This window comes from Amborella trichopoda, chromosome 7, assembly GCF_054954075.1.
Source record: "Amborella trichopoda isolate Santa Cruz 75 chromosome 7, AtrichopodaSantaCruz75HAP2 v2.0, whole genome shotgun sequence".
NCBI classification, from domain to species: domain Eukaryota; kingdom Viridiplantae; phylum Streptophyta; class Magnoliopsida; order Amborellales; family Amborellaceae; genus Amborella; species Amborella trichopoda.
The window spans coordinates 8242956-8314034 of record NC_142342.1 but is presented as its reverse complement, the minus strand read 5'-3'; the positions used below and the strand labels follow the sequence as shown (position 1 = coordinate 8314034).

The 71079-nt window shown below is 34.8% G+C and overlaps 2 protein-coding genes and 1 long non-coding RNA gene across 6 annotated transcripts; all 3 read right to left on the bottom strand.

The window, feature by feature from the left end:
* Nucleotides 1–11641: 11641 nt before the first annotated feature.
* Nucleotides 11642–12997, bottom strand: LOC148781230 (uncharacterized). The gene is made up of 2 exons (XR_016060024.1): nt 12906–12997; nt 11642–11896 (listed from the first exon to the last, which is right to left on the bottom strand). It is a non-coding gene; the product is annotated as an uncharacterized LOC148781230 (long non-coding RNA).
* Nucleotides 12998–30816: 17819 nt separating this feature from the next.
* On the bottom strand, nt 30817–39818 carry LOC18444156 (transducin family protein / WD-40 repeat family protein). 3 transcript variants are annotated; one of them, XM_020673606.2, is made up of 4 exons: nt 39063–39818; nt 35565–35666; nt 31872–32504; nt 30817–31274 (listed from the first exon to the last, which is right to left on the bottom strand). In XM_020673606.2, exons 1-4 carry the CDS (start codon nt 39792–39794, stop codon nt 31110–31112), a joined length of 1632 nt encoding a protein of 543 aa, XP_020529265.1. In that variant the 5' UTR covers nt 39795–39818; the 3' UTR covers nt 30817–31109. The 3 variants fall into 3 exon arrangements, with proteins under 3 accessions (XP_020529265.1, XP_006854396.1, XP_088729072.1); XM_006854334.4 differs by having other exon boundaries at nt 31872–32498; XM_088872946.1 differs by lacking the exons at nt 30817–31274; nt 31872–32504 and adding an exon at nt 32789–32902.
* Nucleotides 39819–51479: 11661 nt separating this feature from the next.
* LOC18444157 (putative pectate lyase 15) lies at nt 51480–59627 on the bottom strand. 2 transcript variants are annotated; one of them, XM_011628787.3, is made up of 6 exons: nt 59409–59627; nt 59016–59084; nt 53740–54379; nt 52968–53071; nt 52644–52782; nt 51480–51913 (listed from the first exon to the last, which is right to left on the bottom strand). In XM_011628787.3, the coding sequence occupies exons 1-6, from the start codon at nt 59450–59452 to the stop codon at nt 51692–51694; spliced, it is 1218 nt and encodes a 405-aa protein (XP_011627089.1). In that variant the 5' UTR covers nt 59453–59627; the 3' UTR covers nt 51480–51691. The 2 variants fall into 2 exon arrangements, with proteins under 2 accessions (XP_011627089.1, XP_088729071.1); XM_088872945.1 differs by having other exon boundaries at nt 53740–54364; nt 59409–59626.
* Between the last annotated feature and the right edge of the window lie 11452 nt (nt 59628–71079).

Below are 71079 nucleotides of genomic sequence, written 5' to 3'. Positions count from 1 at the left end.
TTGCCACAAAATTTGTGCCTTTCGTAGACATCAAACTTAAAATGTAGAATTAAGATGAAAAAATTTATATAAGATCCCAATTTTAACATGAAAGAATATTTTTATAAATAAATAAATAAATATATATATATATATATATATATATATATATATATATATATATATATATATATATATATATATATATATATATATATATATATATACCATTAAAAACAATCCAACAAGCTCACCAAAAATATATAACATTAAAAAGAAAGAAATTTTTTTTTTCTCATATTCATCACAAAAAAACATATTTTTATATAAAAAAAAATATAACATTAAAAACAATCCAACAAGCCCATCAAAAATATATAACATTAAAAAGAAAGAAATATTTTTTCTCATATTCATTACAAAAAAATATATTTTTGTAAAAAAAATATACAACGTTAAAAACAATCCAACAAGCTCACCAAAAATATAAAAATTAAAAAGAAAGAATATATTTTTTTCTTATATTCATCACAAAAAAACATATTTTTATAAAAAAATATATAACATTAAAAACAATCCAACAAGATCATAAAAACTAGATAACATTAAAAAGAAATAAATATTTTTTTCTCATATTCATCATAAAAAAACATAGTTTTGTATATATATATATATATATATATATATATATATATATATATATATATATATATATATATATATATATAATATTAAAAAAAATCGAACAAGCTCACCAAAAATATACAAAATTAAAAAGAAAGAAATATTTTTTTTTCTCATATTCATCACAAATAACATATTTTTCTAAAAACAAAGCATAATTTTATTAAAAAAAAAAAAATTTTAAGAACCCTAAAATCGAGAAACTTTAGAGTCAAATTCAAACCCAGATCTTTCATTTTTTGGAAAAATTGACATGGGGATATGATTGATATTTCAATTAAGATTCAAATGCACCAAATTTCATGAAGATCCATTCACTATTGAGATTGTTTTTCAAAAAATGGCAGATATTTCACTTCACGAAATTTTCAAACCAAAAACACAGAAAAAAAAAAAGTCATATAAGTAAATTTACTCAATGATAAATCAAAATACCTAATGTATTCGATCGATGAAGCCTTGATGATCAAACTTCACTGATCAATTCGAAAATAAACGATCAATAAATGGATCAAAAATCAATTTTTTCATCGAATACAGTTCTTCGTTGCTGCTCAATTTTGGCCATAATCAACCTTAAATATTCATTTTTTTTGACAAATCTAAATAGGGAAAATTTTAGTGTTCAATAATGCATCAAAGCCCTCCATTTTCATGCATGTTCATGGGGTATTGAAGCTCAGATTGATAAAATGGCGGTAATCCCACAGTTTTAGAAATCCACCATTTTCAATCCACCAAAATATCGTTCTTCGATTTTGATTCAATAAACAGCTATTTATAGAAAATTTCAGGTGTATAAATGCAATAATTGATCAACAAAAACAAAAAAAAGTAAAAAATTAGAATAAAAAAAGGCTGCAAAATTCGATTCACGGTTTCTGCTACAAATAACGCTCGCTGTGTCAAATATCGGATATTGTTTGAGCTTATACCATTTTTTACATTAATTCCGGTGTTATATTGGTAAACCGGACTGGTTAGCAAAAACCGACTGGTTTCGAATGAAAACCGCCGGTTTGACCGTAAACCGGTCTGTTTTGGTACCAATTTTTTTTGGAGAGACCGAGATATTTATTACCACCATAAAACCGGCCGTAATCGGAGTCGGTACCTTGCCGATACCGATCTAACCGGCCAGTTTTGGTTCATACCGACTGGTTTTTGGCATTTGTATGACTCCAAATTTTGCACACACATTCTCTTCATCCTCATAATCAATCTTATGGGAGAAAAATTCAATTTACACCCTACATATGGTAAAAATTAGTACCCTCCAATAATGAATCTCGACCATCCATTCGATGAATTTCAAGATCTAGGCCTTGACAAATTCAAAATCACTTAATCTAATGATGATAACACTATATAAAAATTTAGGGAATAGAAAAATTCTTTTGAGGCCTATATCTAACCTTCTCATTAAAATTGACGACTTATATTATATGGGCTAGAAAAACACTTTTTACGGTGTTTTTTTCTATATATTATTATTGTTATTATTATTATTATTATTATTATTATTATTATTATTGTGATTATTTTTTTAGAATGAAAAGAGTATATATCTAAAAAATTGCGTCAAACAAATAATCTAACATGGTTTTTTAATATGGTTGCATTATACTATGATACAACCGTTATATACGTTAGAATTCGTGAGAGCATACAAGCACAGATATTGAATGGAGAATGGAGAGAGAATGAGAATGGAGAGAGAAGAAGAGAGAACATAACATTTACGTGGTTCAAGCCGAAGCCTTACGTCCACGGATCCAAAGCCCAACAGGCTACATCTTCACTATTTTAGATAAATGTTTACATCAATAAGTATCTCTAAATATAAAAGACAATCACACAATTACAAGAGATAAATATAGTATAATTCTTAGAGATAGAGGTAAATAGTAGAAGCGTTATCACCAAACTAACTTGATGACCAAGATATATACCATCACATCCATAATGATGTATATCAATATGAACCCGAGATATCCATATCCCAATACTCCCCCTCAAACTCAAGATGCTTTGTGTATCCATATCCCAACAATCCTCCCTCAAACTCAAGATGCGCCCAACAGGCTACATCTGCACTATTTTAGATAAATGTTTACATCAATAAGTATCTCTAAATATAGAGGACAATCACACAATTACAAGAGATAAATATGGTATAATTCTTAGAGATAGAGGTAAATAGTAGAAGCGTTATCACCAAACTAACTTGACGACCAAGATATATACCCTCACATCCATAATGATATATATCAATATGAACCCGAGATATCCATATCCCAACACTCCTCCTCAAACTCCAGATGTTTTGTGTATCCATATCCCAACACTCCCCCCCTCAAACTCAAGATGCTTTGACACAAAGCAGATAGAGTTTGAACAGTAGTAAATTGCTTAAAAAATTACGTTCGAGCTTCAGGTCTTCAGGTGCAAGGCGTGACCGATAAATAGTGATCTTCATGCTCAGATTGCTTGAACAATAAGCACATGAAGCGGCAGATCTCAGGAATAGACGGCCTCACGAGAGATCTCAGGAACATTCGAGATCGAGTAACGAAAAACTTGATCAATAGACATGATCGAATAATGGAAAGAAATTCGATCATCTCACATAATAAAGCAACAAAAAACTCTTTCATCCAACAGGATTGAGTAACGGAACACTCAATCATCATTCAACGAGATTGAGTAATGGAACACTCAATAGTTGAAACATAGGCATATGAAGCAGACAGAAAACTTGATCATCACACATGATGGAGCAACAGAAAACTTCATCAAACATGATCAAGTAACGGAAAACTTGATCATCAACCACAATAGAGAAATTCGATCGTCACACATGATGGAGTATCAGAAAACTCCATCATCAAATGGGATCAAGTGACGGAAAACTTGATCATCAACCAGGATCAAGAAATTCGATCGTCACACAGGATGGAGCAATGAAAAATTCCATCATCAAACGAGATTACGTAACGGAAAACTTGATCATCAACTAGGATCGAGAAATTCGATCATCAAACAGGAGGCACTTGGAAGAGCCAACAGAAATCAACGGCAAATCAACAAGCATGCTCAAGGCTTAAACCATACTCCACCACCGCCAAACACTGCCCTCTTTTTTTTTTAGAACAACCCCAAAACAAAGAGACTTTGGCACTAAACCCGTGCACGTAATAACACTGCCAGATGACAAAAACTCATTAATAGCTTGCAATAACTGCATAATTATTGCATCAAGACAGAGGTCTTCTCGGCGTTGTAGAAGATAGGTATACTTTTGACCATTAGAGCTTATAAGTCCCAACTTCTTAGGCTTTGTCTTTGTCGACAAGATAGTCACTTGCTCGCAAAAAGAAGATATAGTAACAATGCCATGGAGCTCCGCTCTTTGATAACCATCAAAACCATATAATGATGTATATGCACATATGTTTCTCAAGACCAGGCATAGGCACGTTGGAAGATGAGAGATCTGCCAACTGGGAGCAGCTGTAGATATGGGGGGCATTTTAAAGTAACAATATCACTGATCTTCCATTGAATATGGCTCTCTTTCTCTCTCTAACTCTTGCTAAAGCACCTGCTTCCAGAGATATTTATCACTTCAAAGGGTTTGATCAGCTTGATCTCTGAAAAGGAGGATCAAAGGAGAGAGAATCTGCATAAACATCATGGCACTTAAAATAGAAGACAAGGCTTCTTTGAGATCAGTGAGACCAATTTTCTTTGGAACCATGGCTGGATTGGGTCTGAGAAATTCTGCACTCGAAACAATAAGAGCACTTCCAAGAACAACTGGTTTTTTAGGAGATTGGTGGTCTTTTGAAGAGATCAGGGGCTAGCCTCGTTTTAAGATTGTTACTTCACCTATAACCAGGTTCTTGGCCTAGTTACTGAAAGAAGTATACAGATCACAAATCAGATCCCTCTTTTCTTTCCTTTTTTTTTTTTTTTTTCTGAAATTGATTTCGGATGGGTTTTTGGTGGGGGGAAGAGCATGGTTTATTGCGGTAGGTTTGAATGTCCTTTGTTACTTCAAAGTAAAAAGTAGGAGGAGAATCATCGATGGGTTCAGGAAGTTTGGATATGAAGAGAGAGGTTTTGTAGAGATTTGCATTGGAAGAGAGAGGGTGGGTTGGATGATACATGAGGAATGAATGAGGGCCATGAGAAAGACGGTAGCCATCGTACTTTACTGTGACTGTGATTGTCTTTCTCTCTCTAAAATCAAGGGGATCGGGCATTTACCTCCGAGGAATGATATCTCTAAAATCAGGGGGATAGAATTTCTGCCTCAAAGGAAAGAAGTGCTCTGATATCATGTTAGAATTCGTAAGAGCATATAAGCACAGACATTGATACTATGTTAGAATTCGTGGGAGCATACAAGCACAGACATTGAATAGAAAATGGAGAGAGAAGAAGAGGTAACACAACGTATATGTGGTTCAGATCAGGCCGAAGTGTTACGTCCACGGATCCAAAGCCCAACAGGGTATATTTTTACTATTTTGGATGAATGTTTACATCAATAAGCACCTCTAAATATAGAGGACAATCACACAATTACAAGAGATAAATATTATATGAGTCTTGGAGTTAGAGGTAAATAGTAGGAGCTTTATCATCAAACTAACTTGATGACCAAGATATATACCCATACATCCATAATAATGTATATCAATATGAACCCAAGATATTTATATCCCAATAATATATATATATATATATATATATATATATATATATATATATATATATATATATATATATATATATATATATATATATATATGTGAAAGTAAAGGTAAAATATTATTATTCTTATTCTCCTCGAACAATTGCAATGCAAGAGATAAGGGTTGTTCGTCGTTAGAGTCAGTGGTGCCCCCCCTGCAAAAATTCACGGGTTAAAAAGTCAGGTAAGGAATTTGAAGACCCGGGAAGATGTTCGATTGTAAAATCAAAGGCAGAAAGTATGCCCTGCCAGCGAGCAAATATTTGTTTAGAAATCAAATTTTGGACATCTTTTTGCAGAATATCTTTGGCTGCTTTGCAGTCTGTTCGTATAAGAAATTGTTGAATAAGAACATCACTTTGGAATTTGGAAACACAATGAACAATGACTAATAACTCTTTTTTGACCATTGAATAATTCTTTTGTGTGGAATTCCAAGCTTTGGAAGTGTATCGGAGTAATTGTTCTTGATTATCTATTTTTTGTTTAAGAATGCCCCCTAAGCCTATATCTGAGGCGTCACATTCTATAATAATTTTGAAAGCAGTAGGATGAGGAAGAGAAAGACATTCAAGAGTCTTTACCTTGCGTTTGATTACTTGTACTGTTTGAGTATGAATATTGGTCCATGGTGGAGGATTCTTTTTGAGTCTATCATATAAAGGCTTGGAATCGATAGCAAGATTAGGATAAAAATCACTAATATAATTTAAACAACCTAAGAACCTTTGCAGTTCCTTTTTATCCAGTATTTGATCAGGGAATTTATCAGCAAATTGTATGGATCTATCAATAGGAATAATTGTGCCATGATGAATCATATGGCCAAGAAATCTAAATCCTATTTATAGTATTAAGGTAATAATTGAATAAGTAGTCTTATGAAAAGATTTTTTAAAGTAAATATGTAAATATCAAACTATTATATTTAATTAATTCATGTAAAATCCTATAATAATTTAGGATGAACAGTAATATGCAGATTAAAAAAGAAAATAGAATCATTACACCTAGAAGAAGCAATAAAAGCAAAATTATATAATATAATCAATTATGATTCTTCATCTTCTACTTCTACTGATTCTCATATAGATCAAATCCAAGATGATGATCTGATATGGACAGAGTCATCTGACTCTTCCAATACTTCTGATACAGACTCTTCTATGTCAATACAAGATAATGATTGTAGCTGTCCTATACCTACACATAATGTTCACACACTCACACAAGAAGATAATTTCATATTAGACATTATTGACAAGATTTCTGATCCGAATGAAAAGAGATCTGTCATTACTCAATTTATTTTATTAACAAAAAATAAGGCAAAATCACTTCCAATCAATAATAAATCGGAAGAACACAATTTTGCCTCAATAATGAAAAGAGTAAGTCAACAACATAGTTCTCAACAAAAAGAACCTTTGATTTCTGACCTCAAACAAGAAATCAAAGAAATTAAGAAAGAAGTATCTCAATTAAAACATAGAATTAGAACTTTGGAATTACAAAACTTATCTCAACCAAATTCAGATACTGATGAAATAGACTTTGATCAATTTATGACCTATGAGACAGGATTCTCATCAGGTATTCCAGAATCTTCAGAAGTTCCAGAAGCCAAAACACAAGTAATACAACTTCCCTCTGTCAACCTAATAGACAAAATAATGATTCAAAAATGGTTTGTTCAAGTCAAAATAATTGTTGCAAAAGACTATAGTTTTGAAACTTCAGCCCTCATAGATTCAGGAGCTGATCTTAATTGCATAAACGAAGGATTAGTCCCTTCTAAATATTTTGATAAAACTACCCAAATACTTAATACTGCAGATGGAAGTAGGTTGTTTATCAACTATAAATTATCCAATGCTTCTGTTTGTAATAATCATCAATGTATCCATACACCATTTATAATGGTAAAAGGATTGAGCCAAGCAGTAATACTTGGAGTACCATTACTTACCCTTTTATATCCTTTATCAATAGACCACACAGGAATATCGTCAAAGTATCAAAATGAACCAATACATTTTGATTTCATCCATAAACCAAAGTTAAAGGAAATCAATAATGTAAAAGATCAATTACATAATAAAGAAAAATTTCTTTGTACTCTTAAACAAGAAATTAAATATAAATATATTGAAGAACAAATCAATACTCCTTTAATTCAACAAAAAATTAAAACAATACAGCAACAAATAGAAACATCTATTTGTAGCGAACATCCTAATACTTTTTGGGAAAGAAAAAAGCATAACATTAGTCTTCCCTACGAAAAAGGATTTGATGAAAAACAAATACCTACTAAAGCTAGACCAATACAAATGAATACTATTCTATTAGAAATGTGTCGCAAAGAGATTAATGAACTTCAAAATAAAAAGTTAATACGACCAAGCTCCTCACCTTGGAGCTGTGCAGCTTTTTATGTCAATAAGAATGCAGAGAAGGAACGAGGAGTTCCTATATTGGTTATCAATTATAAACCTTTAAATAAAGTTTTAAAATGGATTAGATATCCTATTCCTAATAAAAAAGATTTATTAGATAGAACTGCTCAAGCTTGTATCTTTTCCAAATTTGATATGAAATCAGGATATTGGCAAATACAAATTCAAGAACAAGATCGATATAAAACGGCATTCAATGTACCATTTGGCCAATATAAATGGAATGTAATGCCTTTTGGATTAAAAAATGCTCCATCAGAATTTCAAAAAATAATGAATGATGTGTTTAATGCTTATCACCAATTCATGATAGTCTATATAGACGATGTTTTAATATTCTCCGACTCCATAGATCAACATATTAAACACATTAATACTTTTATATATGCAGCTAAAAATGCTGGATTGGTAGTTTGCAAAAAAGATTACTTTATTCCAAACCAATATTAGATTTCTTGGCCATACGATTCATCATGGCACAATTATTCCTATTGATAGATCCATACAATTTGCTGATAAATTCCCTAATCAAATACTGGATAAAAAGGAACTGCAAAGGTTCCTAGGTTGTTTAAATTATGTTAGTGATTTTTATCCTAATCTTGCTATCGATTCCAAGCTTTTATATGATAGACTCAAAAAGAATCCTCCACCATGGACCAATATTCATACTCAAGCAGTACAAGTAATCAAACGCAAGGTAAAGACTCTTGAATGTCTTTCTCTTCCTCATCCTACTGCTTTCAAAATTATAGAATGTGACGCCTCAAATATAGGCTTAGGGGGCATTCTTAAACAAATAATAGATAATCAAGAACAATTACTCCGATACACTTCCAAAGCTTGGAATTCCACACAAAAGAATTATTCAATGGTCAAAAAAGAGTTATTAGCCATTGTTCATTGTGTTTCCAAATTCCAAAGTGATGTTCTTAATCAACAATTTCTTATACGAACAGACTGCAAAGCAGCCAAAGATATTCTGTAAAAAGATGTCCAAAATTTGATTTCTAAACAAATATTTGCTCGCTGGCAGGGCATACTTTATGCCTTTGATTTTACAATCGAACATCTTCTCGGGTCTTCAAATTCTTTGCCTGACTTTTTAACCCGTGAATTTTTGCAGGGGGGGCAACACTGACTCTAACGACGAACAGCCCTTATCTCTTGCATTGCAATTGTTCGAGGAGAATAAGAATAATAATATTTTACCTTTACTTTCACCTACTAATATGGGTTCTCGAGGTACTCCTCGTCGAGACAAACAACCCATGATCAGTAAAATAATACCATATGAAGGGGAACAACAGCCTTTGGCAATCCGTTCACCTTCTCATTTTCATGTCCATCAAATTACCTATCCTGAAGCTACAGCTTCAAAACCCATATATTCTCCAGCACAAAACAAATCTGCTTCTCAAACCAATATACCCAGATCTCCTTATATTGAAAGAGCCTATCTCATGGATATCACTATCGATGAGAAACATATAAATACTGAGCCCATAAAACTTGCTCCTCTTTACCTACTCAATCATCTTAACCCTTCCAATGGGGTTAAAACAAGAGAATATTTTGAAGCAATACTAATGGAAACAGGATCCATATCTGTTGTCTATTACTACCAACAGAATACAAGGACCATTGCATATTCTAAGGTCCAAATTAAAAATCTACTTTCCTATGAAGAGTGGGGTTGCAATCCCGCACATGGGAAAAAACTTCATAACCCAGATTTTTCATACAAATATTTCAAGTATGCCGAATACATTGAGGCATGGCATGAATTTTTTTATTATCAAAATCCCAATAATACTCATAGTTGGTATATCCAATTTAGATTACCTGTTTTCGAAAGATTCCCCACTTGGTTTAAAAACTGGTTTTTTGTGTGGGGTTCAACTTCTCAAATTTTACCTCCTGCTTTCAAAATAGTGCAGGAAAAGTTTCAAGAATACAACCAGAGTGATAATACCATAGACATTCACCTGTATTTCATGGCCCTATACCAAATACCCTGGATAATGAAATGGGAGTATTCCATCTCCCCTGATACCACCTCTGATTACTCATATATCCCTAGACTTGGAAAGACCATTTTTGTTAAGTGGTGGGACATATTCAATATGGACCCAACATCACTAACTCCAAAAAGAATACCCCAGAAAACCCTTGAAAAACCACAAAGCCAGAATACAGCCAATACTTCCTTTGACTTTCCCACATACCTAAGAAATATGCTTCAATCAAACCCTAATGCCTCCAAAGAGACATTAGAAAAACAGATGAAAGAAATATTTGTCGAAGCAGGGAGAAAGCCAGTCTCCTCTGAAGAAACAGTACAATCATCTCCCTTACATACCAATCAATATCTCAATCTCTCAATGGAAGATCCGGAAGAAGAAACTGATCCCGAAGAAGATGATCCGGATGAATTCAGTCAGAGACCATAAAGAATATTCCTGCAATACTCAATCACCAATGCTGTCAATATCACCACCAATGATGTCAAGATTACCACCAATGCTGTCAATAGTACCACCGACGAATACCAACAAAAGAAGATTCTCTTCCAATCTCATCACCAATATTCCACCGACAAAACACTGTATAGAGATTCTGCGACAAGAAAAGCACTGTGGCACCGACACAACAAGACAAGAAAAGCACTGTGCAAGATGCTTTCACTATGGCCATTAGCAGAAAAAACAAAAAATAACTGTAGCAGATGCTTTTAAAAGCATCCCTTTTTGTCATTTTTATTTTTGTTTTATTCCTTTATGTCGCATCACTCACCTTTACGTCTAGTCTCCTTTTGCTTTACCTTTACGTCTCTTCTCCTTTGCTTCGAGACGAAGGAAGCCTCCCTATATAAGAGGACCTCCTCTTGCTTATCAAAGCAGGTCGCTCCCATAAGTCGCTCCGAGATCGCTCCCAAGCCGCTCCCAGATCGTTCCCAAGGGTGCTCAGAAGTCAGTCTGAGTTCTCTCTTCTTCCTCTCTGTTCTCTCTCTTTGTTAAAGTCTCCCCTTCTTTTCTCTTCTTAAGTTCTACTCTTCTACCATCCTTCAGAAGTCGTCACCAGGTCTCAGATAGCACCTTCCCTCATCTTTTCAGAATTGTTGTCTTCTTTCCTAGTAACAGGTTTTGCTATACCTCTCTCTCTTCATTGTTTCAATTTCAGAAAGCTATCCTGACCTCTTAACTTCAAATACTTTTTCTCTCATACTATGTGTGATTGCAATATTACTTCTTTACCTTCATACTGTCCTCACCACTGGAAGTTATTTTCCAGTTACTGTATATGCACCCAGTAAGTTATTTTGATTTTTGCCTCTTTGTTTTTCTGTTTCTGCTTTCTGTTCAATAGTTTGTATAAACAGTGAGTTGTTTGTAATAGTTAATTGAACATGTGAGTCTTCTAGTGTGCTACAAGAATTTCATATATGAAAGTTTGATATGTTTGACATGAATTATGCAATTTAAGATATTATTCAGTATAAAAGTTGGCAATTTAAATTATGCTCAATGGTTTGTTATAGATGTCTCTATTATTCCGCTTATCTGCATATTACTGTTCATCCTAAATTATTATAGGATTTTACATGAATTAATTAAATATAATAGTTTGATATTTACATATTTACTTTAAAAAATCTTTTCATAAGACTACTTATTCAATTATTACCTTAATACTATAAATAGGATCGGACTGTAGATCCTGGACGTTTGTGGTATCAGAGCCAAACAGTAACAACTGTGCAAACAGGAAACTGTTTATACAGTACATGAACAGTAAAATTGTTACACGTCCTGAATAGTTCACTAAGCCGTGAGAGTTTAAGTTAGACTCTTACTAGGGAAACCTACTTAAATTTACCACCAAGAAAGTTGGTCCGAGAGTTAAGACACGAGACAAAAGGAATCTATTGCAAAGTATCGCCAAGGCCAGGAAGAGCCGCTTAGGGAAAACGCTGGATCCTTGATTGTCTTGAGTTGTCATTATCCGCAACCTACGGATAGCAAATTTAATTAGGAATCTTAAAAGTAATAGTACAACTTCATCTCAAACACTTAGAGTAAAAAATAAGGAACAAATTATAATCAATGATATTAAAGATCATATTCAAAATTGGAATATTCTCAAAGTACCAATTAATGACATTTATAATAAAAGATCATTCAAATTAAAGATGGGTTATGCCATCAAAACAGTAGAAGAAAGTTTATCTGTAACGCAAAATCAAGAAAACTTTCAACTACTATCGAAAAAAGTTATTGAAAAACATATAGAAAATAAATACAAATATTTACACATTGGATTAATCCAAATAGCAGTGAAACCCTTAACCCGACCTAGGTTAAACACCTCTGTGCTTGTATGCCTAAGAGATACAAGACACTATAATTTCACAGATTCACTACTTGGCATGGTTGAATCCAGCCTTTGTAGTGGACCGATATATTTCAATTGTTTTCCAAATTTTTCAGTTTCTTTAACAGATCCATATATATTAGATATACTATCAATTAATTTGAAAACACATGGATTCCATATGATACATGGTTCCCAAAATTTGGCCATAGTATATAGAATATATTATAAAGTTATGAATACCTTATGTCCAAATATTATACGAATGGATCCAAAAGATCAAACCATATTATTCCAAACAAATATGGAAAAATCTCATACAATTGTTCCTAGAACAATTAAATGGTCAGATATTATATTACCACAATCTTGGGCATTACAACATACAAATCAGCCCCAAGAAGTACCAAAAAATAATGTTCCAAATCAAATCATTGAACACCCTGATGGAAATATAGAAATAAAATTTCCAAATCAATCACAAGATGACATAGATGTTCATAGAAAAAAGAATAAAAATAAAATAATTCCTAACAGAAAATCTTGTTCAACATCTTCTAATGTTATTATACTTCCACATTCTTCTCAATCTATTTCCGATACAAATCCTCAGTCAGAATTTCAATTCTTAGGAACAAGAAGAACACCTGATAATATTATTCTTCCCACATATACTGAATCTACATATATTCCAGTATCTGCTCCTGAACCCAACCTAGAGGAATTTCAAATATTAACCCTACAAATAGAAGAAGAAATAGATGATCAATATGATCAATATTCAGATGAATATATAGCAGCTTACTTAACAGCTAAAATAGAAAGAAAAAAAAAGAAGATTGATCATAATTATATCAAACAAGATTATATGTCAGACGAAAATAAACAAATAAGACAATGGTATCTTACAAAAGTACCATTACAATTAAGAGAAATATTACAGGCTAAATATAATAAATTTCTTAAAAAAGAAAAGGAAACAGAAGGATATTTTCAATGGTTGATAAGCAATTATCAACATAAACTCCATATCCCTTCATTTGATAAACTCCAAACATTAGAAGAAAAAACCTATCTCAGTACTGATGGTACTATAACTGCTAGTACACATCCACCTGCAAAAAGCATAATACTCAAGGCAGTCATCCCATCAAAGGATGAACCACCACAACCTCAATCAATGTATGATATAATTGCTACTCCATATAAAATCTTACCTAAAGAACTTGGTAAGAAACAGGAATTAATACCTCATATAGTAGAACAAAATAATTATACAAATCTGTATATGCAATCTTTAGGAAAACAGGCAGAAAGAATAGAAAAGTTAGTTTCTATAGACAAAACCCCGACTATTCCTACTCCTATTCCTAAAGCAGTTTTGTTTAAACCACCTCCAGAATTAAATAAAAACAAATTCCATCTAGGAGATAATAATAAATCCCTGATGGATCAATTAATAGCAAAATTATCACAACTTGATATAAAAGGAATACCTTCTCCTCAAATTAGTATTCCTAAACCAATTACACCTGTTATATCTAGTCCGCTACCTGAATCCTCAAAGGAAAGGTTAAAATTCCAGAGCATGACACTATGATGCTCCAAGAAATAGAACCAAAAATTGAAGATACAATAGAAAACCAAGAAAATGCTTTCATGGATACTACACCTATTGATTTAAATAGAATAGCTTATGAAAAAAATTGGAAACCAATAACAGCTTTACCATATCACAAGAGGCCAACTCCTGTGGATATTCAATTAGAAGAGGATCCAATACAACAAGTCATATCCTATTCAGGAAGATCAATAGTTAATTGGTCAATAGATGGTTTATCAGACTTAAAAATATTAGATGTCATGAGACACATGACAATGTTTGCATCTGCAAATAAAATGGCAGGCAACCCAGATCAAGAAGTTGCCAAAGCAATAGTTAATGGTTTTATTGACTGGTTAAGAGGCTGGTGGGATTTTTATGTTGATGATGACACCAAAAATAGAATCCTAACCAATACAAGGCAATGAACCGCCAGAAATGAACAAAATCAAGAAATAATATACACTGAAAGTGATGCAGTAAATACTATCATATATACCATTACACTTCACTTTGTAGGCAGTACATCACTGCTAGCAGCAAGAGCAGAGGATCTGCTCTCTAACCTACGCTGTCCTACATTATCCCATTACAAATAGTATAAAGATGTATTTTTCTCAAGATTATTAATAAGAGAAGATTGTCAATTAGATCATTGGAAAGAGAAATTCATATCAGGATTACCATATCTCTTCGCAAAAAAAGTCAAAAAAAGACTGCGAAAGAAAAATAATGGAATCATTATATATTCAGCTTATACACTCGGAGAACTCTCCGCAAAAATATGTGCTGAAGGCTTAGCCTTATGCACTGATATGAAGCTCAAAAGACAATTAGATAAACAAAAGATCACTAAAAGGAAAGAACTTGGTGACTTTTGTGAACAATTTGGATATTACCTTGATAGAAAAAATATGCCAGAAAAATTGTATAAGAAAAAGAAAAAATACAAAAAATACAAAAAAGACAAATATAAATCTAAAACTAAAGATTCATATAAAAAGTCCAAAACAAAATTAATCAATAAATTTTCCCCCAATACGAAGAAGAAAAGAAAATTACCTGTATGCTATAAGTGTGGCAAAGTAGGACATTATAAACACCAATGTAAATTAAAAAAGAAAATAGAATCATTACACCTAGAAGAAGCAATAAAAGCAAAATTATTTAATATAATCAATTATGATTCTTCATCTTCTACTTCTACTGATTCTCATATAGATCAAATCCAAGATGATGATCTGATATGGATAGAGTCATCTGACTCTTTCAATACTTCTGATATAGACTCTTCTATGTCAATACAAGATAATGATTGTAGCTGTCCTATACCTACACATAGTGTTCATACACTCACACAAGAAGATAATTTCATATTAGACATTATTGACAAGATTTCTGATCCGAATGAAAAGAGATCTGTCATTACTCAATTTATTTTTTTAATAAAAAATAAGGCAAAATCACTTCCAATCAACAATAAATCGGAAGAACACAATTTCGCCTCAATAATGAAAAGAGTAAGTCAACAACATAGTTCTCAACAAAAAGAACTTTCGATTTCTGACCTCAAACAAGAAATCAAAGAAATTAAGAAAGAAGTATCTCAATTAAAACATAGAATTAGAACTTTGGAATTACAAAAGTTATCTCAACCAAATTCAGATACTGATGAAATAGACTTCGATCAATTTATGACCTATGGGACAGGCTTCTCATCAAGTATTCCAGAATCTTCAGAAGTTCAAGAAGCCAAAACACAAGTAATACCACTTCCCTCTGTCAACCTAATAGACAAAATAATGATTCAAAAATGGTTTGTTCAAATCAAAATAATTGTTGCAAAAGACTATAGTTTTGAAACTTCAGCCCTCATAGATTCAAGAGCTGATCTTAATTGCATAAACGAAGGATTAGTCCCTTCTAAATATTTTGATAAAACTACCCAAATACTTAATACTGCAGATGGAAGTAGGTTGTTTATCAACTATAAATTATCCAATGCTTCTGTTTGTAATAATATCATCAATGTATCCATACACCATTTATAATGGTAAAAGGATTGAGCCAAGCAGTAATACTTAGAGCACCATTCCTTACCCTTTTACATCCTTTATCAATAGACCACACAGGAATATCGTCAAAGTATCAAAATGAACCAATACATTTTGATTTCATCCATAAACCAAAGTTAAAGGAAATCAATAATGTAAAAGATCAATTACATAATAAAGAAAAATTTCTTTGTACTCTTAAAAAAAAAATTAAATATAAATATATTGAAGAACAAATCAATACTCCTTTAATTCAACAAAAAATTAAAACAATACAGCAACAAATAGAAACATCTATTTGTAGCGAACATCCTAATACTTTTTGGGAAAGAAAAAAGCATAGCATTAGGCTTCCCTACGAAAAAGGATTTGATGAAAAACAAATACCTACTAAAGCTAGACCAATACAAATGAATACTATTCTATTAGAAATGTGTCGCAAAGAGATTAATAAACTTCAAAATAAAAAGTTAATACGACCAAGCTCCTCTCCTTGGAGCTGTGCAGCTTTTTATGTCAATAAGAATGCAGAGAAGGAACGAGGAGTTCCTAGATTGGTTATCAATTATAAACCTTTAAATAAAGTTTTAAAATGGATTAGATATCCTATTCCTAATAAAACAGATTTATTAGATAGAACTGCTCAAGCTTGTATCTTTTCCAAATTTGATATGAAATCAGGATATTGGCAAATACAAATTCAGGAACAAGATAGATATAAAACGGCATTCAATGTACCATTTGGCCAATATGAATGGAATGTAATGCCTTTTGGATTAAAAAATGCTCCATCAGAATTTCAAAAAATAATGAATGATGTGTTTAATGCTATTGATTGGAAGTGATTTTGCCTTATTTTTTGTTAATGAAATAAATTGAGTAATGACAGAAATCAAAGGTTCTTTTTGTTGAGAACTATGTTGTTGACTTACTCTTTTCATTATTGAGGCAAAATTGTGTTCTTCCGATTTATTATTGATTGGAAGTGATTTTGCCTTATTTTTTGTTAATAAAATAAATTGAGTAATGACAGATCTCTTTTCATTCGGATCAGAAATCTTGTCAATAATGTCTAATATGAAATTATCTTCTTGTGTGAGTGTGTGAACATTATGTGTAGGTATAGGACAGCTACAATCATTATCTTGTATTGACAAAGAAGAGTCTGTATCAGAAGTATTGGAAGAGTCAGATGACTCTGTCCATATCAGATCATCATCTTGGATTTGATCTATATGGGAATCAGTAGAAGTAGAAGATGAAGAATCATAATTGATTATATTATGTAATTTTTCTTTTATTGCTTCTTCTAGGTGTAATGATTCTATTTTCTTTTCTAATTTACATTGGTGTTTATAATGTCCTACTTTGCCACACTTATAGCATACATGTAGTTTTCTTTTCTTCTTCGTATTGGGGGAAAATTTATTGATTAATTTTATTTTGGACTTTTTATATGAATCTTTAGTTTTAGATTTATATATATATATATATATATATATATATATAAGGTTGAAACCTTATATTATTGTAGTAAGGTGCACATCAAAAATCTGATAATGGAGAGTGTTTCGGCATTGGAGAACTCTCCAATTGACCATCTCGACCTCGAGATGAATGGACATGAAGAAAAAAGAATTTCAAGTCCAAAAATAATGCATCTTATAACAAGTTATTTGGAAAGTCTATATTCATGATTTTTAAGTGATTCTTGATCTGCTCGATCTGTACCATTTTTTAAATCTTAAAACTTATACTTGAGGATGAAAATAGATTTTGATGTCATCACAAAGTTTTCGACATCGAAACAACATCTCCAAGTAAATTTTATAGGTGTACCTTTCTTCTATAGTATAAGGAGGCAACCTTATACAAACCTCACCCATATATATATATATATATATATATATATATATATATATATATATATATATATATATAACTGTTGTTGTCCATTACCTCAACATAATGTTCATACCCTTACACAGAAAGATAATTTTATTCTAGATATTATAGATAAAATAACTGATCCTGATGAAAAAAGAGCTATCATTACCCAATTTATCAATATTACAAAAAATAAATCAAAATCATTACCTATCATCAAAAATCCAGATGAATATAATTTCTCTGCTATTATCAAAAGAGTAAGTGATCAACACACTTCTCAAAAAGAGCCTACAATCTCTGATCTCAAAAAAGAGATTAAAGAAATAAAAACCGAAATAGTACAATTAAAAGGAAGAATTCAAATATTGGAATTACAACAAATGTCTCAACAAGATTCTGAGACAGATGAAATAGAATTCAATGACTTAATAACCGATAATCCAATAGAAACTATTGATCCAATAGAGACTATTGAAGGGCCAATAAAACAAAAGTTCACCAAGAAAAAAGAACTTGGAGATTTCTGTGAGCAATTTGGCTATTACTTAGATAGAAAAAATATGCCTGATTACGTAAAAAAGAAGAAGAAAAAATACAAAAAAGAAAAATATATTAAAACCAAAAAGAAGAATAAGGATCAAGAATATTATAAAAAGACCAAGAGAAAATTAATTAATAAATTTTCTCCAAATACAAAGAAAAGGAAAAAACTCCCAGTATGCTATAAGTGTGGTAAAATAGGACATTATAAACACCAATGTAAATTAAAGAAGAAAATAGACTCATTGAATCTAGATGATACAACCAAATCAAAATTAAAAAATATAATATCATATGATTCTTCCTCCTCTACTTCTAGTGGATCTTATACAGAAGAAATAGATAGTAATGATCTTGATCTTATAGGATCAGATAGTTCTTATACTGAAATATATTTATCTTGTTCTTGGATCTGGATTTGTCAGTATTCTGATTTCATATCAAATTTTGAAAATATGCATGCTTGAGCAACTCTATCTAATAAATCCTTTTTATTTGGAATTGGATATCTTATCCATTTTAAAACTTTATTTAATGGTTTATAATTGATAACCAGTCGAGGAACTCCTCTTTCTTTTTCAGCATTTTTATTAACATAAAAAGCTGCACAACTCTAAGGTGAAGAACTTGGTCGTATGAGCTTTTTCTGTAGGAGTTCTGCTATTTCTTTTCGACTTATATATATATATATATATATATATATATATATATATATATATATAACGCGTCTGGATCTACAGTGAAAACTTGTGATATTGTTTACAATAAGTATGTAAATATCAAGCTATTATATTTGATTATTTCTTGTAAAATTTTATAATAATTTAGACATAATAAGAGTATGCAAAGGAAGGGTAAAACTGATATGTCAATTACTAGCCACTGTGTGTGGTTGTGATTGCCTATTTTGATACTAAATATTATTTTGAATTGCATGACATTACATCATATTCTTATAAAAACTTTTTTATAAATTTGTACAGATACATCGAAAAGGAAATTGTAAGAGATCTTATACAAACTGGAAATTTACAATTAACAAACTGTAAAACAGAATAACTGTAAAAGTAACAGACTGTATACAAAAAGCAAACTTACTGTTTACATATGCAATAACTGGAAAAGAGTTTCCAATGTTGAGGGCAATATGAAGGGAGAGAGCGAAGATTACAATCACACATGCTAAGAATATTGAAAATGAGGAAAAGATAGAACCAGGAAATTAAGGTGAATTATGTGACCTGGTATTCATGAGCTATGAGGTCAGGATAGCTGTTGCAGTAAATGGAGCAGGTAGAAGGCAGAAGAGTATCTTCTGAGAGAGAGAGAAGAAATGGGAGAAGTGTAGAGAAGGGATGAGAGAAATGCAGAGAAGAGATGAGAGGAGAGCGTCGGAGGAAGAGCTCCTGAGTGACCTGGTTGATCTGAGTGAGGGGAAGACCTTATATAGGCGAGGCGAGAGGAGATTGCTTCATTCCGAAGGAAGCAAAAATAAATAAGGTTAAAAGCAAAAAGAAGACAAGACATAAAGAAGATGCTGTCTACGGAAGAAAACAAAATGGAAAAGAAAAAGCAAAAAGTCTTTTGTCTTTGTCGGAGGTAATGGACAAAAAGGCATCAGTGAATAGTATGCAACTTTGTCTTTTATGTCGATGCGAACAGTACAACTTTGTCTTTTATGTCGGTGCACACAGTGATGGTATCCTGCAATAGTAATCGTTTGTCGTTTGTGTCGGTGAGGAGCATCTTGGCATAGTCTTGGTTTGTCGTATGTCGGTGGAGAGCATCTTGATACAGTAATATGAGTGAGTGGTAGTAATGAGTCATGGTCGTTGACTGAATTCGTCTGGATCATCATCTTCTTCAGGGTCTGTTTCGTCTAGGGAAAAGTATCTATTGTTGTGAGCTAGTGATGACTGTACGGTCTCATCTGATGAGACCGGCTTTCTTCCTGCTTCTGCAAAGATTTCCTTCATTTGTTATTCTAAGGTTTCTTTGGAAGCATTCGGGTTTATTTATAGCATATTTCTCAAATAGGTGGGGAAATCAAAGGAAGTATTGGTTGTATTATACTCACTTGGCCTTGAATTATATATGGGTTTTTGTGGAGGTATGCGTTTGGGAACTATGGTTGTGGGATCCATATTAAAGATGTCCCACCATTTTACTGAAATGGTTTTTCCCAAGCGTGGGATATAAGCATGGTCGGCTGTATTATTGACAGAGATTGAGTATTCCCATTTCATAATCCATGGGAGTTGGTATAGTGCAACAAAGTATAGGTGATTGTCTGTATTATCATCACTATTATTGAATATAACAAATTGTTCCTGCACTTTTTGGAAAGCAGGAGGTAAAATTGCAGTAGTTGATCCCCAAACTAAAAACCAATTTTTAAATCAATTGGGGAATCTTTCGAAAATAGGTAGGCGAAACTGAATATACCAACTATGAGTGTTGTTTGGATTTTGGTAATAAAACATTTTATGCCATGCCTCTATGTACTCGGCATACTTGTAATATTTATATAAAAAATCAGGATTATGTAATTTTTTGCCTTGAGCAGGATTGCAACCCCACTCATCATAGGAAAGCAATTTCTTGATCTGTATTTTTTAATATGCAATGACTCTGGCACATTGATGGTAGTAATGGACAACAGAGATGGATCCTATTTCCATAAGAATGGCTTCATAATACTCACGAGTTTTGACTCCATTGGTTGGATTCAAATGGTTAATAAGGTATAATGGAGCAAGTTTGATAGGGTCCATACTAATATGGTGGTCATCTATTGTAATATCCATAAGATATGCTCGTTCAATATATGCAGATCGAGGAACATTAAGCCTTTGAGTTGGTTTTGATTGAGCTGGAGTATAGGCGGGAGTGGATGTATTTGTGTCTGGATAAGTGTTTTAGTGAACAGGAGAAGGGGAAGGTGAAAGGGTTGCCAAAGGCGGGTTCTCACCTTCAAATGGTATTATTGTCAAAGGGCGTTTCTCATTACGAGAGGAATTGCTATGAGAGCCCATGAGAGTAAGTAGATTAGACAGAGTATTATTATTATTAGTTGCAAAGAGCTGTAGTGCAAGTGAAAGTGGTGTATCATCGTTGGCGTCAGTGTTGCCCCTTGCAAAAATTCACGGGTTAAAAAATCAGGAAGGGAATTAGAAGACCCAAGAAGGTGTTCAATAGTAAAATCAAAGGCAGAAAGTATAACTTGCCAACGAGCAAATATTTGTTTGGCAACAAGGTTTTGAACATCTTTTTGCATAATATCTTTGGCGGCTTTGCAATCAGTTCGAATAAGAAACTGTTGATTGATAATATCACTTTGAAATTTGGTGACGCAATGGACTATTGCAAGTAATTCCTTTTTCACCATATAATAGTTTCGTTGGGTTGGATTCCAAGCTTTAGAGGTATACCTGAGTAGTTATTCATGACCATCTATTCGTTGTTTGAGGATGCCTCCTAATCCTAACTCTGAGGCGTCACATTCAATTATTTTGAAAGCAGTAAGATGAGGAAGAGAAAGACAAACAAGAGTTTTGACTTTTTGTTTGATTATTATGACTGCATTGGTATGAAGATTCGTCCAAGGTGGAGGATTCTTTTTTAATCTATCATGTAAAGGTTTAGCATCTAGCGTAAAATTGGGATAAAAATCACTAACATAATTTAAGCATCTTAAGAACCCTTGAAGTTCTTTTTTATCTAGTATTTGATCAGGAAATTTATCAACAAATTAGATGGATCGATCTATAGGAATAATAGTGCCATGATGGATATTATGCCCTAAAAATCTAATGGTTGTTCTGAATAGAGTAATCTTTCTTGCGGATACAACTAAGCCAGCATTCTGGACTGCATGTATAAAAGTATTAATATGTTTAATGTGTTCATTTATGGATTCGGAAAAAATTAGAACATCATCAATATAAACTATCATGAATTGATAATAAGCATTGAATACATCATTCATTATTTTCTGAAATTCTGATGGAGCATTTTTTAGGCCAAATGGCATTACATTCCATTCGTATTGTCTAAAGGGTATATTAAATGTTGTTTTATATTTATCTTTTTCTTGAATTTGTATTTGCCAGTATCCTAACTTCATGTCAAATTTGAAAAATATACAAGCATTGGCTACACGATCTAGTAAATCTTTTTTATTGGGAATAGGATATCTAATCCATTGTAAAACGTTATTTAGAGGTTTATAGTTAATGACTAAACTTGGAATTCTTCGTTCCTTTTCAGCATTTTTATTGTCATAGAAAGCTGCACAACTCCATGGTGATGCGCTAGGTCTTATGAGCTTTTTTGCTTAGAGGTTAGCTATTTCGTTTCTACACATGTCTAATAAAGTAGTATTCATTTGTATTGGGCGAGCTTTAGTAGGGATTTGTTTTTCATCAAATCCAGATTCATATGGTAGACTAATATTATGTTTTTTCCTTTCCCAAAAAGCATTGGGATGCTCACTACAGATAGAGGTTTCTATCTGTTGTTGAATAGATTGAATCTTTTGTTGGATCAAAGGATTTTGGATTTGTTCTTCCACATATTTATATTTAATTTCTTGTTTTAAAGTACAAAGAAAGTTTTCTTTGTTTTGTAATTGACTTTTGACACTATTGATTTCCTTTAATTTTGGTTTATGAATGAAATCAAAATGTATTGGTACATTTTGATAATTAGAAGATATTCCTGTTTGATCTATTGATAAAGGATATAGTAATGTAAGAAATGGGACTCCAAGAATCACAGCTTGGCTGAGTCCTTTGACCATGATAAATGGTGTGTTGATACATTGTTGATTATTACAAACAGAAGCGTTTGATAATTTATAATTAATAAGGAGTCTACTGCCATCTGCAGTATTGAGGATTTGAGTTGTTTTGTCAAAATATTTTGTTGGTACTAATCTTTCATTGATGCAATTAAGGTCAGCACCTGAATCTATTAAAGCTGATGCTTGAAAGCGATAATCTTCAGCTTACTATAATAATCACTTGGACAAACCATTTTTGAATCATGATTTTATCAATCAAGTTTACAGAAGAAGTTGTGATCAGAAGTGGTTTAGCTTCTGAAGTGTCTGGTATATCTTCTGGTGAATCAGGACTATATGTGGTAACAAGATGATTGAATTCAATTTCATCTGTATCTGAATTTTGGTGAGATAAATTTTGTAATTCTAAGATTTTAATTCTATTTTTTAATTGATGAACCTCTTTCTTAAATTCTTTGATTTCATGTTTAAGGTCTGAAATCGAAGGTTCTTTTTGTGTAGTGAGGCGTTGTTCACTAACTCTTTTCATAATAGAAGCAAAATTATATTCATCTGGTGTTTTACTAATAGGAGGTGTTTTTGCTTTTGTTTTAGCTAAAGTAATAAATTTGGTAATCACAAATCTTTTTTCTTCTCGATCTGAAATTTTTTCTATAAGATCTAATATTAAATTATCTTCTTGAGTAAGCATATGAAGATTATGTGTGGGTATAGGACAAGTGCAATTGGATTCTTCCATTTGATGCGATGATTCTGTATCAGTAGAAGAATCTGAAGAATTAGATGATTCCGTCCATATTAGGTCGTCATCTTGAATATTTTCTATAAGTGATTCAGTAGAATCTAAGGAGGTTGTATCATAATTGATTATATTATATAATTTTGATTTGATTGATTCATCTAGGTGTAATGCTTCTATTTTCTTTTTTAGTTTCCATTGATGTTTGTAATGGCCAACTTTTCCATATTTATAACATACGGGAAGTTTCTTTTTATGTTTCGTATTTGGAGAAAACTTGTTTATAAATTTATTTTTAGACTTTTTATATTTTTTTTGGACTCTATCAGACCTATATTTGTCTTTCTTATATTTTTTCTTTTTCTTATATAATTTTTCAGGTTTAGTGTTTTTTCTATCTAAATGATAACCAAACTGTTCACAAAAATCACCAAGTTCTTTACGCTTGGTAATTTGTTGTTTATCAAGTTGTCTTTTGAGTTTGAGATCAGTACATAAAGCTAAGCCTTCAGCACATATTTCTGCTGATAATTTTCCAAGTGTATAAGCAGAATATATGATAACTCCATTATGTTTCTTTTTTAATCTCTCTTTGACTTTTTCTGCAAATAGGTATAGTAGACCAGCAATAAATTTTTCTTTCCAATGGTCTAACTGACAATCTTCTCGTATAAGTAATCTTGAGAAAAAGACATCCTTATACCATTTATAATGGGATAAAGTAGGACAGCGAAGGTTGGACAGCAGATCTTCTGATCTTGCTGCTAATAGGGCTGTACTGCCTACAAAATGTAATGTAATAGTATAGATTAAGGTGTTTACTGCATCACTTTCCGTATAAATTATTTCTTGATTTTGTTCATTTTTGGCGGTCAATTGTCTTGTATTGATGAGGATCCTGTTTTTTGTTTCATCATCAACATAAAAATCCCACCAGCCTCTTAACCAGCCAGTGAATCGATTGACTATTGCTTTGGGGTCTGGATTGCCTGCCATTTTATTTGCTGAAGCAAACATTGTCATATGTTTCATGACATCTAATATTTTTAGTTCAGATAAATCATCTATTATCCAGTTGACTATTGATCTTCCTGAATAGGAAACTACTTGTTGTATAGCATCTTCTTCGAGTTGTACATCAACAGGTGTAGGTCTCTTATAATATGGTAAGGCTGTGATTGGTTTCTATGTTTTATCATATGCTATTATATTTGAATCAATAGGTGAAGTATCCATAAAAGCAGATTCTTGGTTTTGTAAAGTATCTTATATAACTGGTTCCTCTGCTCTGGTATCTTTGTTTTTCCTCTATCAGAAGATTCTGGGATAGTAAGTAAGGGTTCAGAAATGCTAGGTATTGGTGTATGAATACTAAGTTTTGGAGAGGGTATTCCTCTGATATCTAATTGGGCTAATTTCGATATTAACTGGTCCATTAATGTTTTATTATTTTCTCCTATATGAAATTTATTTTTATTAAGTTCTGGAGGAGGTTTGAACAAAACTGCTTTTGTAATAGAAGGAGTTAGTCCTTTAGTTTGGGGAGTGACTAATCTTTCTATTCGTTCTGCTTGTTTTCCTAAATATTGTAAATATAAATTTGTATAATTGTTTTGTTCTACTATGTGAGGTACTAGTTCTTGTTTTTTACCTAATTCTTTTGGTGGAACTTTATATGGTGTGGCAATAATAACATATAGAGATTGTGATGGTTCTCCTTTGCTTACAGGGGTTATTACTCCCTTTAATATTATACTTTTTTCAGGAGGGTGTGTACTAGCAGTAGTAGTCTCATCCGTACTGATGTATGTTTTTACTTCTATTGTTTGAATAGTATTGAATTGAGGAATGTTTATTTTATATTGAGTACATATTTTTTGTAACCATATAAAAAATCCTTTTGTTTCTCTTTCTTTTTTCAAGAATTTGTTATATTTTTTATGGAATAATTCTATTGACCTGGGTTGGAATGTTTTAAAATACCATTCCCTAATCCGTTGATTTTCTGGAGCAAGATAATCTTGTTTGATGTAATTAATATCTATTTTTTGCTTTTTTCTTTCTAGTTTAGCAGCTAAATATTTTTCCATATATGCATCACTGTTGATATCTTCTTCATCTTCTACTTGTAATATAAGTATTTGAAATTCAACTATGTCAGGTTCAGATGTATATATATATATATATATATATATATATATATATATATATATATATATATATATATATATATATGGGTGTGGTTTCTATAAAGTTGCAATCCAATTAAAGCGTGCCTCCAAATTTTATCATGTAATTTTGATGTAAAATATTCTTAGGATTATCTTAAAATCTATTTTTATCTCTAATTATAAATTTTAAAACTCCAAAAATGGTTAAAATCAAGTATATCTATAAACATATGAAAATCTTGAAAATAAACGGTCTAGATAATGTGTTGCAAGATGTATTATTTCTAGGACTCGAAATCCTTCTTTCTTTTCATATTCATACATCTCGATGTCGAGATGATCAATTAAAGGGTTTTTCAACATTAAAACGATATTTTCTAATGGATTTTTGAGACACATCTGTAATTCTACATTTTAAAGTTGCAACCTTATATAAACTTTTTCATATATATATATATATATATATATATATATATATATATATATATATATATATATATATATATATATATATATATATACCATTTAGCTTTGTTACAAGGTGGTCACAATTCCTTACAACCATTTGATGTGAAACTTGATAGCTTGGATGTGCCACAAAGTTCGAAAAAATTTCTTTTGAAATTTGAAATTAGTTAATGGAATAATTGCAGCCACCAATTTTCACATCCAATGGTCAAGATTAATGTGACCACTTTGTATCAAAGGTAAATAGTCTCATTTATATAAGTAATGACACTAGGAGACCCTTCCATACCCATGTGAGTAGGACCCCAAAAGATCACCATTAAATTTCGACACATATCTCTAGAAAAATTATCACTTGGGTGTGGGATTTGGGTGAATGAGTTTGATAACTTTTCTAGAGATCTGTGTCAAAATTTAATGATGATCTTTTGGGGTCCTACTCACATGGATGTGGGAGGGTCAGTGTGGGAGGGTATCATAATATCATTAATATATATATATATATATATATATATATATATATATATATATATATATATATATAATATTTTCGCCCATAAACTAGGCACTGACTGATTTTTTTGGACAGCATGGATTAAAAACCATCACGAACATAACATGTCCACGGCAGTCCGTAATGGACATAGCATGTCCATGACTGGATTTTTTTCACGCAAAAAATATACGCCTTAATTAGATTGTTTAAGTTTGCCCGGATTGAATCTAGATCGATCCAATAGTCATGATTGCATTTTGTATTTGAATTTTAATTTTTTTCTTACAAATCCAAATCACTTAAAATTTTAAGTATCTATTTTTTTTAAAAAAATAAAGTCTAATAAAAAATAAAAAATATCATAAAAATCAGCTTTAGAACAACCTTTTTTTTATGTGTTTTTGAGGTGTGGTTTACTTCAATGGTATAAGGTTTACACCTTATATAAGTTTTTTCCTAAAGAAACATAAGGGATAAAGGAAGTCAATAAGAAAGAAATTGCAGATAAATGTAATTCATTATAGATAAAATAGAGAGTTGTGATTCCTTTAAGAAAAATTAGCAAGTGGAATGTTGGAATGTATCTTTTATGTGCAGAGAGATGCACATCTCAAGACAATTAGATGGTACTAGAGATTATTCAAATAACCAAGAAAAAAAAAAGACAAAAAAGAAAAAGATCTCACCTGAGGTTACTATCCCAAATACCCCTGTGCTAATAAAAAGCTCATAGATCACCCCAAGTTAAAAGATAAAAACGTTTGTGCCCTTTTGCATTGTCCAAATTACTTCATTGCCTCTTTTTTTTAATAACCTCATCATACAAAATTAAAGTTTGTGATGCCTCTTTTACCTTACTTGTAAGGATCACATCACAAATAAGAGAGAGAGAGAGAGATAAATATTAAGATAAGGTTGCTAGAAAGATAAAAGAGGAAGGGAGAGGAGAGATTAACAAGGTGATTAAAAAAGAAAGAGGGCAAATTCTATCCCAAAAAAAATTGCTCTCCAAAATAGTAGAAATACTAATTTTTCAGCACTTTCCCAAGAAAATAAATTTTCATGTAATCATCCCTTTCTATTTCTTTTAACTTGTCAGCGACACAAAACTTGTAAGATCATTATTTTCACTTTACAAACTTCTCTAGCATTTATATAGTCCTTCCACTCCCTCAGGCGAAATACCCACCCAGAGATTTGAAATTTTAGGAATCATTTTTTCGATCCACTAGCTGTAAATTTTTAATTAAAAAAATGATTTTGATCTTGCATACTCGGATCAAACCCAAAATTGGAAAGTCTTAGGGTGTGAAATTTCTCAGGCACTTTTAGGCCATGTTTGGTGACGGAAAAAACAGGAGAAAATGACGAGCATAAAAACAGCAAAGCCCCGTATTTCTCTGCGTTTCCATGCTTCTCCCAAATTTGGGGCTGCACCCCTCTATCCTCCTATTTTTCTGGTATAAGAGGTATGTAGAGAGACTTGGGGTGGTGGAGGAAGGCAGACAAGGGTGTTGAGCGGAGCTAGAGAAATAGATGAAGTCGAAAGATTGGTTTACAGAGAGAGGAGAATGGGTAATGTGGCCATTTGCCTCTCTGAGATAGTATAAGAATGGATGGCTTAAAACAGAGATGTCAAATCTCCAGAGAATTTGTCTTCATGTTCTTGGGACAACAGGGGTTTGTTCAATAAAACGATATTTCGAATATACAAAATTTTGAAAATCAAGATAAAGGCTTTGTTGGCTTTCCATATTGCTGGCGACATACCATCTAAAAATGTCTCTTTTTTGCCTGACAACCTACCTGGGTTTTGTTGGCTGATCATTTCATAATAGCCTCCATGTTGCAGCTCCTTTAGTAATTAGTAGCATGAAACTCCCATTAATATTACCGGCCGGTCATTCATGAGCATAATATGTTATAATATCAGGAACAACACCGCTGTTCAAGAGCTCCCTCATGGTATGCAGTAGTTTACGAGTTTTCCTACCTTCATACAAACCTGAAAGGTAACTGTATGAGTCATATTTTTTGGAAAGACATATCTTTCCACCATTTTATCGAACAATAAAAGAGCGTCTATGGTTTTACCAGCTTCTGCAAGCCCAGTAACCAGAATGTTAGAAGTCAAATGATTATGTTGATAATCCAACTCGACATCTGCTAATGAACAGCTGGGGAAACCTAGAGAACCCATTCATTGTAATACAGGGAATTGTATTGTAACGTAGCGAACCTACAATTGAACTTATCCATGTTGAACATTATACTGCCTTTTCAGCCATACCCACCTCATATATGCAGAAATCATGATTGTAAAATATGCAGCCTTACAGAGTCACATGGAGAAATGCTTTGGCCACCTCCTAAATCTTTCTTTATGCAGCGAATACCATCAATTACTTCGCTTTAAGCAGAATTACCCAAAGCCTAATCTTCTTTAGGACCCCATGTGGGACATCTCTATCATCTTGGTAGTTGCTCATTTTACAGTAAACCAAGCTCAGCGAGAGATATGTTGCCCTCATATACATGATAAGAAGAAACATTCCATCATATAGCAGTCGCATTCTCACCTGTTGAACAAAACCCTCTAATCAAAATGGTCCAAAAAACACAATCAACTAAACCACGTTTAGTTGTTCTCTTGAGCAAGTGAATGTCTCCCTGAAGCATAGATTTGTTAGAAGACATCATACGGGGTAATCCAAGTAACACCATTTTCTTCGAGTGTTGCAAACTAGCAATAGCTTCTGCAAACGTCCATCTACCAAGAAAGTAAAACTTGCTGATCTGGGTTAAAACTATAATCTATCCTGTCCTCAAGTCTAATTGCATCAACAATTTTACAAGTTTCACAAAAGCTCTGGTTGGGAGAGACTTGAGAGAAATCCCAAAATCAAAGAGAGTCCTCAACTAAGTTAACTCCCACCTTGCCCTGGAGAAGAGTGTAAAGAGAGAGCTTGAAGTTTCATCCACAGTGACTGAAGGAGCACATGCTACTAAATCCTTCGAATGCTTCGGATCAAATAAACAATAGTTGACAACAGCAAAAGAGTCGATGGTCTCACCAAGATCAATAGCTACCCTGTCAAGCTCATAAGCCTGGATATCCTTGGCTAAAAGGCTTATGAACCCATCCTAGTTATTGGATACCATCAGATTGCAGGCATGAAAATGAGAAATATGGGTTAAAGGTTGCACTTCTTGTATCTATGACATTAGGCACATCATCGCTAAAGCTCTGGTTGCTTTGTACAAGCAAAACATTAATGAACAAATAATACAGAGAGAGGGGGGCATTAGATATGAAGAGTAGAGATAGAAATAGAGGCGAACACTTAAACACTAATATAAAGCTCAAGATTGATCATGTCTCTCAAGGAAAAAAAATCTCATGTTATTCTCTTAAACGCTGTAAACAAAATAGTAATAGGATAGAACAACAACGTATACACTCCGAAAGAGTGAATCATGTATCTATGATTCACACTTCTTGTATCTATGACATTAGGCACATCATCGCTAAAGCTCTGGTTGCTTTGTACAAGCAAAACATTAATGAACAAACAATACAGAGAGAGGGGGGATTAGATAAGAAGAGTAGAGATAGAAATAGAGGCGAACACTTAAACACTAATATAAAGCTCAAGATTGATCATGTCTCTCAAGGAAAAAAAATCTCATGTTATTCTATTAAACGCTGTAAACAAAATAGTAATAGGATAGAACAACAACATATACACTCCGAAAGAGTGAATCATATCATCCATAATCAAGTACTCAAATATAAATATAAGAGAACCTTGAACATTTATGACACAGCGCATAATTGTACCATACAATGTATTGACAAAAGTACTGCAAAAAACTAAAGGAAAATAAGAACACGTGAAAGAGCAGCTTTGATCAACGAATTAAATTTCAGAGTAAAGTAAACAATGAGGGAATTTACAAAATAAAACAGGAAAGAATTACCACAGGGCCTCGACTGGAGATCGAGAATCATTAAAGTTACAACTATTGGTACAAGGAGCCTCGGCTCCACCTGCTTTTGTTTTCTATTTTCCTTTACTCCTATTTTTACTTCTTACCTCGGCTCACTCCCCATATCCTAATTGTCCGGTCATCGCTCGCTGAAGCAAACATCTGTGGGTTCATGGGGTTCCAACTCACGCAATTAACAGTGCTCGAGTGACCACCCAGGACCTCTATCAGCTCACAATTACGCCGGTGCCATATATAAATCTGTCCCAGAAACGGGGGAACTTTGGTCAGTCAAAGAAAAACCCAGAGGAACAAAGATACAACCTTTGGTAACTCTTTTCCTATGAGACAAAATTCCACATTAGGATAGTAAAATTGATGGCATTTTGGAAGAGAAACAAAGACAACATTAAGTCGAAAAAGACAACCTTTTTGTCATTTTAGGACAGATTGGAAGCTCAATAAAATCCAGAAAAATAAGGTTTTCATTCTACTAATTGCTTGAGGAAAAGATGGTGATATAGAATGGTATAAGGTACTCCAAAAGGGCAATCACGGTCCATTCCATTTTCAGTGATTGATCGTAAAGACTAACTAAACCTGGGTTTACCCAGGTGGGCGCGCAGCTCCTTTAGAGTACCATATACCATACTCAACAGGTTTGCAGTACCTCCTAAAAGAAAATGGAACTGCTATTTGATCCCACATTTTTGCTAATACACCTAAATACATGAATGGCTACACTTCATTAATATTCGTTATCCCACCAAAATTTCAGGGCAAATTACAAAAACATGGGGCTCGAATGGCACTTTCTGAACTTAAAATAACTGAGTACTAGGAATCAAACATACGCACCTGCGAGTCCTCACTCCCACTAGCTATGAATGCATGGTCCAACCCTCCAAAACATGAGCGTATCACATACCGGCTCTGCCTGTGTCCCCTAAACCTCGAGGGATCCCCCAATCTCCCAGCCAAATCCCACATATGTATCTCTTGATTGTTAAGGTTCACAAGAATAAACTCCCCATCTCTCGAAACAGAGAGAGATGTAATCGGTTGCTCCTCTTCAATGACTCTCTCACTCTTCGACCCAAGTGCATAAATCCTTATATCTTTCTCTGCACAAATTCCAACCAAGTGTGCCCCATCAGGGGTGACAGCGAGATCAGAGACCTTGGGCATGCGTGGGCCCCGCCATGCATCGAGCTCACGACCTTCAATGTCCCAAGTATAGATACAATTGTCACATCCTCCAGAAAAGCGGCGAGAGTCAGGGAACCATGCACAAGAGGTGACCCCGGAGCTCCCCTTTCCAAAGGTGAGAGTGCACATGCCGGTTCCCACGCTCCATAGGCGGAGGGCCTCACCCATGCCACATGTTAGAAGCATGGTGTCGTCGGGGCTCCATGAAACATAGGAGACTGGGTTTTGGTGACCAGTCAGCCTGTGCTTTAGGGAGACCGCGCCATCATTCGAGACCTGTGGCTGATGTATGATTAATCTCTGTTGGGGAGAAAGAGATGGGAGGGGGGGAGAGAGAGAAACTTTGAAACCCCATTTTTTGAGAAAGAAAAATTGTTTTGTACAAACGGGGGCTAAGAATTCCACTAATTTGTTAATGTCATAAATGAGTTCCTTACAGTCAAATTTTTTTTGTTTCCTGATAAATTAAAGCTTTTTACAAATTGATAACATAAACAAATAACTATCACTAGATATATTTAAGTATCCCTTGTAGACAGTTCATGGAATGTGGTGGAACATTCAAAGCCCCCTTGGGCCAATGATAAAGAACTGTTTATCCCAAAATCTCTAGGATATTCAATCAAATAAAGGATAAGTGACTAGCATAACAAATAATTTCTCCAACATTGAGTAACTTGCTGCAAGAAGTGGTAAAGTAAAAGATTAGGTTAGAAAATCTAGAAAGGACATGAGGTTGTATGCCCTTTCGTCCAGGGAAGGAAAAAAAGAGTCTAAATCAAAGAAACTTATGAAGTACATATAAAATAAAAGTAAGAAAACATAGCATGTACACTACAGAGAAGAAAGTGCTGAATACAAGTCAGACACATGCCTGGCACTGTAGCATTTTTCGCACACAATTCACCTACTCAACTAAATCTCCAAATGACAGATTTAACCTCCTCTTCCTTCTGAAAATTCTAAAAGCCCAAGCCTCCAAATCCTCCAAAATATAAAAAAACCACAAAAAATTGTTCCCTAAGCCCCATTCATGACTTGTCAATAACCTACTTGCACAGCACAGAAGATTTCAATGCTGGACACATCTCCCAACCTACTTTGAGCATAATGATCGTTTAATGCCATTCAACGCATGACCCCGAACCAGTTTATTGCTCAGATTACTAGAGCAGTCTCTTATAAGATATTAACTTCCCCAAATTAAAAATTGGCATGAATATAGCACATAATTAGTGAAACATGTTGCAAGCTACTTGGCCTCCATATATTTTTCCTTTCTCTTTTTCTCTAACTGCCTCCAAAATAGTAATGCAGCTGAATCTCACATCAACGAAATTAAAAGACAATAAAGAAAAGGTTATGTTACCTTGGTTTTATTGTTGACACTAACTTCACGGATTAGAATACTAGAACTCCCTCATGCGAAGAGTTCTCCTTTTTCCTATTTTTTGGAAGATTTCTAGAAGATGCTACACTCCTCATCACATAAAAGGCCTAGTTTTTTAAAATTATAAAGGATGCAGTTCCTTAATATTAGATGGGATAGATTTACAGAATGCTTAGCTTCCAAGTTAAGTAAGATAATAGATTCCTACTGCAATAAAAAAAGAACGACGCCCACGGCCATTTCTTTAAAAGAGTTGATCCCATCTTGAGATGTTTATGTCTCTTTTCTATGGTGTTGACTCCATGGACCCTAGTTTTGGGTTGGTGTTGACGCCAATACAATTCTAGTTCTCCTAATATGAATAAGGTGTTAGATTCCTTATATAAGTAAAAGAAGTTCCTCTTCCCCCCTCTTTTCCCACTTTTTTTCGCTCTCTCCAGCCACTCCCTCAAAACTTTAAGCAAACCCCACCTCCAGTATCCCAGAAGCTCTTTTAAAAACCAGCTCCCAAGAAACTCTACCCATATGCCATTCCTAGTATTTTCCATCTCGAAACAACCCCCGGATTCCCTCCTTTGATCCATGTAGCTTGATGGGCCAATAAACTTCAACAAATTTATCTTATATTAAACCTTTTAACTCAAACCCTAATGTTTACCTTAATCTGATCAAATTCTCCCCTATAGATCTGCCCTAAGTACTAAACCCTTTATGCCTCCTATCATGCAACCCTAAGCAAAATAGGAGACCTTAAGCTACTCTAAAGCATGCTGAACATAAACCTTCAATGTAGCCCACGAAGCCATTGCCACGCTCTGTGTAGGATCCAGGCACCCCTCCTCCCAAAGGGATGCGCTTTCAGTTGCAATTATTGGATGAAATAAATTCATGAGGAGAAAAAAATAAAAAATGGATCTAATGAACATCATGTGAGAAATTTTCTATAAATTGGTTGAAGAAAGAGCTGCTACAAATCAGCCCACCACCAATCCCAGTAGCCAAGAAAGAAAACAAGAGAATGAGTTTCAAAAAGAGCACATCAATGATTCTCCTCCTTCCTCCCAAAGGTGTGAATGGTACAATTCCTCAAGAGTTGGATTCAACTTGAAGGGCAACCGAGACAAACCCTTTATTGGATGGACAGCTTCCAGTCCGCAACCAACAAGAGAACTCTAATCATAGAAGCAAAAACAGCCTGCCATCCACCAAGGCGTGCCTTCCTGAGTGATTGCCTAGGCGCTCCGCCTAATCGCCCCTTGCCCGAGGGCAAAAATTGCCCTCGGCCAAGTGGCAAATTCATCAAGTTTTACCCTCTAAAGGAAACTTGTGAAAAATAACACCAAACCTCACTTTATTAGATTGATTGTGAGCTATGAAGAGACATTCTAAGACTGTCTAGGACTGGTTGAGGTATTGTGATTGTATTTTGGGGTGTATATAATTGATTTATCTTGGTCTATGCAAGTCAAAAGCTTGCTGGAATTTGAAGTTTAATGGTGTATTTGGACTTGTAATAAAAGAAAAGACTTTATGTATCTTGAGTGCAGCGCTTATACACTCCAACAAGCAGGAGGCTGTTGAGCCCCAGTAACTTGCCAGAGTCCGAGTCAACACAGGCGAGTTCTTGAACACTGAATAGGATATAATTATCCTATAATCTTAATTCAGTAAAAGAAAAAAACTAAGTAAAAGAAGGTATACAACAAGGCCATAGTAAATAGTAAATCAGTGCCAATCTGTAATTGATATTGATAAAATGTATTCCATCCACATAGATAAAGCATGTTTGTCTAAATATAAAGCACCCCTTTTTATAATAAACATCTACAAGAAACCATTATCACAAATAAAAAGTGGTAATACAATGTTCTGAAAGAAATATGAATGAATTCCAAACAAAGTGCATGCAACATTTCCAAAACACATGATACTGTATAGAATATATGACTCACCATCCATATTATGGCAGTACAATCTCTCGACGACGAAGCCAAGTACTTCCCTTTATTTGAAAACTGTAAATACCAGACTTCATCCTCATGATCGTCTAATACCTGTTACAAACAGGTGGTTATTGTTAGGCCCGTTTGCACACCTAAAACCTAAGATACCTAGTAATAATGAGGAAAATAATTAACAAATCTATAACAGCTTTAACATACATGCTTGCAAAGTCTGGTCAGCAATTGCACAATCTCATCAAATTTATCAACATGAGAAAATGAATTAAGTTGGAAAGAGCCAAGCATTGTGTCCATAAGCCACGCAAAAACTTATTCGTTGTTTATTTTTCTCTTCTTTTTTTTCTTTTTCGGTCCGTTGATAAGTACAATGAAAATCTAAAAAGAGAACCAAGGTGGCCAAAAACTTTGCAGCTAAAGGAATATTATGGATGTCCCAATCAATAACAAGTTCCAAAATTAGGTAGTATGGGATCAATGGGAGTACAAATTTTTTGTTAAATCCTCAGAAGGAACGTAAAGAATAGAATTATGATTCCAAGTAAATATAAGATAAGAGCATAGTCCAACAAGCTAAGTGGATGTGGGACACACCTGATTTGGCTCACCTCGGGCATTCCCAGAGGAACGTATTTGGAGCCAATCAACGAGACAAAATAAAAAGCCTCGAGCAGTTCTGTGTATGACTAGTCTGATTCTATCTAAACCTGTACCTAAGTAAGACTCGTCAGGTCTTGACAACTCACTGGTTCCTTTTAAAACTGTTTGCAACAGACTGTTTCCTTCTATAGAAAAATTTCCAGAAATGTTAGATAGATTTGGCAAGATTTGTGGATTTCAATCACCAAGATAGGAAAGATTCATAATTTCTTGTTTCTTACCTGAATATATGCACCTAGTATGACGACTTTATGCAAAACGTTTGTTAGCTTTTTCATCATAATTTTAGGAACTTCTGATATTGCAATACCCAATCTTGTTTGAAACCATGCGAAAATTGTAGGAATTCAATGCTCTAAGAGTTTTGTTCGAATTATTGGCACCTCATAAAATATTGGAAATTTTTAGGATTTTTATCTAGAATGTTGGAAAGAACACTGAGGGCATTAAAGATGTCAAAAATTTCATATAAAAAAATGTTATTCAGGTGTCAGGGATAATGTTTTATATTAATCACCCATGTGATTACATTTACTGAATCCCCCTCAATCAGTAAGTCCTTCCAATTTGGATCCAAAGACGTTAAGCCCGTGAGCAAAGAGCATGCTTCAGGTTCATTGAGATCCCATTATGACAAAGGGCCTGAAAAGCTTTTTAATAATCTACCTAAACGTACCCGTAATGCCCCACCAATGCAGGCTACACCATGGTCAGCCTGAATGCTTCTAACAAAGTTGAGTTTCACTCTACCGCTCTTTCCATTTAGAATGTTTTGTAATCCTGGTTTGTGCCTCCTACAAATAATTTTCCGAATCAATAACAGTATAACCCCAGAATTCTATGCTAGCAGCAGCCCAGGTTATAATTGTAGTTTTGAACAGTTTCCTATTATTCCAGCCATACTTCGCACAACATAACATTCAAATTTAGTCTCGAAAGCATTACACCAAAGGTTTGGCAACTGAGCGCAAATCCCTGCTTAACCAGAGTTTTGACTAATTAACACAGCACCAACTGTATATTAACACTTAGTCACCACTGCATTCCAGAAGATCACTAGGATATTGAAAGCCAATCAAGTAGAATCCTACACCTCACTAAACCTATCTCATAATAATGCCTCACCTAAAAAATTTTGTGATTAATTTATGGAAGGGTTAACTTATCATGTATCTCTAAATATTTATAAATATTTTTCTCATCTTTTGATAAATCGTTACAAATACTTTTTTCTAACAAATGGCCTAGATTATATCCAATATTCTTGCAACCCCCAATTATAGGATTTTTCTGGTTTACTTTTTTTTTCAATTTTCTAAAAGTTCTTTTCTCATTCTTATATCATTTTATAAGTTTTCATGCTTTTGTCAACATTAACTTCGTCCAAGACACAAGTCGACTCACCATTTGGCCTCTCCACTTCCCGCATGGTTTTGGGTTTTAAAACACCGGTTAAGAGTCTCTGCAAAAAGTCTGAGACAATGCCCACACATTCAGTGGTTAACTGCAGTCAATAGATATTTTCCTTCTCCAGTCTATATAACCATGACCAATTGTTCAGTTAATCTTTGAAGGATAATTTTTTCTTAGTGACAAGGATTTATATGGATTCCAACAGGCTGCAAGACTTTCATTTGAGATACTTCTCATAGTTACTGCAGTAAAATGTGTGCTTGTTTATATCGATATCCCTCAAAAGGCCCTAATCTTTCATTCCTTCAATATTCTAGAAACTTCCAATATTTCATTATTTTGGTTCCAATCCTTCATAATCCACTCTTAGTGTTTGATTTCTAAAATTTGGAGTTAAAGAACTTAAAAATAGTCTATCCCTCCATCTTCCAAAAGACAGTCACCGGTCACAAGTGACATCCTCAAACTCATGATCTTGGACCAAAATAGCTCAAAACAAAAAGGGGACATATTTCATATGGAATTCTACGCATCTAACAAAAGGCCTATCATCACCAATCAAAAGAAATGAGATTATAGCTAGACTAGCTTTCTTATTAGTGCATGCATAGTGGAAATCCCAGAAGGAGATCAATAAAATAATTAGTCACCACCATCAACAAAATCTGAACAATCGGTGCAGCGACTCTTCTACCATCTCTCCTCTTATGGGAGTGACAAGTATTGTTAAGAAACATCACCCCTGAAGGAACACAAGGTATCGCCTAATACTTGTTCAGTTTACACCAAGTTAAACTTCCAATGAAAAATATAATCTTCCCTCCCTTATCTGCCATTCAGAAAGGTCCCTTATAACTCTACAACACTTAAATCATCAACCCAGCAAATGCATCCCTGGATGCATTGGCAGACAGTGCGACTCTTCCCATTACAAAAACCTGGAAAAAAAAAAAAAAAAACACTTTCGACAATAACTCTTCTGCAGTCGATCAAACGAAGCATCATTTGTGGGGGATAACTGCGGATATCCGCAAGCTTAATGTCTGGGGCATGGGATATTCCTGGCCAATTCTTCACCCTTCTAAAAATACTCTTAAAGATTAAAATTGCCAAATCTAAGTTATATGTCATTAAACCCAATACCTGGAAAGCAAGCATGTACCATAATTATCAAAGCACATTCTAATTTGCAAGTCCATCATCAATCAACGATAATTCAAACACAATCAGGAAAAAAGAGGACCAAGGAATATTATAATTAATAGCAGGAGAATCCACTGAGGAACCAAAAATAAAACAAAAATGTTGCAAAATATTCCAAGATCAGTTTTCAAACACACCCTAATGAACAAAGATACTTCAATAACACTGAAAACAATCAATTCAAGCTTCCCTTTCTAAATTACTTAAACTGACCTGCAAAGTTTCAGTTGGGATCTGGTCTCGACCACATCGGTGATCTGAGTAAAGAGAGAGAACATCAACAACTGAATTGTGATAAACGCATGACTCCCTCTGCACTTCAAGGGCCATCTCAATCAGATGCTCTAACCTCCTCTCAGGGAGTATCACCTCAGGTGGAAGGACTCTCTGCAACTCCATTAACAGATCAACCCTAGCTTCCGAAGAGCCTTTATCTACAGCACCAAAATCCTCACAAAATTTAGGCCACACGACACAGCAAGCGAGCTCTCGGACCCTTTCACCATTAATCCTTAGTGGTGCAATTCGACACTGTAAAACCTTCAAAGCCAAAGAAATGTCCCCTTTATTCAAAAATTCGAAGAATTCTTGCTCTAAAATGAGGAAAAGAGCTGCCTTTCTGGTCTCTAACCCTATATTATTAATCTTGTGCAGAGCTTCTATGCTCTCTTCCCATTTGGCTTCAAGAATTAGCGTTTTGAACAACGTAAAATCAGGAGAGTGGAGAGCGATGCCCGATTCTTCTTCTAAGAGAGATGCAGCTTTACTGTAACCCAAGGAATAGAGAGACTGGATCAAAACCCTAATGAATTCATACGTCCTTATGAGCCCTGTTGAACCCAGTGTCTGTAGAGGAAAATCATCCATGGAATTTGAGATTGTGAATTTTTTGGGGCGCTTTTGTGGCGATAGGACCTGCACTTCACCATCTCTCGTATTGCCCATTCTTTCTTCCCATGCGCTTCTCTCTCTTCAACTTCTATTCTAGTTGCTTGGTGGGTTCAGATATCATTTCTGAATTCTCTTTGTTCTCTGTGGACCCAAAGAAAACCCTAGATTTTTCTCTGCAGAATGGCCCCAAAGATTGATCCCGCGGGAGCATATCATCCATTATCTTAGAAAAAAAACAACAGATGCTCCCGCAGGAGCATAACTTCCATTACTTTTCATAGATTGCGTACCATGGGGTATTTAGTTTGGGTGTGGTTTTCATAAGATTGCAACCTTAAACAATCCAATTACGGCGCACCTCTAAATTTTATTATAAATATAATTTTGATATTACAAGTCTTAGGATGGCTTTAAGAATCTATTTTAATCTCTAATTATAAAATTTTAAACTCTAAAAAATAGTCCAACTCAAATAGATCTATAAACACGTGAAAATCTTGAAAATGGACGGTTCAGATAATGTGTTGCAAAATATACTATTATTTTGTGGACTCCAAATCCTTTTTTTCTTTTCATATCCACATATCTCGATGTTGAGATGATCAATTGGAGGGTTTTTTAACATCCAGACAATATTTATGATGGTTTTTTGAGGTGCACCTTTAATTCTATATTTTAATGTTGCAACCTGATATAAACTTTTTCCATTTAGTTTTGGTAATGGATGTGAAATCCAAGCGAAAGTGAGTCACATGCATTCAAGAAATTTTATTTTCGATTTTATACCCAAACAATGATACATCCTCAATCACCTGATTTTAAATTTAATAGTCAATAATGATTGTGACCTCCTTGTATTAAAACTAAATCTCATTGAGCTCGAAATTTGTGGTTATGACCTCAACAACCTAGCACTTGCAAAAACGTTTCAACAAGAAATCCAAATCAGCTCGAGAAAACATAATTCCATGGGAGAAATCCTCTTTAGTGGCACCTTCACCCGAAGAGTATATATTTAGGAATCGTATACTATAAGACTATTTATTTTCAAAAAAAAGTTAAGGCAAGGCCAAGACTTTAGAGGAAAAAGAAGAAAAATCTCATGTTAAAATTCACCAAAAAAAAATAGTTATGGTGTCGAAAACCCTTTGAATCGATCATCTCGACCTTGATCATTATATTATAAGAAAAATTAGGATTTTAAATCTTAAAAATAGTGGTCATTATAACATATGATCAAAACCACCATTTTCAAGTGTTCATTGATCCACAAGATCTGTACCAACTACAAATTTCATATTTGGTAGTGGAAATAGATTTGAAAGTCATCTTAGGGATTTCTCATGCCCTAAGAATTTTTTAAACAAGATTTCGAAGTGAGGTTTTATCTTCTTCACAAGGCCTAGGGCTTATAGAAACTGTATCCTTTATTTCTTGTACAAGGAGGTTGCAATCCTCTTTTACCATTGGATGTGAAATCCAACAAATAGAAATATGCAGAAAGTTAGAACTTTAGAATGATACTCTAGAGCCTATAGGTTTGAATATAGCTGGACTAAGACATAATATATGAAATATAAGTTTTGTAATAATAAGAATAGAGACAAGGAAGTAGTTAAGATTGACGGCCAAAAAATACAAAAAAAAATGTACTTTCGATATCTTGGGTCGATAATCCAGGAAAATAAAGAGTTTGGGGAATATGTCACACATAGAATTAAAGTTGTGTGGGCGAAGTGGAGACATGTAACCGGAGTTTTATACGATCGCAGCATACCAATGAAGATGAAGGGTAAGTTCTATAAGACACTTACGAGATCAATTTTACTTTGTGGGGTAGAATGTTAGGTGTTCAAGAAACAATATATTCATAGAATGAGTGTAGCTAATATGAAGATGTTGAGATGGATGAGTGGACAAACAAAAAGAGATAAAATTTGAAATGAATACATTCAGGAGAATTTAGGTGTGGCACCAATAGAAGATAATATGAGAGAAAATAGGTAGGTTGGTCATATGTGGTGCAAACTCAATACAACACATGTTAAGGGTTTGGCACTGACTTAGTACAACACCTATTAGGAGGTGTGGGTTAGTTCAAGTTGAAGGCCCAAAAAGTACAAGGGGTAGGCGCAAAAGGATATGGTTGGAAGTAGTGAGAAAATATAAGGGGACTTATAGCCTCACTGAGGGGATAGCTCTTAACAAAGCAGAATGACAGACCAGAATTCCTGTAATCGACCCCAATTAGTTGGAAAAAAGGCTTCCATGATGATGATCGAAAAATTTTACTTTGGACATTGTGCCTAGCCAATGACATATCTCCAACCATGTAATGTTACATCTAATGGTCAACAACAATTGTAATCTTCCTTATATAAAAAATAATTGGCCTAATATATAAAGGGAGCAGTTTGTATGGAGTCGAGGCTATAAACAATCAAAGGAAAGTGAACGTTCAAATAGTATCGTAAGATGTTATTTCAATACTGAAATCTTTGTGATGGCCTAAAAATTTATTTTCATCTCTAGTTATAAAATTTAAAATTTTTAAAGTAGTGTAGATCAAGTAGATCTATGAACACTTGAAAATCTTGAAAATTGGTGATCCAAAAATGCATTACAAGATGCACTATTACTAAGACTCGAAATCCATTTTTTCTTATGTCCATACATCTTGAGGTTGGGATGATCAATTTGAGGATTTTTGGGGCTTCAAAACAACATCTTTTAGTGATATTTTGAGGTGCACACTAAAATGATTGTTTGGAGCCTCAACTTTATATAAAATATTCCCATATATAAATCTCCCTAGGATGTACAATGTAACGCCGTGGGAGTTCTTGATTTTTGCAAGCAAACTATGGGCTTCCGAGAGAAAACGACAAGAGAGAGTGTACCATATCGAGGATGTACTATTATTGGGAATGGACAGTTCCAATCTTTTAATAATGTTTCATGTTTTATATCCCCACTATATTAGGGGAATGATCTTTGTACCATGAGAAATGTATTGGGTTCTATGGCAGTATCAGTCCAAAACCTCATTATAGAGATTGATGGAGAACACTTCCTATTGCTAGATGCTACATTAGGGGGGTTCGAAAAATAGCACAAGAGTTGATGATTTTGAAAACTTTAAATGGATGGGCTCAGAGTTTGAAACCAGAGGAACAAACTCAATAAAAATGCCACTCTCTCTTATCCCCTCCAAACATCACAACAAAAAAACAAAAAAAAAAAACTTTTTCATCAAGCTAGAATCTCATAGCATCTATCATTTCTCTCTCTCTCTTTTCATGGATGAATCATTTCTCTATTCATTATTAACCATTATTGACAAGAAGCACCAATCAAACACAAAAAGGATAGTATAAAGAGGAATATTGGGACACGAAGAACTCATCAACCATTTGCCTCGTAGAATCAATGGAACAATTCAAAGTGACATGTTAAACCTCCAAATGATTGGTCACAAATCACAATTTATCAAATTAAATGTACCCTAAAAAATCTATCTCAACGATCAAGGTTTATCTATGCAACTTATCTTCTTATTTCTTGAAAAAGTGATACTAAAAGTAGAGACTGCTATATACATCAGCCATTACAGGCATAAGTTCACATCTCACCTTCGATTATCCAAACTCATAAGTTTCACTTTCGCCCTAGTTGGCTGACACAATAAGGCTAGACAATTTTGACATACAATGACTGATGGGAGTGGCTGAACACAATTATTATGGTGAAAGAATCTTGGCATTTAACAGTTGTAAAAAAGAAATTGAGGAGATTGAACAAGGCTCTTGAGTTTGTGCTTCCTTTTATCCAATTCTGCCAAAGGAAGTCACTTATCATTTGAGAGCATCATTTTCAAAGAATCAACAACTGGTTTCGACTAAGCCCTTGTTTCAATCAAGAAATTCATTTTTATGCTAGCCTTTCATAAAAATACTAGAGATAGGAACTTTTCTTCTCACTAATCGCCAATTTGCATGGAAAATGAGAAAAGCCTTTAGAGAAACCCACCCAGTGGAGAGAGAACTATGAAGTTTTCAATTTTCATAAAGTCTACCTTGAAACTGTGAAGAACCCATAATCCAAAAGCTTCGTTTTTTTTTAAATGCCCATGCCCACCTAGAAGTCAGGGAGAGAGGAATGAATTGTAATAACGAAATAATTATAATTTTGGGAGATACCTATCCAAGAGAGAAAGACAAATTGTATTTTTTTACAAGCATGATGATGGATCTAAATCAATTTCCATCGCCAATAACAAAATTTGAAACTCAAAAAATGGTATTGATCTTGCAGATCTATGAACACTTAATTTTAAAGTGAAATTAATTTGTTAAAGTTTGAACAATTTTATTGACAAGTTACCGTTTGAGTTTTGGGAAGAACGCGTTGGATTCTAAATTTTTTGTTTTTATGGTTAATGGATCTTGAATTTGATGATGGGTTTTCATGGGTCTTTTTGATTTTTCTCTTTATTATGGGTGTGATTGTCTACTTCTTGTATACTAGTTTGCTCAGTGTTGATCTTGTTGGTAATTATGAATTGATCTGTTAAACATACAATGAATTGAGGCTCTTTGTTATCCTTGGAAGTCATCGAATTTGAGGGTGCGATTTTTTTAAATTTCTCACATTCGTTGTTTCTTTTTCTCTTTTGATGGCGGAATGAATTCTATTTCATAATGCTGGTATTTTCTTTTTCTTGTTGATGTGGTTATAGTTTTCTTTTGTTCTGGTTTGCTAAGTGTTTTTCTTTCTCCATTTGTGATTGCAATTTTCTTATGCATTCCCTTAAAATTAAAGGGGAATATTAGTAGTTTGGAATTTATTATTTCTCTACGAGTTTGTTGCATCCATTTATTCATCTTTTATTGCATGTTTATTTACATAATTCTGCATGTTTATTTACATAATTCTTCTTCATTTTTTATTGCATGTCTATTTACATAATTCTTCAATGGACTGAACTAAAGAAGCTTTTCAACGACCATGTAATCCTTTGATTTATTTTATTTTTGTTACATTCATTTATTCATCTTTTATTGCATGTTTATTTACATAATTCTTCTTCATCTTTTATTGCATGTTTATTTACATAATTCTTCAATGGACTGAAACTAAAGAAGCTTTTCAACGACCATGTAATCCTTTGATTTATTTTATTTTTGTTATTATTAAAAATGTTTTCGTGCCGGGGAGGTGGGATATACCTTGTCTGGACCGCATTGGTTTCATTCCCAAGACTACTAACACCCATATACAATCACATAGGGAGGGAGGGATTTGCATAGGGGCAAGCTTTCTATGCTTTCCCTACAGCATAAAACTTATATACTTCCCCTTATCAAACCCTCCATTTTGAATGGACGGCTAAGATTGCCCCAATTACAATGTCATGCCTCTACACTATTTTATTTTTAATTTTTTTCTATAAACTATTTTGATACCAAATTTTGGACGTCCAATCCTCTATTAAACTCTCACTAGCGAAAAATATATAAAAAAAAATATTTTTAATAAAATAAAATTGCCAAAATACCCCTGAAAGTTTTAAGGGGTATTTTGGTCATTATATTTTATCGAAAAATTATTTTAAATTTTTTTTATAAGTGAGCCCCAATGAGAAGATGGCACGTACCAATTTTCATATTCATACAATTTGTATAAAAAAAACTAAAAATAAAATACTTTGAGACGTCGGATCAAAGATCGAACGTTAAGTGGCTCTCATGATCAAAATTAGATGGCAGGGGAGGATAGTTCTTCTATGCCGTAGGGGAAATATAGAAACCTTTCCTTTTCCATATTTGATATGGAACATGAGAGAGAGTGTAAATAAACATTATCTTTTTATTTCTCAAAAAAAAAATTTCTGTAAAGAGAGAAATAAATATTAGATAACTGAAAAAGTGCATGTTCCTTACCTTAGAGATAACATTAAACTAGTGAATTTTAAAAAATAAGAGTTCATATACTATAAAACACACCGTTAGAGTATGCTGAGCGAACTAAATTAAGTATAAGTGGTCATCTTCCCTCATTGCCATAACTTCTTGGGTCTTCTAGTTGTGCTTCTCATGAATTATTGTAATTATTGTGAACGATTAATAGGTCATGGCAATCCCTGTGCATATTCAATTTGGCCAATCTTGAATGGCTCATTTGCATTTGGCTTTCGGGATAGAATTTCACTTATGTCATTATTATTCTCCTTTCCATCCATTTGAAAACATATTATATTGAGGAATGTACAACTTACTTTTTTAGTTTATAGAGATTGACTTAGCCATATTTACTTTTCAAATTTATAAATATCGACTTGACCATATTTGTAAGTGTTTGATTACCTTTTAGTTTATAGATATTTATTATACACTATCTCCACAATCAAGGATATTATTATATATTGTTATACCATCTGTATATTCTTATGGGAAAGGTTTATATAGAGCCGAGGCTCTAAACAATCAAATTCAAGCCTATTTCAAAAATTTTACTATAAGAGGTTGTTTTGATACCCAAATATCCTCAAATTCATCATCTCGACATCAAGATGTATGGACATGAGAAAAAAATAGATTTCAAGTTTTGGAAATAGCGTATATTGTAACGTATTTTTGGACCGTCAATTTTCAAGATTTTGAAGGTTTCATACATCTTTCGATTTACACTTTTTTTTAAGCTTTAAACTTTATAAATAAAGATGAAAATATACTTCAAGGCTATTAAAAAGATTTTCAATATTGAAACCACATTTCGTGATACTATTTGAAGGTAGACTCTAATTTGATCGTTTAGAGCCTAGGCTCTATACAAACCGTACCCTATTATTATATATAGCTCTATATCAATAGAGAAATAAATTCATTTCATATATTTTCCTTCAATTACGAATTTTACATGGTATCAGAGTAGTAAAAGTCCATAACGAACTTGCTTGTCATCTCTCTCTTCACTTTCAAGCTATGACACAATGGAAATGATGCAAACTCGCAATTAAGTAACGAGTCTCAGCTTTTCCTTGAAAATAATGATGTTTTTGTCTCCAAATTCTCTTCTCCTAATTATCTTCATCATTATGACAATCCCGGAGCTGTGTTTGTCTCTAAACATCTTTTTGGAGACAATTGCAAGACATGAAGAATGGCTATGACTGTGGCTCCAAGAGCGAAAAATAAACTATGCTCCGTAGATGGTTCATTCCCAAAACCATGTGAACCACTTACTGCTGTCAAGACTTGGGAGAGATGCAATCACATGGTGGTTTCGTGGTTGTTTAATGTACTCTCCAAAGATCTTGTAGATAGTGTTGCATATACAGACACCACATATGAAATTTGGACAAATCGTAATGACATATTTTCCCAAGGAAATGGTCCAAAAATGTATAATCTCAAGAGGGTGCTCTCTGTGATCCAGCAAGGGCAATCCTCAGTAGCCTCTTATTTTTCTTCTATGAAAGCCATCTAGGACGAACTAGCCTCATACGCGAAAATCTATGTGTACTCTTGTGAATCATTTAAGGAGATGCAGGCTCAACAACAACTCGAACAAATGTACCAATTCCTAATGGGATTGGGTGATTCTTTGGGGACTGTTCATGGTCAAATCTTGGCTATGGTCCATCTTCCCAATATTAACAAAGTTTAGTTCTTAGTCCAGCAAGAAGAACAACAAAAGGGGCTACAAATTTATCAACCCTGCAAGGAAAAGCAGTTACTCCGAGCCAATACTAAAAGTTGATGTCCATACTGAAAGTTGAAACCCAACCTAGTGTTGCAAATTTTGCAGGTATGGAAATTTGTCTCTCCATTCCCAAAAACAATGATGACACATGAATTATTAATTTCGAAGCACCCAACCACTTTATTTGTTCCACTTATGGGCTATCAACTTGTGCTCCAAATCGTAATGATAAACCTATCTGCATGCCTAATGGTAGCACTGCTTCGATTACTCATGTAGGGAAATCAAACTTGAATCCAACTATTAGCCTAGATAATGTATTTTGTGTTACAGCTTTCAATTACAATCTTCTTTCTAGAAGCAAATTAATTAGTTTTATGAACTGTGATGCTACCTTTTTTCCTAGCTTTTGTGTCTTTCAAGATGAAGAAGTTGATTGGAGTCGGTGAGGTGCGAGACGGGTTATACCACTTCGTCTCTGGTGTCCCTAATTATCTCACTGCCTTGCTTGCCATTCAGAGTCATTATGCTGAGTCATGGCATAAGAGGCTAGAGCATCATTCTCGACACCAGATGTCTAGTTTGTCTTTTTCAAATCCTAGATATATCTCCATGTTTTATTTCTTTTTGTGGAGCATGTACTTTGGCTAAACATACTAGAGTTCATTTTCCTTCTAGTTTGAATAAATTTTGTGAACCGTTCAATTTAATCCTTTGTGATATATAGAGTGGAGACTCCACTCCATCCCACTCAGGAGCATATTATTTCTTAACTATTGTAGACAACTGCTCATGATGCACATGTGTTTTCTTGATGAGATTCAAATCTTCTACTGACCATTTTTTAAAAATTTTTTTTGCAAATGGTGCAAACCCAGTTCAATTGTCGTGTTCAACAAATTCGAACTGACAATAGAGCTGAGTTCTTGTCTCACGCCATGCAAATATTTTTTCAAGAATGTGGGATCCTAAGCCAGCAAACATGCCTACATACACCCAAATAGAATGACGTTGTTGAGCGCAAACACCATCACTTACTTGAAGTGGTATGTGCTTTGCGTTTTCATACCCATCTTCCCATTAAATTTTGGGGTGAATGTATTTTAACAGCAGCATACTTGATAAATAAAATTCTCATACTCATATAGTCTCACAAATCACCGCATGAAGTATTATTTTAAAACTCAGCTATCTTATGAACACTTACGCGCTTTTGAGTACTTTGCTATGCTCATAATAGTGATGTTCATAAACACAAAATTGATCCTAGATTTAAGCAATGTGGTTTTGTTGTATATCCTCATGGTTAGCAAGGCTATTGTGTCTTTGACTTACAAAAGGAGACCATTTTCACTATCCGAGATGTGATATTTTGTGAAGATGCATTCTCTTTTCAAGACAAAGCCATGGAACCTAAGACCATTTCCACAGTTCTTCCCATGCATGTTGTGGACAATAATACTTTTGAAGTTCCACCTTTAAACCTACCTAATCCTGATATTGGGGTGCCACTTACTCTTGAGTCGCCTAACCCAATTCCATCCCTTCCAGCCGGTACCATGATACCTCCTACAAAAATTCTCGCTTTTACCCTAATGTGTCGTTTGGTACGTGTCAGCTGGCTTCCAACTCATCTTAATGATTACATGTGTTCCCAATCTCATCTTTCACTAATATGACTTCACTCCGGTAACCTCCATCAGGCCTTATTTAACCAGGTAAACTCTATTCCATTTCTTATTTTATTTCAGATTCTAACTTTTCTTCTCATCGTGCCTTTTTGACAAACCGTTGTTCTAATGATGAACCACAGACTTATGCGCAAGCTGTCAAGCAATCCCACTAGCGTGATGCCATGAAAATTGAGCTTAAGGCTCTTGCTCTCAATAACACTTGGGTTGTTCAATTTTTGCCACCGGGTAACACCCCATTGGCTGTAAATGGGTATACAAAATCAAGTACAAGGTAGATATCACCATCCATCACTACAAAACCCGCCTTGTTGGGAAGCACTATACGCAAATGGAAGGGTTGGACTATCATGAGACATTCACTTCCGTATCGAAGTAAGAAACAGTGAGATGTCTTTTAGCCATTGCTGCTGCAAAAAGGTTGAAAATTGCATCAATTAGATGAAAATAATAAATTTTTACATGGGGATCTACATGAAGAAGTATACATAAAACTTCCACTGGATAATCCTCGTAAGGGGGAGCCTCTAGTTTGCCGATTGTATAAGTCTCTTTATGGACTTAAACAGGCCTCTCAAAATTTGTTTGAAAATTTTCCTAAGCTCTTCGGGATGCGGGATTCAAACAATCCATTGGGGATTATTCTCTGCTCACGTCCAATATCAATCACACATTTACAGTTGTCCTAGTTTATGTTGATGATGTGATCGTCACTGGCGATGATGTAAATGCTATTTCCTCATTGAAAGTATTTTTTCAATCTCAGTTTCACCTCAAAGATCTTGAATATTACAAAAATACTTTCTTGGTATCGAGGTCGTACGATTTGCTGGAGGGATCCTTCTTTCTCAGAGGAAATACGCCTTGGATATTTTGTCTAAAATTGGCTTCCTTGGTTGCATCCCAATATCATTTCTCATTGGCCATGGAGCAACATGACAAACTTTATAATGATAAGGGTCAAATTTTATCACATTCAAGACAATATCGTCATCAAAGGGACGATTGATAGACCGTACACGACCCGACATTATTTATGTTGTGCACATCTTGAACCAGTTCATGCACAAACCACAGACAGCTCATTGTCTTTTATGTTATTTAAAACACACGTCTGCGCAAGGAATTTTACTGTCCTCCACAAACAACCTGCAACAATCCGCATTTTGTGATTCCGATTGGATAAGTTGCCCAATGACCTGGCATTCCACCACTGAATACATAACTTTTCTTGGAAACAATCCTATATAATAACTCATTAAAAAGCATACGAGTTTATCTCGTTCTTTTGCGGAAGCAGAATATCACCTCATGGCTACCACTGCTTGTGAGCTCACTTGGCTCAAATACCTTCTTCTTGCCCTGAGCATATGATATTCGCATCCCATGCTCCTCTATTGTGACAACGAAGCAAAACTCCACATTGCAACAGACCTTGTCTTTTATGAAAGAATGCAACATATCGACTTGGACCGCCACCTTGTTTGAGAGAAAATTCAAATGGTCTTCCTAAAATAGCTTCTCTCTCCACTAAAAATCAATTTGCATACATTTTCACTAAAGCTCTGGGACGGGACCAATTTCATTATTTATTGCGCGATCTTGGTGTCTCACTCCTCCACAATCCAGTTTGAGGGGGAGTGTTGAATAATATAGAACTTACTTTCCTAATTTGTAGAGATTGACTTGGCCACATTTACTTTCCTAGTTTGTAGAGATTGACTTGACCATATTCTTAAGTGTTTGATTACCTTCTAGTTTGTAAAGATTTCTTATTCACCATCCCCACAAGCAAGGATATTGTTGTATTTTGTTATGCATGGTGTATATTGTTATATATAGCCCCCCATATCAATAGAGAAATACACCAATTTCATATTTTTTCCTCCAATTATGAATTTTACAGATTAATATTTCTCTCTTTACATTTTGGATACGAACCCATGATGCATATGTTTTCTAGTTTCAAGTGTATTTCGTAGAAGATATATTGATATAATAGATTTTTAGGCAGAACTAATTGCAGTTGATATACTTTTTAAAGCAAAATATTGATGGATCTTTTTGGCGAAAGTATAGTTTTAAAAATCACTGATCTGGGTCAAATTCAGTAAGTCATTGGGCCGAATCCTCCTGAAATCTGGAATTGGCCCTATTTTCTCTAAACTGCACTATTCCCCTTCTATAACATGTTTGTTTGACAATTTAAACCATGAAATAAACATATTATAGTTGAATAGCTCTAAAGGAAGTATTTTCTTCATTCCAGAAGAAAAAAGGAATTATTGTAAGGCAATCTTTAAATTGTTGGTGAAATCAGTTCTTGAATTGGAAGACAACTCTGATATAAACTTAAAAAGGCTTGAAATTTTCGATTTTATGTTACGAGAGTTTCTTTGTGCTTCCTTTGATATCTTCATCTAGTGGCCGTTATATACACATGCCAATCAAAAATATGAGACTAAATTAACAGATATCTCTTTCGGTAGGATACATAAAAAGACATCTAATTTTTCCCTCAAAGTCAGAGAGAGAGAGAGAGTTCGGTTTGTGGGGTTAGCAAGGGTGGGCCTTTTTGCAGAAGAGAGCGCCAGCATTGGAAGTCATAGAGGCCACCATGGATGAAGACTTGGCCCCTAGACTGGAAGCCTTGGCATAGACAGTGGATGCTCCAGTGCCCGAGGGTGTGAAGAATGCCCCATTCAACATCATATCCCTGTCCGATCTCCAATTCCAGTCTTTCCAAACGCCACTTAAAGTATCCACCCTCTTAGTGACCTGCACAGACATAGCCAAAATATGAGAAAGAGAGAGAGAGAGTTCAGAAACTAAGATTACAGAGTGGTCAAAAGTATTCTTACTTCCTCTCATTCCAAGCAATAAGTGAATTAACCAAGCAATAAGTGAATTAACCAAGCAATAAGTGAAATTATCCAAGCAATAAGTGAAATTAGTAATGCAATTGTTGAAATGTCAAGCACATGAGGATATTTGGTAGTCATATCTAGGTTTCTCTCCTAAAGCATATGGGAATCATTTCAAAGAAAGATTTTCATACCATCAATTAAAATATAGTCTCATCAGCAACAGGGTAGTGGACTTGTAGATACTTGGTAGTCATTTCTAGGTTCCTCTCTTTTGGCCGAAAAGTTGAGGGTTAGCATACTTGAAATTACCTCTCTTAGAAAATGGTTAGCAGATATATATGGATATGTGATATTAATTTGCAGGCTTCTTTCTCTTGGCCTAAGGAAAAGGTTTGGAAAGTCGGAATTGGCCCCTGAATTGCTGCGAAACCAATTCCAAGTCGACCGATCTGAATCGGGCTGTTCTTGGGTCAGATCTTGTATGGATGCGATAAAAAATGACAACAGTGAAAATCAGAGGAATCGGACGATTCTGGGGTTCCTCAAACTGGAATCGCCTACCATCGATTCCAAGCTGACTTGGGTGATTTCAATTCAACAATTTGTAAAACCTTGGTTCTCTACTATATGAACATGCTTACCTCTTTAGCAAATGGGTTAGTAGGTGCAAGATATCTGTTGCCCTGGCTATTAATGGTGGGGGATGCGCTCCCACCAATGGCGTACATCTCCCAATGTGTGTAGTCATTGTTCACCACATGAAAATACCCATGTCTACACCTGCATCGCCATTATTTCACAGCAATAATATTTTGATTAATGTTCGAAAAATAACAGTAAGTCCTAACCCTGTCTATAACATGGAATTATTTGCTCACTCCAGTTCAATGCTTCTTTTTTATTTTTTTAAAGCCCAGCAAATCAAGTAAGATACCTAACAAAATATCATAAGAAAGTGGTGTTACCTTGGCATTCTTTGGACCAGGCCTTCTCCAAAATGGTTAAAGGCAATGGTCACTTGCATGCCTTTGTCCAACTCGTAAGAATCACTATGACCTAGCAACATCACCTTCATTAAGTAAAGAATAACCACAAATTAGTTCAGACTTCAGACCAGAAACTTGACTTATATAATGAATGATTCAAAATGATTGAAAACAACAGTTCATTTTCAAATGTGTTTGTAAAGTTTCCAACACATCGTCTATAGGGGGTCCTATATTTAACTTGGTCCATTATGGAAACTTGGGCTCCTTACTAAGTGATCAGGAACAAGGGCCTCAGCAACATGGACTCGGGTTCAAATCTCAAATCACCCAACCTAGTCCCTCTGCTGATGGAATAGTCCTAAATAATCAAACTAAGGCGCACCTCAAAACTTCACCAAGAAAGGTTGTTTCGATGTTGAAAAATCCTAAATTCGAACATCCCGATCTCAAGATGTATGGACATGAGAAAAAATAGATTTCGAGTCTTGGAAATAGTGCATCTTGTAATGTATTATTTAGACAGTCAATTTCCAAGATTTTTAAGTGTCCATGGATCAGCCCAATTTACATTATTTTATATTCAAACCATCACAAAGATTTCTAACACTGAAACAATATATTTCAAAACTATTTAAAGGTGTACCTTACTTCGATTGTTTAGGGTCTCAGCTTTATACAAACCTTAAGGGTTAAAGCACTGATAATTAAAGAACAATTATCTGAGAAAGAATAGAGCAGAGGAGTATACCTTATCATGATGGTTGAATTGATTATTGGAGATGGTGATCGCCGTGGATCCCATGATCGCATCCACAAGCCCATCCGCACAATCGGACAGCGAGCAATGATCGACCCATACATGGCTCGACCCAAATATCGACACTCCATCCCCATCTGCCATTGTCCTCCATCCATAATGTCTCGGCGAGCTCCTCACCATGGCATTCCCAGTAGGCTTGCAGCCATGTATGTGCAACCCATGTATGATGACATGGCTCACATATTGGATGGTAATGCATGCACCATCAGCTATATGGACACTAGCTCCACGACCATCAATGGTCTTGAAGTTATTAACTATGAGTTCTTGCTTAAGCTGGATGACCATGTCCCTCTGGAACATGATCCAGAGGGGCTCATCCTGGATAACTGCATAGCGCAGGGTGCCCGGCTTGGGTGTGATGGGGTCTTCATCGCTGGGGTCCACGACTGTGTAATAGCGGCCGTCTCGCCCCCCGATTGCATCCTTTCCGAAGCCGATAGTGCAATCGGCGAGTCGCTTACGGTGGAGGGCCCAATCCGGGTCACAGCGCCAGCAATCGTCAATGGGGTTGCCTGTGCCACAATCGAGGTAGCCTAGCGCCCTTCTCGAGCTGTTCCAGATGCTCCTATTTTTTAATGGAGATTAAAATGAGTGGTAAATTGCTGTTCTCATGAAGGAAAGTGTAGCAGGCCAAGGGACAATGGTTTTTCATGGTCCCTTTAGGTAATCACCACTGGATGAAAATGATCGATGGCACTGTAGAGAGGGGAGGACCCACTGTTGAGGTTTTGGCGGGTAACACTCTCTGTTCACCATGGTCCATCATTTCATCCTCCGGTGGTTACCTTAGTGGATTATGGTTATCCATAGTTCATAGGAAGTTCCTTCTATGGCAATGGTTGGCCCAAAAAAGCATTAAGGGAAATAGTTACAAGAGAATTGTTCAACAAAATTTTGTTTTTTTTTTTTTTTGCACAGGGTTATATCGGTTTTTTTTGTTTTTATTGCCAAGGTTATATAGAAATGGAATTTGGGACATAAAGCTATAAAACCCGCTGTTTTCGCCTTGACTCAAGCTCAATTCCTAAATTGTTCAACGACTTAAGGATGATTGATTGCTTTTTTTTGGTTGAATCAACGGGGAAAGGGCCCCCACCCTGGTGGGAATTGAGCCTCTAACGTAGCGTTGCAAATCGTCAAGCGCTAACCAATTAAGCAGGGGCTCTTTTCTTCATGATTGATTGCTTTTGAGTTTGGCATGCAGCCAAACCCAACGAGCTCTTTTCTTCATAATTGATTGCTTTTGAGTTTGGCATGCAGCCAAACCCAGCGATCTTTCGCTCTAGTCATGTCATATATCCCACTGTACATGCTTGTACATTGCCGGGGCTTATTTGAATGAAATTTAGTTTTAGGGAAATATATTGATAGGGCTGCATCTCTATTAAAATAAGTAAAACATCACCTAAAAACTTTGCTCAAAAAAAAAAAAAAAAAAAAACCATCACCTAAAAACTCACCGAAAATTGCAGTTTTGGCCTCTGAAAACCTTTAGAGTGATGGTCATCTCGGCCTTGACCAATGGGTTGTGAAATAAATTAAGATTTTTGAGCTTTAAAAATAGTGTATATTGTAACACATTACCTAATCTGTCCATCATTACCTAATCTGTCCATTTCGCCTTAAAAATAAGTGTTCACATATCCGCAAAATCTATACCATCTTTTGAGCTTCAAATTTTATAGTTGTCATTGAAAATTGATTTTAAAATCATCAAAGATATTCTTGATATCCAAAGTGCTTCTTGGATAAGAATTTGAGGCAAGGTTTACTTTGTTTTCATAATGCCTAGACCTTATTGGCACTAGATTATTTTGTCTAAAATGAATATATTTTGTATATTATTATTTAGATTATTTTTTATATATATCTTATATTATATAGTATATTACTTAATTATTTTAATTTTTCTTGTGACTTTATCTTTTTAATTACTTTTACAAAAAATTGTGATTTTAAACTAATTACTTTTAATAGAGTAAAAACAACTTTAGAAAAAGATAAACTGCCTCTATGTTTATCTCAAAAAAATCTATGACGAATACAAGCAAACAAAAAAATATATATATTATTACAATTAATTTTAATAAAATAGTGCCGTATCTACATCCAAACAAGCCCCCAAAGCTGCTATTAGAAAAGGATGAAAATATGGAGGTTAGGAACTTTGGAGAGAAATAGTCAAAAGATAAGAGGAGAGATTGTCTGTCACGTGGAAAAAGGTCACTTAAAGCTCCAAGACATGTTATTAGAAAAGGATAAAATTTTGCGGGTTTGAAATTGGGGCAAATTATTGAAAATATAAGAGGAGGAAGTCAAGTGAAAAAAGTTCATCATGTTTGCTCCTTTTTTTTTGTAGGAATAGTTTTAGGGAAAATCATGTATATCCCCTAAGCCATATTTTCTAGGCATAGTCCTCTAAATATTATTTAAATCACATAACTAACTAAATAACTATTTATTTTGGCAGCCCCAGTTTAAGGAAGAAAATAACTTTATTTTAGATGATAATACTTCCCATGTATAAACCCAATAGTCTCTTCAAAAACTTGAAATTTGAAAATCTAGATAGAAAAACTATCTCAAAATTTTGAGAGAGAGAATTATCTAAATTTTTCAAGTTTTTAGAAAGAATAATTAGCTAAAATTTATTATTCTCCCATGTAAATAATACAACCGTAGGATTTTATTTTATTTTTCTCATATTTCATTCTAAAAATAGACATTGCGATCCATATGACCCGAGAAACTCCATAGTCATAAGTTTTAATCACTGTCCCATCCAAAATGAATGGTAATAGTGTGTCCCATCCAATATGAATGGTAATAGTGAGAGGGTGACGGAAATAGGGAATTCTCCTCTACTTCTTCCTCTGTGTTTTCTAATGTAATTTTGGAGCTTTGTTCCTCTATCCAATGAAACGTACTCTCAACCGTTCAACAACAAAATAAAATAAAATAAATAAGTAGTGAGAGTGGGTTACCATCTCTTTTTTTTTTTGTTTATTGTTTTATTTTTGGGTGCTGTTTAGATCGAGCTAATGCTCTAAACAATCAAAGTAAAACCCAACTTCAAATAGTGTCGAGAAACGTGGTTTCAATACTGAAAATCATAACAACTTCTTTTAGTGAAATTTTTGATGTGGGTCCTAATTTGGTTGTTTAGAACTTCAATTCTATATAAATTTTTTTTTATGTTTTAAGTAATTTTTTTATAAAAATTAGAAATTTTATTAATAATAAATTTAAAAAAATTAAAAATCCGAAACAAAAGTCTACTTTAAAGCTGTAACCTTTTGGCAAAAAAATCCGCCAGAACATTAGCCTCGATAAACACGCACAAACCGAAGCCCAAGCCCAACTCCTAGCCGTGGCAGGGTCATCCGTATTGTGGTGGGTCCACTATCTTCCAATTAGTATTCGTCCGTTGATTGGCGGTGATCACTCTTATGACCATAAGTTTATCGTATGGATCATACTCGACTTTCCCCGTGGCCACAAAGCAGGTTATTCGCCATCTCCTAGTGGCATCATAGACATGGTACATGCATGCATAGTGCGCATACGTTGCCTTCTTAGAGCAAGAGAGAGAGCACACGCATGTTCATCGTCGCAGCGTGTGGGTGCATGAATGACTTCTCAGGAGAGAGACCCAAAAGGAGAGATAGAGGGACGAAACTACCAGAGACTTACTTCTTTGATTTTGTAAAAAAGAAGGGAAATTTATTAAAATACTCATTAATTTAATACTTATATCTTTGATTTAATTTAAAATACCCACTATGTAATGCAAATTTATTAAAATACTCATTAATTTAATAATTAAGGTATATCTTTGATTTAATTTAAAATACCCACTATAAAGTTTAGGGATTTTTTTTTGTTTTTATCTTTATATAAGGTCTAGGCTTTATCAGAAAGTACTTTGGATGGAAATCTCCATAATGGCTTTCAAATTAATTTTCAACACTGACTGTGAAATTTGAAGCTCAAAAAAAAAAAAATTACAGATCATGTAGATATGTGAATACTTATTTTTGGGGTGAAATAAACGGTTAATGTGTTACGATATACATTATTTTTAAGACTTGAAATCTTAATTTTTTTTTAAGACTATAGCCATTGCCAAAATGATCGATTTAAAGATTTTCCATCACCAGAACTACAATTTTTCGTTGAAGTTTAAGATGAGGTTTTAAGTTTTTTGATAGAGCTGCGGCCTATGTTTCTTAAATAATACTGGTTAAAGTTGGAATTGGTGTAAATGTAAAAAATATTGAAGAGTTCATCTCTCATGGGAATACTACCAAATTTAAGTCCTTATTTTTTAACTCAAATTTGGAGGACCATCATTGTTTTACGAGTCGAGCTTCTAGATCTTTCTAGGAGAATGAAGAATTACCAATCACAATGGAACCAGGATTTTTGCGAATTATTTCAAATTTTCATTCCAAATAATTCATATGAATGACTGGGTTTATTTGGTCATTCTTGGGGACACGGCACGTAAAACTCACACGAGTGAAACCTTCCCGCGGAAACAGCGTTACCATCAGTATCGAATTTTCGCCGTTCATTTAGATCTGGACGGTTCCGGTTGATCAAAAATCCCCGGCTAAACCTAAAGCTCCCATTCATCAGAAAAAATGTACCAAAATACCCAAAAAAAAAAAAACAAATCAACGACCACGGAAGATTAATAAACGCTCCACATCTCTCTAAAAATGACATTTTTGCCCTTACCCATTTAAGAGTGATTTACTTATCAGCCTTAAATTTTTTTTCTAAAATACCAAATGCTTCATTTATAGGTAAAAATTACAAAAAAAACGTCGATCAACCCAACTCTATTTTTTTTTTTTTTTTTTTCAAAATTACCTTTCTTTCTAATGATAGAATGCTCGGCCCGAATTTTAAATTTCTATTTCTTAGTTATTTTTGCCTATAGGGGTTAGCATTCTATATCATGGACAATTTTGAAAAAAATAAAAAAAATAAGTGCGACTGACATTCTTTATAATTTCAGCCTATAAATATAACATTTTGTATTTTAGAAAAAAAAAAAAAATGTATGGTCCGTGTATAAAATCACTCTTCGTTTAACCGCCATACGACCTAAAAGCCAGAACGCTATACATTTTACAAAAAAAAGCGAGTATTTTTGTCATTTTTCCTGGGGAGAGAGGGAGAGAGGGGCAAACCTCTCCACCATTGATGCCACAGCTTCAGCATCCTGGAAAGCCTCTGCTCTAGCGGCTAACGGTTTGGCCCTGCATAAACGCACACCGAAATATTAAGAAAAAAGAGTGAAAAATCATAAAACCACCTACTCTCCTCAAAACCACTGGCTGTTTCCTAACACTCTGGGACTCCACTTCTTTCTCACTCTACCAAAACCAATAACTTTTTTCTTATACGCCAAATTCCACTTCTTTCTCACTCCAACAAAACCGTTAGACGTTTCCTACATTCCGTTGCCACCCTCTGTCTGTGCAAACTTCTCAAAACCCTAATTTCAAGCCCATTGTAATGCGTCAAAAAAACAAAAAAGACCAAAGAATACGTTTGAACTGAAATTGAAGTGTGATTTTTGCCTTATGTGAAGGGCAAAGAGCAGGAGAAGAAGGAATCTCGCCATGGCAGCTACGCTTTCCTCTTATCTGCAACTTGAGCTGCTCAAATTAGAAGAAAATTCTCGTTAAATTCGTTGCTTTCTCTCTCTATTAAATCTCGTTTCTCCCTCTCTCTCTTAGTTTTCAGTTGGAAAGAGAGAGGGAAGACGGTCTAAGAGCTCTTCCTCTAATCAAACGCTATTTAAAGACTGCAAATTGAAGCATAATAAGTAGCTTTTCGTATGTTGATTGGGGCTAAACGAGCAAAGTGTCCTAAACATTTTCGATAATTACAACACTAATCCCAAAACGACCTTTTGTGTGACCATTGTGCCCGTCTTCTCCCGTACTTTCGGTTGCTGAAAATTTCTTTTGAAATTTTCGTTAGAAAATGTTGCCGAAATTCAAAAGCTCAAGCTCTTTCAATGTCACGAAATCTTACGAGAACAGGGGCAGTTTTGTCAGAGTTGTGCCATTTTCGTTATTTTTCTCCTTTTTCTGTTTGTTGGAGAGAGAGAAAAATCGTAACGGCTGTTAACGATTTTTAGCCACCTGGAAAACGTTCCATCGACGTGGCCTCCGTGCTGGAATCGAGAATCGGGGCAACTAGGCAACAGCAATGGTCCATGTCATCAATGGCGGAGATTTGATATTTGCATCCGATGGTTATGATCTGATATTGGGCCATCCAGGAGTTTAACTTGTTCGTTTTTGTGCCACGTAGGTGAATCATAGCACGTCATAGAGAGAGGCTGTGGTGTGCATGGAGTGGCGCAGGTTCTCAGCCTCGTGAAGGGAGGGAGGGAGGGAGGCCGCGGCCAAATATCACGCTTTTCTTGTCGGCCACTTCCTCCCTTGTACTTGAAACGCCACCCCTCCTCCCTTTCTCTCTCTCCTTTTTCTCGTCCAAAACTTTCTCTCTCTACTCTTTTTGCATCTAAAACTTTCTCTCTCTTCCCGCCCACTCTCGCCCCCCGTTACATATCTCCTTTTTCTCTCGCCGCACGTTATGAACCTCTCTCTCTCTCATGATCATGGTTCCTTCACTTCAATGTTTTAAATTTTAATGCATCATTTGGAAACCGGAGACATTAGTATTCCGTCTATTTGTTGATCTTGGGAAGGAATCGGTATTCCAAAAAAATAAACCCCCTCCCCCAACACCGCAATTTTTTTTAATGTTTTATTTTTAAATATTTTTCAGGTTGCGTATTCAATCGGATTCAAATTATTGTCGGTCCATAATCTAAGATGGGTCTATGGGGCCAAGGGGCAGCAACAGGTCGGGTACGGGGTCGCTTCCGGCTAGATCCATCTAGTATTTAGGTCCAAATTTTAGACATATACCTGAATCCGTCGAGTCTTCAGTCTGATCGAATCCATTGCCACACTATAACTATAAACTCTTTTTTTTTTTTTTAGCCCATAATACTGTAAGTGTTGTCAATATTGAGACAATATGAAAACCTAGTGCCCGCCTAAAGACACATGTTTGCCATCACATACCCTATGACTATGGGTCGGGTATAGGTCGAGTTCAACTGAACTTTAGACCCGGACCCGAATAATATTCAATATACACGGACCCAAGGCTCAGTCTACCTATCGGGTCCCAAGTTTGGTAATGTCCATTGCCACCCCTACGGAGGCCGAATCACCCCCACATATATTCTACACTATTTTAAAAGGTTAAAGCCATGCTAGGGCAACAGCTACACGATATGTGGTAATCGATATCCATTTGATAATATTAATTAGGGCACCCAAAACTTTGAGGTAACCCTCAAATCCATTTTGAGCCCTAGAATCCAAAAAATTAGTATAGAATATAATGGATATGTTATGACCTGAAATGAATTATTTAGAAAAACCGTTGCAAAATAGACTACGTCGAAGCTAGAAATTTATATTTTCTTTCATGGCCATGGCCATGGCCATGGCTATGGCCATCGAGGTGGGGATGATCTTTGCAAGACGAGTTAATGTATTGAATGATGTCATGACCCCAGCACGCCTTCATCATTTGAAACGAATATCACTCATCAAGGTCCCTTATAGGAGGAAAAATCACTTAAATGTCATCTTTGCCTTTTGCTTTATATAATAATGCCACAAAGAGGGTAATTTTCTCAATGTACTTTCTAAAAAGGAACAAACTTTAATTAAGCTAATGAATATCTGTTAGGTTGGGGGCTCTAAGCCTTTTTATTACGAGTGTCATTATTACCCATGGTTTTAACTTGTTATGTAATTTTCACTTGGACGAGTGATGATTATGGTAGGGAGAGGTTATAAAATTACTCTTAAGTCTTAACCAAAGCAATTTGCTTCTTTACAAGACACGGCCGTGTCCGATACAATCATTGACTCCACCTTAACCATGCCATTCAATTACCCCACGTGCAAGGTTAACCTTGAAGGGCTTGCATTATTTTTTTGGTATCAAGGAGATGTTGACTTTTATTTTTATTTATTTAGAATGTATGAAATATAAAAAAAAATATATGCAATAAGACTTTTTCTTTTTTTTTGAGAAGATTTATAGGGATCGTTGACATTGTTAACCAATAAATGTGAAATCGAGTTGTTGGGGATGTGTCATTGGCCGAAAAACATGTATAAGATAATTTTTTTTTAACGATTGATACATTTCAATCCGTTGGATTTCAGATCCAATGGCTAAAAATGATTGTAACCTCCTTCAACAAAAACTAAATGGCCCTATAGTATACAATCCTCTAATGGTCAATATTATTTAGTTATGCGAAAAGTTTTGTGCTTCCTTGGAAGCATACTTTGTAGTTACTCCCTCAAGTAAAGCTCAACATTGAAGAATTGTTGGGACCCTAAAATCTCAATGCTTTTTGTTTTTCTAATTTTTATTTTTGTTTTTGATGTTGGTCCAAGTTTAGGAGGTCACTTCCACAGGTTCCTAGAAGCACTCCCATATAGGATTTTAGCTCTGACCGTGAATGTAAGATGTGCTCCTATAAGAAGAAATAAAATTTTCCCTTATTTATTAAACAAATATCGATGTCTCCTGTTGTTTGTAGTGTAAAGTGCTACTTATCATTGAAAATAAATCTTTGCATGCATTATGAGTATTTGGTATTTTGTTGGAAATATTAGTATGAAGAAAATTTTATTCTATAATCTCCTAAATTAGTGTTATTAAAGAATTCTCCTTCTAATATTTCAAATTTACTCATGTACTCTTCTCTCCCCCTTTTTGTCCCGAATTACAGCCACTTTAGATCTTCAAGATCTAATGCGAAGAAACCATTTTATGACTTTTGACCTTGAAAATCTAAAGTTCAGGAAGCCAAATGTGACTTAGAATCTTCATGATTTGAGTCACATTTGACTTTGAATTTTGAATATATGAAATTAAGACATGAAGATCATAAGTCACATTTGATTTTATATATGGATCATGAGCTCAGCTATTCAAGATCCGAAGTCATAGATTTTATCAATTCGGATATTGAAGATATGAAGTGGTGATAGTTTTTAATATAATAAAAGAAAGGGTCATGTGCATCAAATTTAAAAATTTGTGGGAAATTCCATAAAGTACTTTGTATTGAGTTTATGTGGCCTTTAAAGGCAATATGCGAGCTTGTATGAGTATTGTATATAGTGAAATATAAACTCAATGAGATTGTGGTCCTCTTGTGGACCAAATTAAGCTAATACAATTTGCCGATACTAGGACGAGGCTTCACGTGCTAAGCCAGCCGACTTGGAAAACCCAAAGTACCTGGGCATAAAGAGGAAACTGATGATGGTTTAGTGGGTTAGCCATTTATGGGGCTGGAGTATGTCCGGATAAAAGCCGAGGGACTATGTGACCCTTGTGTGTGATAAATGATCTATAGAGACACGACTAAAACCTTATCGTTGTATCATCACATGGCATATACATAGATAGCCGTACAGAGACAGTAATCCACCACTGAGGATGAATCATGTACATGTATGAGAGATAAAGCATGAACATGTATGAGAGATTACCCCTATGCACCATAGTATCATGGTTGCATCATAGTCTGACGGATCGTGGTCTCTCTAAGGGAAAACCTGAAATCCACAGATTGGGATTACATCCTCTAGCCCATCGATTGACATTGGCGGTCCAATCATGAGCCCTTGTAGTAGATTGTTGGTCATGATAACTATTGGGTCAGTTTTCAGAAAGCTGGTGTAGATGGTAGTCCATAACTGAAGGTGAAGTGCTCTTGTGCGTTGATTAAATCCTAGACCTATTCGGATCTAATTCTCATCAAAATTAATTTAATTTAATTAACTTTATGTTATTTTATTTTTAAAATGTTTATTTGAATTTTTATAAACTTTTGATATTTGGATTTATAAATCAAGAGACAAGGTTTAAATAAATTAAGAGGTTTGAAAAATATAAAAATCAATTTTTATTGTTTCTAAAATATGAGGGACCCTTCATAATTATTGGAGTCCCATTTAAATCACATGGGACAATTGGGCAGGGCCCATGAGTGGCCACCAAAGGGTGGCACACCCCACCCACAGGGGATTGCGTTTTCTTTCCAAGTATGGTGAGAGGCATCTCGTGCTAGTTAGCTTTCTATTTTTGAAGAGACGCATGCTTGCATTAAGGAATGATAATATTGAGTTTTAGAATATCTTATTAATCATGAAGATTTGATTTGAAAAATAAGGAATGGATATTTACTAATAGAGAAGTAATTTCTTATTTAACTTATTTGATGAGAATAAGTTTAAGGAGGGGAGGATAATGTTCTAGCATATTTCTTAGCATCTTGATGGTAAATCTAGGGAATTGATAGTTCACATCTCTCACCCGATACGTCTCCTTAGATGGACAGTCAAAAGTTGTTCCTACAATTTTATGACAAACCCTAATGCATAAAAGAATATATAAAATGGATCATTCTCCTCCTTTGTTTCTACACCTCTTACTTACTCTCTCTTCTCTCTCTGAAATAGAATATTTTTCTCTCTAGCCTCTCTAAGGGCATGCGCCACATAGGTTACTCTCTCTCTCTCTCTCTCTCTCTCTCTCCAAAGGGGGCACACCCAAGCTAGGTTAGGTTAAGCTTGAATCTCTCTCATGGGTTCTAAATCAAGCTTAGTTTGAATTATGTGATTTTGTGGGCAAGAAATGTATCATCTCTAGCTAGTAGTTTTTTCATTTCTTTCTTGATTTCTATCTCTTATAAGGATTAAACCAAATGACTTGAATTAGGCCTAAGCATTGAGGCTTTAAGTAGGTGGTTCTAGATTGGGATCCACACGCATTGTTTGGGTTTTGCCATAAGACGAAAAAATCAAGAGACCGATTAAAGACTCCGAGTACCATCGGATGGGAGGGACTCGACGTGGGTTGTACTAAGCCCAGTTGAGGTAATATCTAGCATTCTCTTTTGTTTCTTTCATACTTATTTGTTATATCTTTTATTCCCAAGAATAAGTTGTCTTTGTTTTGTTATTAAAATATAAGTTTTGAATGGCTTCAAGTTCTTGAGATTCTACTGTATTCTTTTCTTTTATTTGAAGTTATTATATTGTAAAATGACTACTTGTAAGTGATCTAGACTGTGAAGAAAATAAAAAGAATTGAAAAAGAAAGAACATAGATTTTTTTTTTTTTTTGAGAGAAAGTTCAAAGATATTATTAATCTAGAACGAGATTACAGAATCTCAAATAAGGGCTTCAGAGAGGGTAAAATCTCCTTTGGCTAAGGAATCAGCTAGCACATTAGCCTCCCTATACACATGAACAAAAGAGACAGAAAAGGAGGAGACGAGATCCAAAATCTGAAATAACAAAGATTTTAACTCCCAAGGAAGTTTCTGATCCCCTTTGCACCATTTCACAACATTGAGGGAATCCCCTTCAATAATATAAGAAGTCCCCAAATTCCTCTCCACAAGAGAATAAAGGCCAAAGAGAAGGGCAAAGATCGTTGCATAATTCGCAGTCTGCACCCCAAGTAGCCATGCATAGGAGAAGATGACATTACCCATCCAATCCCGAAGAACCCCTCCAAATCCAGCAAGACCTGGGTTACCCAATGAGCTACCATCAAAGTTGAGTTTATAAACCCCCAAAGGTGGGACTATCTATCTGCCATTGGGCCTACACTTTTGGAAACCCAAATGGAAATGGTTAAAAAGATTACATCTCACATCTACTTCAGAAATATTTTGTCCACAACTTGTAACAGAGATATACAACTAGATGGAATGCAAGATTTTCTCCAAAACTCTTCCAACTGACAAAGAGATACCTTCAAACATTCTTCTATTTCTCTCTCTCCAGATCTCCGACAGAATGACACTTCTAGCGATTTGCCATACAACACTCCCAGTCCTTGATAAAGAAAGAAAATAGATTGTTATATACTCCGTCTATATCACACAAGTTCTTCTTTCACATTGAGTATAAAAAATCTTCATGATGGCTCTAAAAACAATTTCTAACATTGACTATGAAATTTGAAACTAAAAAAATAGTACAGATCTTATGGATTTATGATCACTTATTTTTAGAGCAAAATTGACGCTCTAGATAGTACGTTATGATGCACACTATTTTTAGGTCTTGAATTTCTAATTTGTTTTTCGTAAGCATAATGGTTAAGACCGAAATGGTCGATTTGAAGGTTTTCGGATGCCAAAACTACAATTTTTGGTGAGTTTTAAAGTGAAGTTTACATATTATAATAGGGTTACAGCTCTATCAAAACATTTTCCATATGTAAACATTTCTCTCCTTATAAACCAATATATGTTCTTTCGTTTGAAGAAGGGGCGTAACCAGCACAAGGATGATTTTCAAAAATACAATTTAATTTTCTTATTCTTTTTTTTCTAGTGTTAACCAGGTAAGAATGAAACCCAATATGCCAAATGACAATAATAAAGTCGCAACAGCTTGGCCCTAGCCCGGCCTTTATCCCCACAGGCCTGGTCCAAGCCCGGCCCTGACACTGTTAGGCCAGACCAGGGCAGGCCAAAAAAAATAACAATAAAAAATCAAAGAAAAAATATGAAAGAAAAGAAGAACCTGACGGGCCTAACTGGACTGCCATTGGCCCTAGCCTAGCCCTCAGGCCATAGTTTGCAACCCAGACCTTATTTTTTTAGTGTCCCGCCAGGCTGGCCGGCCCATTGCGTGGCCTATGCAGCAGCCTGCTTTTCGCCCACCTAGGCCGTGCACCCACTCCTAATACGGTTTAATTTTCATTTCATATTCATTTACTATATATGGTTGTTGGAGCACGCAGAGACCTAGGTCGCAAATATTTGTCTCACTTTCAGCAATCACATTATTAACCTATTTAATTTGGGGTTTGGTTGTTTGGATAAGGAACCCCGCCCTTGATTTATTAAATAAACATATATCTGCCCCTCTCTAGTTCCTTAGGTTGTTAAAAAGTAGTAAGGGATAACTCTTGTTTGTTTGTGTGCATGTTTGGAAAAGACACATTAACATAATTCTTTGAGAAGAGTTTTGCCTATTTAAAAAATACTTAATGCTTAAAATATGATAAAGATAGTGAATCAATCCATGTAAAGAGATATATAAATCCAAACATAAGCACTCCGGCTTGCCTGATAAAGAGATTTGTTGTCCAGCACCTATGTAAGAGAGGCATTAGGGTTCAAGCAGCTCTATTAAAGGTGCATCCTGATGGAGCATGTTATACACTTACTCCGTAGGGCAAAAGACCTACTCAAGACAAATTTTTCGATCTAAACTTTTGGAATATTTACACTAGCTGAGCATACTAAAAAAAGAAAGATGGATTTTGATTCCCTAAGCATTTGGATCTATGCTTCCCCTACCATCTAGCCATCCAATTTTGATCAAGAGAGCCACTCACCGTTTGATCTTAGATCCGACGTCTCAAAATATTTTATTTTTAGTTTTTTTTATACAAATTATATGAACATGAAATTTGGTATGTGCTATCTTCTCATTGGGGTGCACCTATAAAAAATATTAAAAATCATTTTTCGATAAAATACAATGACCACAATACCTCTTGAAACTTTTCAGTGGAATTTTGGTCAGTTTATTATATTGGAAATATGTTTTTAATATTTTCGCTAGTGTGAGTTTCATAGATGATTAGATGTCCAAATTTTAGTTTCAAAATAGTTTATAGAAAAAAAAATTAAAGATAAAATAGTGCATAGACGTGACATTGTGATTGGGGCAAACTTAGCTCTCCATTCAGAATGAACGGTTGGATAAGGGGAAGTATATAAGTTTGATGCGGTAAGGGAAGCATAGAAAGCTTGCCCATAATTTTTTCCTTTTTACTTTTAAAATTCTTTTGAAGTTGGTGGCTAAGTTGATTAGATTATATCCCTAAAATATGAGATCCTAAAAGTATTCCTAAACAAGATTTTACTTGGGAGAATTAATGTATATGACATGCTCCCTCCGGGGCATGTAATATTTTGCTTAATATCAATTAGTAGCACTCTTTGACATTGTGTCAAATATTGACAAAGTCGCCTTTCTCTTTACTTTATGTTAGGGGTTTGACTGCCCATTGCCCCCACACAATCCACTTCAAAAGACAATAAAATGAAGATTGTGACCCACACCACCCATAATTGAAAATCTAGAGCATCCCCACATAATCAATAGCATTAGTAGGTTGAATTATGTGTAATTCACCTAAAGTCAATGGCAAAAGAGTTGATTACCAACCAAAAAGAAGAAAAAAAGAAAAGGATATGGAGCCCATACTCTCATGGAGCCTCCAAATTGTTTGCTTTCATCCCAAGGCTCCATGCTAGTGGATTGAACCTTGACCGTCCAAATGGTAGCATGGTTGCATGCAACTAGTCCTTCCCCCTAAATTGTTGGGGCAAACCCTCATCAATTCAATTGTGCAGGTGAAATGAGTCCCCACATCACATGAGAGAATAATTGTTTTGAAGGGGATCCAATGCTCAAAATCAAGGATTCCACGGGCTAGGACCCCAGTTGGTGGACAATAGAAAGAGAAGCATGAGGAACATAGTCATTGTTGAAAACACTTTGCCCCTTCTTTAGGTGAAGCCATTAGAAAAGGTGCACTATGGTTGTTGCCTGGCTGGGAAGAAAAAGTAGGATTTGTTGGGGAAAAAGGGTCATCCTAGGTTATGGTTTTCGCCCCCATTGCCTAGTGTTTTAGGGATGGTTGGTTGGGACCGGTCTATTAGGAGTCGATTGAGAACACTCAGACTAGACCGAGTAACTACGGGCAAGACCGGATTTTCTCAGAGTTGTGTGTAAACTTTGGGATACTACAAGAATTCCAAGAAATCATAAAAAATGTGGGATTGATCTTGAATGATTTAAATGTTTTTGGCAAAGATTAATGAGTGTATATTTTGCATAGATCCTATTATTGTATTTTCCCTTTTTCTTAATTTTAGAATGCCCTCAACTATCAATATTTTGTTTTCTAAATCCATTGTTTTTAAAGCCTATTACGACTCCTTAAGGTTGTTTTTTGTTTTAGTTTGCTTTTAATATACTTTTTATTTTTTTAAAATTTTTTCTCATTATTTTCAATTATTAAGGGCCTTTCAACCCTCTGCGGATTCATGAGTAGCTTACGTCGGCAATGGGGGGCGAGTTCCCTGGCTAAGTTGAGTCTCGGCACACTGGTTGAGATCACTATCACTACTTACCAATTTAACAAAAAAGAAAAAATGAAAACGTTAAAGATAGTCCTTTCATATATTTTTTTTACATTTTGGTCTAAAATTTTCAAGGGTTAGACATTCAGCTAACATTAGACGCAAATTGCCCTAACAGTTAAAGTGGCATAAGTCTGTTTTTGAACATCGATTGTACAAGTACAAGTTGTAGTGTTGTACCAACCCCAAAAAGCCCTGTTGTCTCAACGGGGTTCTGGTCATTCGAGTATCTATTGCCAGCTAAACCATCCGTGTGGATTTGAGAAAGACCGTGAAATAATTAAGATTAGCCTTTAATTGCATAAAGGAAAATGATAATGTACTCCACTGGGACTACCAAATTTGGTGCTCTGCCCACCTCACAAAACAGTTTTGAGGTGCAGGATTTTGAATTTGGGGAGAAAAATAAACCTGTTTTGAGTTGCAAAATGTTGGATTTGGGGGTGAAAAAACCAGTTTTGGGTTGTGAGATGTTGGATTTGGGGTAGAATAAACCAGTTTTTGTCAGTATTTTTTGTTTGAAAAATGTTTAAGTGTATTTCAAACAACTTTGGTTTTATAGTTCTTTCTTAAATTGCTTTGTAGAGAGAGAAAGATGTGGGTTTGAGTCCCACATTGAAGATGAGAGAGTTTGATGAGCTGTATTTAAGAACATGCATTCCCATACAATATACTCTATGTACAAAGGAGAGAGAAGGTGTATGTGACGAGCACGTGACACATGCGATGCGCATACACGTATACGTGTATGCACATGTATGTGTCGCATGCTTCGAGTACTCCTCACATACATCTTCTCTCTCCTTTATATGTAGAATATATTGCATGGGAATGTGTTGCATGTTTTTGAGTATGTGTGTGGGCACAGGTGCATTAATACATGTTGGGTCACTCAACGGGTCCTATAGCCGTTAATGAAATGGCACGCACACGCACGTGTGTGTGGGCGCAGGCCCATTGATACATGTGGGTCACCCAACAATAATATAGCCATTGATGAAATGGCACGCGCACGTGTGCACGCGCGCTTGTTGCAGGCATGTTGGGTCACTCTACAGTCCTATAGCCATTGATGAAATGGCACGCGCAATTAATGAAATGGCACGCACACGCACGTGTGTGTGGACGCAGGCCCATTGATACATGTGGGTCACCCAACGATCATATAGCCATTGATGAAATGGCACGCGCACGTGTGCACGCGCACGTGTGCACGCGCGCTTGTTGCAAGCATGTTGGGTCACTCTACAGTCCTATAGCCATTGATGAAATGGCACGCGCACGCACGTGTGTGTGGGCGCAGGCGCATTGATACATGTGGGTCACCCAACGATCCTATAGCCATTGATGAAATGGCACGCCCATGTGTGCGTCGCACGCTTCGAGTACTCCTCACATACATCTTCTCTCTCCTTTATATGTAGAATATATTGCATGGGAATATGTTGCATGTTTTTGAGTGTGTGTGTGGGCACAGGTGCATTAATACATGTTGGGTCACTCAACGGGTCCTATAGCCGTTAATGAAATGGCACGCACACGCACGTATGTGTGGGCGCAGGCCCATTGATACATGTGGGTCACCCAACGATCATATAGCTATTGATGAAATGGCACGCGCACGTGTGCACGCGCGCTTGTTGCAGGCATGTTGGGTCACTCTACGGTCCTATAGCCATTGATGAAATGGCACGCGCACGCACGTGTGTGTGGGCGCAGGCGCATTGATACATGTGGGTCACCCAACGATCCTATAGCCATTGATGAAATGGCACGCCCATGTGTGCGCGTGCGTTGCATGCGCATTGATATATGTTGGGTCACTCAACGGTCATATAGCCATTGATGAAATGGCACGCGCGCGCACGTGTGTGTGGGCGCAGGCGCATTGATAAATGTGAGTCACCCAACGATCCTATAGCCATTGATGAAATGGCACGCCCAT

Bases quoted from the DNA above. Each gene is read 5' to 3' on its own strand.
- LOC18444157 (XM_011628787.3), bottom strand. From the start codon at position 59,452: ATGGCGAGATTCCTTCTTCTCCTGCTCTTTGCCCTTCACATAAG. The intron at 54,380-59,015 runs GTTTGCCCCTCT...ATTAAAAAATAG, and splicing joins GTGGCATCAATGGTGGAGAG to GAGCATCTGGAACAGCTCGA. The intron at 52,783-52,967 runs GTAACACCACTT...ATGGCGATGCAG, and splicing joins CTGGTCCAAAGAATGCCAAG to GTGTAGACATGGGTATTTTC.
- LOC18444156 (XM_020673606.2), bottom strand. From the start codon at position 39,794: ATGGGCAATACGAGAGATGGTGAAGTGCAGGTCCTATCGCCACAAAAG. The intron at 35,667-39,062 runs GTCAGTTTAAGT...TGTTTGTAACAG, and splicing joins TCCCAACTGAAACTTTGCAG to GTATTAGACGATCATGAGGA. The intron at 31,275-31,871 runs GTGCGTATGTTT...TTTCTGGGACAG, and splicing joins GTGGGAGTGAGGACTCGCAG to ATTTATATATGGCACCGGCG.